This window comes from Dasypus novemcinctus, chromosome 21 (genome assembly GCF_030445035.2).
Source record: "Dasypus novemcinctus isolate mDasNov1 chromosome 21, mDasNov1.1.hap2, whole genome shotgun sequence".
Taxonomy (NCBI): domain Eukaryota; kingdom Metazoa; phylum Chordata; class Mammalia; order Cingulata; family Dasypodidae; genus Dasypus; species Dasypus novemcinctus.
Window position 1 is genome coordinate 79,032,675 of NC_080693.1, and position 71,824 is coordinate 79,104,498.

General features: G+C 46.0%; 1 protein-coding gene and 2 long non-coding RNA genes across 4 annotated transcripts; all 3 read right to left on the reverse strand.

Annotated features, from left to right (window-relative positions):
- Positions 1 to 3,982: 3,982 nt before the first annotated feature.
- LOC101441321 (CMRF35-like molecule 2) lies at positions 3,983 to 6,478 on the reverse strand. Its single transcript, XM_004463454.1, has 3 exons — positions 6,121 to 6,478; positions 5,622 to 5,640; positions 3,983 to 4,094 (listed from the first exon to the last, which is right to left on the reverse strand). The coding sequence occupies exons 1-3, from the start codon at positions 6,476 to 6,478 to the stop codon at positions 3,983 to 3,985; spliced, it is 489 nt and encodes a 162-aa protein (XP_004463511.1).
- Positions 6,479 to 18,891: 12,413 nt separating this feature from the next.
- Positions 18,892 to 33,415, reverse strand: LOC131275091 (uncharacterized). Its single transcript, XR_009182532.2, has 3 exons — positions 28,215 to 33,415; positions 25,667 to 25,738; positions 18,892 to 19,106 (listed from the first exon to the last, which is right to left on the reverse strand). It is a non-coding gene; the product is annotated as an uncharacterized lncRNA (long non-coding RNA).
- Positions 33,416 to 53,682: 20,267 nt separating this feature from the next.
- Positions 53,683 to 56,195, reverse strand: LOC101426732 (uncharacterized). Of its 2 annotated transcripts, none has more exons than XR_009182198.1 (3): positions 56,043 to 56,195; positions 55,057 to 55,132; positions 53,683 to 53,899 (listed from the first exon to the last, which is right to left on the reverse strand). It is a non-coding gene; the product is annotated as an uncharacterized lncRNA (long non-coding RNA). The 2 variants fall into 2 exon arrangements; XR_011646942.1 differs by having other exon boundaries at positions 54,974 to 55,132.
- Positions 56,196 to 71,824: the final 15,629 nt, after the last annotated feature.

The window sequence follows — 71,824 nt, forward strand, 5'->3', positions numbered from 1 at the left end:
GGGGCTCCAGCTTAAGACTTCAGCATCAAACTCCAATATCAAAACTCCAACATCAGAAACTCCAAACTCTGTCTTTTGTCATGTCTTTTATCTGTGAGTCCCCACCCACCAAGGGACAAGGACTCAACGCCCTGCTGATGTGGCCCAATCAAAGCCCTAATCATAACTTAATCATGCCCAGGTATGACCAGTTTACAAACATAATCCAATATCTATTTTTGGAATTCATAACCATATCAAACTGCTACACCTTTGAAACACTAGATTCCAAAAGAACAATGGATGGCACAAGCAAGAAAATAGATAAAATCTGACAATACCAAATTGTGGTAAGCATAAAATGGCAGGAACCCTCATACACTGCTGGAGGGTATAAATTGGTACAACTTTGGAAAATGGTTTGGCAATACGAATGAAAGTGAAGATGCACACACATCATCTCCCCTCCTGAGGACAGAGCTGTATACTTGGCAGGGTTCAATCAGAAAAGCAGAGCTATGCCAGGTTGTTTAACAGAGGTGTGGGAAAATCTGCAGGGACAAATAAAAGATGATGAGGCACCCAGAGATGAGCCATGTTGGAAGCCCCTACCAACCCCAAGACCTGGAGGGACAGAGGGAGATGGCATTACCAGAGTCCAGGTTGGGCAGTAGGAGCCGAGCTGGGACCATGGCAGGGAGGCTCTCTGGGGAGCTGGAATGGTGGAGAAGCAGCTACTGCTGACTATGCCACTTTATGAGTTTCCTGTGCTACAGTAACAAATGAGCACAAATTCAGGGGTTTAGAACAACATGCATTTATTCTCTTACAATTTTGAAGTCCCAAGTCTGAAATATCTTTCACCAGATTAAAGTCAGGATGTCTACAGGGCCACGTCACTTCAGGAGGCTCCATTGGGGAGGACCTGTTTCCTTGCCTTTTCCGACTTCTAGAGCTGCTCACATTTCTTGGCTCATGGCTCCTTCCATCTTCAAAGCCAGCAGCAGAGCATCTTCCAGCCTCCCTGGGCCCTTCCTCCCAGGTGTCCCCACCTGTCCTCTGACCCCAACTCCCCTGCCTCCCTCTTTCCCTTATAAGCACCATCCTGAGAATGAGGAGAATCTCCCCACCTCAAGATCCTTCTTAAGGATCCATCTGCAAAGTCCCTTTTGCCATGTAAACACATTCACAGTTTTCAGAAATCAGATGTGGACACCTTTTGGGGGGGACTACTAGGGGAGGGGGTGTCTACCACACCACCAAAGCAGAGGGAGGGAGAGAAATACCCTGCCTTAGCCTTTCCTCATGCCCTCATGCTCCCTTCAGCACTTCCCACTGGCCAAACCTTCCTAACAGGAAGCCATTTTGCAAGAAAGCCTATAAAACATAGTTTTCAGTGTCCAGACCTTCTGTGACAAAGAACAGAATAGGCAGGAGGGCAGGGAGTAGACCTGAGAGCAAACAGGAAAATGACTGACATGCTTTCCTATGGATTACCCATGCTGAGCACAGAATGTGGCCCTGTTACCTAAACTGGATGCAATCCAAAGGTCCATCCCCAGTAGAACGCAATCCCATTCAGTAATGCAAATGAGCAAACTATAGCCACAAATACGAATCTCACAGGCATAATGTTAAGTGAAAGAAGCAAATCATAAAAAAAATAAGTGGAATATGATTCTACTATACAAAGTCCTGAAGTTGGCATCTTAGACCTGGGAGCTTAGTGTCATGCAGGAGGAATAAGGAGGGACACCCTTCCAGTTCTGGAGGTCAGAAGCCTAACTGAACTAAAATAAAGGTATTAGCAGGATGTATTCCTTCTGGAAGCTCTAGGGAAGAATCCATTTCCTTGCCTTTTCCACATCCCTCTCCGTGAGGGTCACACGAATGGGCATTTCTCTCACTGCAAACCACAGGGGCATGTGCTAGGCGCCTCGCCCAGGGAAGCCACTCAAGCCTTGGACTCTGGAGCTCTTCAAGAGAGCTGGCCACGTAGCTACGTGATCAGACATGGTGCAGACCCCAAACCAGGCGTGGGGTACACATCCTCAGTCTTCCTGTTTTGTTTAAACAATGCTGACAGCCTGGTATGTCTAGACCCTCCACCTCTAGTATACAGAATTACATCACTTGTCTGTGACGATGTGGACATTCCTGTTTAGTTCTCAGACTTTGACCAGAGGTCATTGCCATGGCTCCAGGCATTCCCAGAGATAGGAAAGAACTGAGTAAAATAGACCTGCTGTGGTAACTCTTCCTTCACACAATACTCAAATAATGGAGAGGTCGACACTTCTACCTCTGCCCTATGCCCAGGTGGGGAAAGCCTGAATTCACTAACGACTTCAACCCACCTCACTTCAACAAACATATGTGTGTCTTCAGTTTGTCAAATGCTGCTAGATCCTGACTATGCAGAGAGAAGTAAATTCTCATTCCATTCCTGTGCTCCATCAGCTCATGAGATCGTATGCCTTTTAGTTACCTCTTATTACGTAACGAATTTTCCCAAAATTTAGTAGCCTAAAACAACATGCATTCAGGGGCAGCTTAGCTGGGCATCTCTGCTGCAGGGTCTCTCACAAGATGCATTTGTGGTGTTGGCTGGGGCTGCAGTCTCCACTGGCGGCTCAAGTGAGGGCAGACCCATTTCTAAGCACACTCGTGCTGCTGGCAGGATTCAGTTCCTCATGGCTTTCGAACCGAGGGTCTTAGTTCCTGGTGGACTATAGAATGGAGGCCTCCCCCAGTTCTTTGTCACTTGGGCCTCTTCCTAGGGTAGCTCACAACACAGCCCAAGAGAAGGTCAGCAAGACAAAAGCAACACAGAAGCCAGAGTCTTTTTCAACCCAATCTAGGAATTGCTATCCAATTACAAGTGATAGCCAATGCTCTCTGTGGTCACCTGTCATCTTCCTTGTCCTGGAAGAAAGAGGCCACAGTCGCCTAATAGGTGGTCTGCAGTTAGCTGCCCAAAGGCTCTGCCCTTGAGTTTCACCTGTTGGATATTTTTGCCAACAACCTGGATGAAGCTCTAGAAGGCATGTGTGATTCTTGTAAATCCAGGCCATGTGGGAAGGGTCAAGAGGAGGGGCAGATGAGCTAGAACACTAGGGCAGAGCCAGGAGGCAGAAAGCAACTCTACCCCAGGGAAACGGCTCCAGTCACTGAGCATGGAGGACACAGAGGGATAAGCAGCAAGGGGGAGAAGGGAGGCTCAAGCTGGAGCCGAGTCAGCCCCCATTCACACCCAGTCCCTGACTGTACCACGAGGCCCTGAGCCTGGCTCTCTTTGTAACTTGTCACAAGGAACCCCTCCTGCCAGCACTTGCTGCTGAGGGGTGGAGCTCTGGACTGCTTCGGAAGCCAGGCCTCCCTTCTCCCTCCTTCATCCCATCTGGACGTGGATCAGGCACCGTACAACCAGACAGACGTGGGCACGGCCTCTGGGGTGACCACCACCATTCCCCGCCCCTCCCTGAGTCAGGCAGGTGTCCCAGAAAGCCTGGGCCCTTCCTCCCAGGTTCCCCCACCTGTCCACCCCTCCTTCCTGCTGCTCTCAACCCAAACCAGCAGCAATAAGGGCAGCTGTGTTTGGGGGACTCTCTGCCCATGTGGCTTGCGCTCTTCATGTATTATCTCATCAATCTGCACCACCACTCTCAGGCTGGTCTGTGTGTCTGTCCCCTTTATAGATCCCAGAACCCGATGACCAGAGCCATCAGGTAGTCCACCCTAGTCATGTGATAAGTAGGCAGCAGCACTGGGCCTTGAGTGCATGTCCGTCTGACCCAAGAGCCCGTGTCCTTGCGCCATGTCCACTCTGCCAGGCCAGCCCAGGAAAGAATCCAGCAAAGGTAGGTCTGCTCCTGGGTGCTAAAGTCCCTTAATGGGCTAACTCATTTTCTCTTGAACATTCCAGGACCATGATGAGATCCACAGCAGGGACCAGAGGCCGTGGGGTGGGAGCTGCAGGTTCCCTGGCCGAGCTGCAGCCCCTTTAGAGGCAGCGCTGAAGCCAGGCCACCCAGAGTGCAGCGCAGCCGAAGCCCATGAGCAGGGCCGCCTTCAGGAAGGCCAGGAGCAGGAAGCTGGCCCATAGCAGGGAGAACCTGCGGAGAGGAGACGGGGCGTGGTCAGCCAGGAGGCCCCTGCGCAGCCCACCCTTGGACCCTGCAATTGGGACACGCATCATGGGTCACCATGGGACTCCCACACTGGTTCTGGTAAATTGCTCCCCAGAGAGACGGGGGACAGGAGAGGCTGCCCAGGGGCCCGTGTGCCTGCCGTCCACTTGGGGGCTCATCTCACAGACTCCCCAGGGGTCCTGCGGGGCGGTGCTGTCATTCTTCTCGGGGCAGATGGTGTTTTCCAAAACTGGTGCCAGCCATACCTCTGGTCCCACAAGCTCTCCTGGGAGCTTGCCAGTCCCCTAACAGGAGGTGGAGTCTATTTCCCCTTCCTCTGAACCTGGGTGGGTCTGAGGGTGGTGGTAAAAGGGATCCAGCCCCTGCCTGGCTCTCCTGGGACCTTATACATGAACCCAACCGCCATGATGGAAGGAAGCCCAGACCACACGGGGAGGCCACAGCCTCTGCTAAGGTCTCTGCAGACACCAGCATGTGCGTGTCAGAGCTTTTAGGTGACTCCAGTCCCCAGCCTCTGAGTCTTCCAGGCGAGGCTCCAGACACAACCCCAGATCCCTGACCCCCACAATCCAAGCACATAATAGATGGTTATTTTATGCTATTACCTTTTAGTATAAAATAGCCACAGTTGCTAGACCAACCACAGTAACTGTAATAATCCTCATTTTATGTTTGAGGACACGCAGGGACAGAGATGGTAAGTAACCTGCCTTTGCATCACACTGCCAGTAGAAAGTGCAATGGGGATGTGCCTCTGACACTAACCCCCTCACACGTAGGCCCAGAAGGAGACAGAGCAAAGAACTGAGACAAAGGCCAGGGACAAGGGTCCCTGAGCTCTAGCGGAGACTGGAGCAGGTGTGGGGGTATCATGCCAGGCCAGGGGTGTCTCCAGCCTCAGCATCTCCATCAGGAGCCTGGCAAAGCCAGAATAGCGGGGACCATCCTCAGGGGCCCAGCAGTTCTTACCAGGTGGGAGGGCAGGGGCTGGGCCTGGGGCTGGTGGGAGCCAGGACTCCGGCACTGGTGGCTGATAGTGGCAGGGCCATGGTCCTCTTTGTCACAGCGGCTAAGCATACAGAGCAGGTCATAAGTCACCGTCGGCGCCAACCTCCCTGTGGCTTAGAATCTGCAGGTGCCTTGAGGCTGCAAACCTCGCCTTCTTCAAGGCACCCGGGGGCCATGGCAGGCAGGGTCAGCCGAGAGAGAGGAGAAGGGTCCCTGGGGGTGGGGGAGTGCCAAGGCCAGCCAGCAGGAGCCCAGCATTACTCCTGCAACTCACACGGGGACATGGCATCTCCTCGGCAGGTGGTTCTTGGGAGGAGCGAACACCCAGGGGCCTCTGCCAGCCCACCAGGAAGTGCCCCAGGAGGCTCCTGCGGGATGAGGCGCCAGCACATTCCCAGTTGCCGCTGTGGGCGCTGGGAAGTCCATTGAGCATCTCAGGTGTCAGGGCCCAGGCACCCCCTCTTTCCCTCCACCCCCACGCACCTCAGGCTCCTCTGCAGCCCTTAAGGACAGGGAGCAAAGCGAAAACCCAGAAAAAAGCACTCCCTCAGAACCAAGAGATTTGAGAGTGTTGCAGCTTTGATTCAGCCTGGACAAAAGTAACAATAAACACCAAGTCCCACTCCATACCAATAATCAGTGCTGTACAACGATTAAGTCATTTAATACTTGCAAACAACCCCACAAGATCAGTACTCTTATTACTCCCATTTTACAAATGGGGACACTGAGGCACAACAGGTTCAATAACTTGCGCTGGCTCACTCAGTCAGCAAGGGGCAGAGATCAGGATTTGAACCCCTCCAAGCTCTAATGCTTCACACCCCCTTTCTACCCATCCACAGGCAGGCACAGGTGCTCTTGCACACACACGTGCACAGGCACAGGTGCAGTCTATGGACCCTTCCTCCACGCCTCAGCGAGGGAGACCAGGTGCCCTGACCTCAGCCCAGGCCAGGCAAAACGGGTAGGAAGTTATTACCTGGAAATACAGTCACTGCCACAGGGGCCTGGGGGCCACTTCCAGGCTTGTCCACTCCGCACCAGTAAGTGCCAGCGTCTCCCTCCTCCAGGTCCACCACGATCACCTGGAACGAGCGCTGGCTGGGGATGTGCCTGAGGGTCACCCGGCCACGCCTCACCACCTCCTCCTCTGCCAGCTGCTCAGTTTCAATGACTCGGGCACAGTCTTGCCAGGTGGCTCCTCGGCACCAGAACTTCCCATAACCCTCATCATCCACACCATACTGGCATTTCACCACCAGAATTCCTCCCACCGTGGCTTCTAAAATCCTGGGGGTGCTCAGAGTGAGATAGCCTGTAAAACAGAAATTCGCCATGGAGACCCAGCCCTCCCCTCCCCCACCACTCCTTGCCATGAACTTGAATGAAGAAATGTGCCATCCTCTACGGCTGGGCGACCTCCATGTCCTTGCACACGAGTCTTTCAATAGGAAGCACATACAGTCATTCAGATGCACGCCACTACGGGCAACTCTGTCCCTCTCTGGTTCTGCAAGCTAAACCACTTTTCTGCTGCATCTCTGGAAGACCAGAAAAATCCTTCCCCTATGGAAGATTCACACACACACACACACTCATCCTTCTCTCACCTCTTTTTCCCAAGCTAGTTTGGCCTTCCTGGGTCTCTGGAAATGATATCAGTATGAACCACATTTTTGGTGCAGGCTCACTCCTTTGTGGGCCACCTCGACTTCCCATTAAGTAGAGGACAGAGAAAGTTGAGCAAGGACCCAGCTCCAGAGCCACACCACCAGTGTATCAGCTGGTAGTCATTTGGGACTCAGGAAGGACCAGACATTTTTCTAAGCTCTTTTCATGTATTCATGAGTATTGTTCCCCCAAACAACCCTCTGCAGACATGTCTGTCCCCACCATGACCAGCCTTCATGAATTCAACTTGACAAAAGCGTCCAGTTGTCCAAGGTTAACATGGCGTTAGGATAGATTGGAATTGGACTTGAACTATAGGTCTAACGTTTCCCTTCCTTCAGAAAGTCCTTTATGCCTGGGAGCAGGAGAGGGAACAGAGCAGGAGAGGGAGAATTTGTGGGCTAAATGTACTCCCCACTGTTTCTCATCTCTCAAGTGACAGGACTAAAGCTGAAAGGCGTGGACTGAGGGATGGCACTCTGCTTCAAGCTGGCACCTGCACCAGCTGAGGGGGATGATTGGGGGAAAGGGGATAAGAGGCACCTGGGCGAAGGCTGAAGCCTAAGTGATAAGGAGCCTTGAGTCAACCCTTCCTCACCCTGCAGGGACAGCACACAGCTCCACACAGAGAAGCCTCTTTTGCAGCTATGGTTTAGGCTTCAAATCAGGAAAGGTAGATTTGTGGGCAAATATCCTGAGGATAATTTTCCCTTTCTCTGTTCTCAGGGGAGGATTTGTGAACAAAGTATGTAGAGCAATTCTTGAGATCTTCTAGGAAGATTTTCCCAGCATGCTCTGCCTCCTATCTCTACAGAGTCACCTCAGCCCAAAGGCCAGAAAATTCCCCAGGTCCAAAGCCCAAAGCCCCACTCACCTAGGAGGCAGAGGAGCAGGAAGGTCCTGGAAAGATACATCTTCTGGCCTCAATGGCTCATTCTTTGGCCATATCTGCAAAAGAAATAAAATGTACAGACTCTCCTGGCTCTCTGGAGATCCAAAGCCAAGGTCCTACTTCTCTTTTTTTGTTCCTCCTTCTGTTTCCTTTCTGGCTGTCACATCAATTCTTGATTTTCAAAAGCAATAGTTCTCAAAATGAATAAATGAAAGAAGAAAACTTTTAAAATTATGAAGAGGGAGAGGGGGACGGACTTGGCCCAGTGGTTAGGGCGTCCGTCTACCACATGGGAGGTCCGCGGTTCAAACCCTGGGCCTCCTTGACCCATGTGGAGCTGGCCCATGCGCAGTGCTGATGCGCGCAAGGAGTGCCCTGCCATGCAGGGGTGTCCCCCGCGTGGGGGAGCCCCACGCGCAAGGAGTGCGCCCTGTAAGGAGAGCCGCCCAGCGCGAAAGAAGGTGCAGCCTACCCAGGAATGGTGCCACACACACACGGAGAACTGACACAACAGGATGACGCAACAAAAAGAAACACAGATTCCCGTGCCGCTGACAACAACAGAAGTGGACAAAGAAGACACAGCAAATAGACACAGAGAACAGACAGCCGGGGTGGAGGGGGAAGGGGAGAGAAATAAATAAATCTTTTTTAAAAAATTATTTAAAAAAAGGAGAAAATGTAGTAAAAATTTTATGGACTTGAGGTATATAACTAACCTAGAGATATTAAACATGGTTGCTAGAAGGGCCTTTTAACTAGTCCAGTGTTTGAAACCCATGAATAAGAAATTTTATATTTTATATTTCAGACCAGAATTACTATACATAGTTACATATGAAACAAAAATCTCACAAAAGAGTAATTGCCCTTACTACATACCACACATTGTAATATTTTCTATTCTATTTCATTTTTTCAAATGCAGGTTGTGGCCCAACAATTGATTTCATAACCTAATAATTCATCACAACCTACTGCCCTAGTCCAACCCCTCAAGTTAGAGTTGGAGAAACCGAAGCCCAAAAGTTAAATGACTTGAACAAGTTCAGCCAGGCTAGATCCCACAACCCGTGACCCTGATCCAATGCTCCTTCTCTCCACTTGGGGTCCCTTAAGGATTCAAAAACATATTTAGTATCCTCAAGAAATGACCAACTCACTGGGTCAGACTCTTCTCTCTGAGGTCACACATTCCTCTTTGGCTGAACTGAATCACTAGTTCCTACAAGGTACCCAGCTAGCCAACTCAAGGTAGGCTGTAAGGTGGAGCTATAGTTTGTGAAAGTCCTAGGCAATTTCTAACACCTCAGCCACTCCCGGGGGTACAGGAAAATTCTCAGTTCAGTAGGTAAGCAAAAGCGAGTAGTTGCCCTCCCTTTTGAGCGCAAAATTCTCAGTGTGCTCACAAAGCGGGAAGAGCCAGTGGCAGCTGCCTTACCTTCTTTCTCCCTGGCTCTCAGGCTGGAGCAGGCATTCCCCGTCTTCATCCCTCACAAAGCAAGGTCCACTGGTGCTTCACAAAGCACTGAAGCTGCTGGACCCAATCTCATATTCCTCTGCCCAGTCACCAACTTGCAGGGACAGCACTGCCCACTCCTGTCATAGCCTGATGATCTGCGGTGGGTGTGGTGCTGTGGACAGAGACATTTTTAGCACAGCCAAAGGCACTCCCCACCAACCCCAAACCTACACCAGCGCTCAGCCAGGATTACTCAACAGGCAGACTCAGCAAGTGCAGAGGGCTCCAGCAAAGCTGCAGCATCACAAGAAACCTTTTAAAAACCAAATCAGGAAGCAGATGTGTCTCAAGCAATTGGGCTTTCACCTACCACATGAGAGGTCCCACATTCGGTTCCCAGTGCCTCCTGGAGAAGGCAAGATGGCGTGGCAGGTGGGCACAGTGAGCTGCTGGAACAAGATGATGCAACAAAAGACACACAAAGAGGAAAGACAATGAGAAACACAACAAACCAGGGAGCTGAGATGGCTTAGGTGATTCTTAGGTGATTACATTCCTCTCTTCCGCGTGAGAGGTCCCGGGTTTGGTTCCCCGTGCCTCCTAAAGAGAAGACGAGCAGACACAGAGAGCACACAGCAAATGGACACAGAGAGCAGACAGTGACTGCAAACAGTGGGGGAGGGGGATAAGTAAAATAAATCTTTAAATAAAATCTGAGACATGATATTTCCATAAAAGGCATTACACAGTCCTCCTGGGAAAATCAGAATTTATTGGATACCCTAACATTTAATTTACAGTTTACTACTGTTTTTGTTTGTAATTACATTTGGAGGACTGCAGGGGAGAGCTCCTCATTTCCAAGCTCAGAGTCTCGAAAGGAATTAATCCTAACCTGGACCCACCCAGGAAATTGCACATGTCAAACTGACATGTCATCAGGAAGAAACAGTTGGGGAATCCTTACATGCAGGTCCTTGGCCTCTTTGTTCTCAAAATCTCTTTTTCCCCTTATCTTTCTGTGCTCGGTATTGCAGGGCCTGGGCCTTGGAGGTTGAGCATCCCCGGCTCTGATGTCAATCTGCTTCGGGCTGAACTCAACCAGCCGGCGGCTCTGGTAGGGCAGGGGAAGATAAGGGAAGGGAGAAGCCAGGGTATCTCCTCACTGCTCTAGGTGGTTGTGACTTCTCTACAGCTCTATCAGCTCATGACTCCAGCTTCCGATGGGGAGGTCTGCTATGGCTCTAACTTGTGCCAAGTGACCTCTACCCCTTTGTCCCTTCAGCCTTAGGGTGGTGGAAGCCCCCAGCTGTTGCTAATCTCTAGGATACCTGACAGTTCTCTATTTGGTTCTCAACATTTTCACTGCTTCTATTTTAAACGGTTAAAGTGATTTCTGTTTCCCTGCCTGGGCCCTGACGGATACAATCTGCCAGACCTTAATCTTCATGCTTTATGTGTGGTCACAACATAAAAACTTGTAACAGCCTTTGGGAAGAGAGGGAAGACGGCTGCCACAGGCTGGTCTTTCCTAGCTAAACCACTTAAGAAAGAGGGTAAGAAGAGAGAGTTCTGAAACAAAAAACAATTAAGAAGAAAACAATCACCTGAAACTATAAGCAAATATAAATATACACTTGTTCCGATGAATCCGTTACCAGATGCTATCTAGGTTCTAGGCTATGCTGCAGAAATGAATTTCAAAAGCACGCCGGGGGAAGGGGACTTGGCCCAGTGGATAGGGCGTCCATCTACCACATGGGAGGTCCGCGGTTCAAACCCCAGGCCTCCTTGACCTGTGTGCAGCTGGCCCACGCACAGTGCTGATGCACGCAAGGAGTGCCCTGCCATGCAGGGGTGTCCCCCGCATGGGGAGCCCCATGCGCAAGGAGTGCGCCCCGTAAGGAGCCACCCAGTGTAAGAAAAGTGCAGCCTGCCCAGGAATGGCACCGCACACACAGAGAGCTGACACAACAAGGTGACGCAACAAAAAGAAACACAGATTCCCAGTGCCACTGATAAGAATAGAAGCAGTCACAGAAGAACACACAGCAAATGGACACAGAGAGCAGACAACTGCAGGGGGGATGGGGAGAGAAATAAATAAATCTTTAAAAAAAAAAAAAAAGCCCACTGGGTAAGTTAGGCCAGTAATTTATTCAGGTAGGGAGGGAAGAGAAATAGGAGAAAATAACAGATAATAATAGAGCAGGGGTCCCAGGTAGAGAGAAAAGGGTGAAAGGGATGAATAGGGCTGATTCACAAACTACAATTTCCCACTGTGGATTATAAATCCCCAGGTTTACTTGTGTGGCCACACGGTGGAGGAAAAATGGCGAAAATGACACAAAGAGGGCAGGACATAGGCAAAAAGAGCAAGGCAAGAGCCCGTGCTCCAGTTTGTGCCTGGCTTTTAAACTGTTAGCTATTCTGCCCCTTTGCTAATGGAGGGGAGGGGGACCCAGCTGTTTGCTGTTTGAATTGATTACCCCACCCGTTGGCTCCTTAGTGAGGATCCAATGATCAAGTGTCTAGGGAACACCCGGGCTTTTTCTTGTTCTCTGGAAGGAGTCTTTGTTCTGGAGAGCAGAATCCCGGGGGTCCATCTTGGGGGTCCATTCCCTATCTTGCTAGCCTGCTTCATTCCCCCCGCAGAGGGTTCTACACCTTTATTCTTAAAGTGGTGCTGAAGGAAGATGACCTTTCTTCTGTAACTGCTTTCTGCTGGTTAGGGGCTCGCAGACCTGCCTGACAAGGCATAGAACTCCCTTGCTACTCTATCTCAACTGGAAGAAGATGGATCTGGCATCCTGTATGAAACTGGGTGAAGTCCCCATATGGCTAACAAGAGGACACTGGACCACAGGAGTAGAAAAGGCCAGGTGTCTATAAAGGCTGCATTTCCTTGACATCGGTGGGTTTTATTTTGCAGGTTTTGAATACTGTCTAGGACTGTTTTAGAGTAATTTATATAGAGATGGCATTTTTCCTTAAGGAAAGGACATACCCTTCCCTGTGCCGCAGTCAGCATGTCCAGTGCCCTGCGATTTTGCATTACACAGCAGCTAGAGAGTCTGCTTGCTGTTTCAGAGCTTCTAAGGCATAGCTGGTTTCATCGATGCTGTTAGTTATTTCTAGGGTGTGACTGAAATAGATAATGGGTTTAGTATAGACTACCAACCCCAATTTTCAATGGTGCTGGTTATGCTTAAAGCAGCTAAGAGGGGGATGAGAAGGGACATTGCCTTTTTAAAAAGAAAATAGACAAGAAGTATTTTAAGGCAATAGGTAAGAGATTTAGGTGATACTTAGCTTCATTTCTTGAAGAGGTATTTTAGGCCATCCAATGGCTGGCACTTGTATGACCCATCAGGTGCTTCTGGGGAGTTGATACCTCCTTGGACAGCTGGCTTCACTTGGGATAAATGCACACAGCTGGCAATTCCTTTAATTTTAACAGCTGTGGGAGCAGTTAAAACCACAGGATAAGGTCCCTTCCATTTAGGCTCTAGTTGAGAATAAGGCCTATTTTCTTGCCAGGTTTTGATTAGAACCTGGTCTCCAGGTTTAATTTTAGGTAAAGATAATACATGGTTGGGGCTAGGAAGAATTTTGCTTCCAAGCTCCTGGATGATTTGTTGAGTTTTTCCTTGGTTGATAAAGTATTTAGTGAGTTCTTGAATTTCTGGATCTAGTACAAGGTCCTAGGTAAGAAAAGGCCGTCCATAAACCATTTCAAAGGGACTAAGCTGAAGTGGATCTTTTGAGCTAAACATAGCCTTAGTAAGGCCACGGGTAAATTGATGAACCAAGGTGATGCAGTTTCCTGGCAGAGTTTAGTTAGAATTTGCTTTAAAGTGCAGTTAACTCTCTCTGCCTTCCCTGAGGATTGGGGCTCCAGGAACTATGGAAATATTTAACCCCGAGGGCAGCTGATAGACCTTGGGTTATTTCACTAGTAAAGGCTGGCCCATTATCACTTTGGAGGGACTTAGGCAATCCAAACCTGGAAACTATTTCCTTTATAAGAGCTTTAGCCACTTCAGTTGCCGTTTCTCTCCTGTTAGGAGATGCTTTTACCCACCCAGTGAAAGTATCTACCAGTACTAAGAGATACTTATAGCCCTAGCAAGATGGCATGTGGGTGAAGTCTATTTGCCAGTTTTCCCCAGGGTATGATCCCTACATCTGGATGGGGGGGTTAAAGGGGGAGGATAGTTAAGCCTCCCGTTGTCTCAGTTATTAACTGCACACAGGGAGCAACTCCTGGTAACTTCTTTGACTGTTTTCACTAGACCCTGTCCTTCAAAAACCCATTTGGCTAAGCAAGTTGGGGCATCCCTCCCCAGGTGAGTGACTTGATGAAGTCCATGAAGGACTTTCCACTGCACTGCTCCTGGCAGGTAGACCTGAGTACTTTTATCAAGCCACCCATCAGCCTCCAGGGTGAACCCCAGGCTAGCTGCCCTGGTTTATTCGTCCTGGGTATACTGTGGGACTTCAAGTTCTGGCAAAGGTGTTGGGATAAGGGGTAGGAGGGAGACCTGGGTTCATGCTGCTGCTTTAACAGCTGCATCAGTTTGAGCATTTCCCTTTTCTACAGGAGTGTCTGCTCTCTGATGCCCTGGACAATGTGCATGGCTGCTATTTCTTGAAGCAACAGTACGGCTTCTAGTAAATCTAAGAGTTCTTGTCTATGCTTAATAGGTGACCCACTGTTCGTAAGCAAGCCTCATTCTCGCCACACAGCAGAGTGAGCATGAAGGACAAGGAAAGCATGCTTAGAGTCTGTGTAAATATTAGCCCGTTTTCCAGCTGCTAGTTTTAAACTTCGGTGAGGGCAATTAGCTCTGCTTTCTGGCCTGAAGTTCCAGGGGGAAGAGCTTTGGCTCTATGGTCAAATTGAGAAACCACTGCATAGCCTGCCCTTTCAACTCCTTCCTTAATAAAACTGCTTCCATCCGTGAACCATTCAACGTCCGGGTTCACAAGAGGCTCATCTTTTAAATCTGGCCTGCTCGAGTAGTTTTGGTTAAGAGTTTCGAGGCAGGAGTGGAGAAGGGGTACCTCAGGATCTGACTTTCCGTCCTCTACCGGTAGTAAGGTGGCTGGGTTAAGAGTCTGACACCCTTATTTGCACTTCCGGGGTTTCTGGCAATTGAGCCTGGTATTTAATTAACTGGCTACCTGTGAACCACTGCTGGCTCCTGGCCTCAAGCACATCCTTTACCTGGTTTGGGGTGAAAACTGTGAGAGGTTACCCACAAGTTAGTCTGGTGGCTTTCTCAATTAAAAGGGCTGTTGCCCCCACGGCTCTCAGGCAAGGTGGCCATCTCTGTGCTGTACTGTCTAGCGGTTTATATGTGGAGAAGTAGGAGCCTGTGACCGCCCCCACCCGAGAGGAAAATTCCACAGCCCCCTAACCGCATGTGTCTCGCTTCTGTAACAAGCTTGCTCGACTGTAAAACCTTATCTCAAGGCCTCCTCCTGTAGAAAGTGTCGTCAGCCCCTACCAAAAAACAACCTGACCCACACCCTTGTAAATAACAAGAACTCCCCAACCGCTTGTCTCCCCTGATAGAATTCCCAGCGCTTGATTAACCACAAACACCTGCTTCTGCACGTGCTTGCTTGCTGAGCTATTGCCCCCCGCCCTGAACCTAAAAGCCTATATAAGCACACACACCCCCCTCCCCCGCGACTCGGGGCTGCTCTCCCCTCTGCGTAGGACAAGGCAGTCACCGCGCAGCTAATAAAGCTCTCAACTGGAACTTTATTCAGTCTGAGTCTGGTCGATAGCGCTGGTCTATAACGTATAGAAATAAACTACAGGTCGAGAAATTTTACCCAGTTTTTGGACTAACACTCCCAGAGCTATTGTTTCTTTTCAGTTATGCATAGAAAGAAAAGGCTTGCTTAGGTTAGGAATTCCTAGGGCTGGAGGGCTAACTAAGACCAGTTTTAGGCATGGAAGGCAGCTTTCTGGCTTGTTCCCCACTCTGTTGGTTATCAGCTCCTGCACTAGCACTGAACAGTGGCTGGGCTATTTCCCCAAACTCAGGTGTCCACAGTCTACAGTAACCAGCCACTCCTAGGGAAGTCCTCAGGGGCTGCTTTGCTTGAGGTAGGTAGGGGATTACTAGTGAGAGCCTGCATTCTTTCTGAGGAGAAAGACCTTTCCCCTGGGGTAAAAAGGAACCCTAAATAGGAGACTTTCTGCTGAGAGATTTGTGCCTTGGATTCTGACACCCTATAGCCCCTATCGGCTAGGAAATTAAGGGCTAAAATGGTGTTGGCATCAAAAACTTCTATGTTGGACTGCAAAGCAGCAGGTCATCCACATACTGTAAAAGGGCACTCTGCGGCTAGTGGAGGTCAGCTAGGTCCTGGGCTAAGGTGTTCTCCAAAATATGGGGGCTGCCTCGGAACCCTTGAGGCAGCACAGTCCACATAAGTTCGACTGGGGGCCTAGAGTTGGACTCCTGCCATTCAAAGGCAAAAAAGAATTGGGAGTCCGGGTGGAGAGGAATGCAGAAAAAGGCACCCTTTAAGTCTAGAGTGGTAAACCAAGCCACAGTTTCTGGGGTCTGGTTTAGCAGAGGATAAGGGTTAGGTACAACTGGATGAATCAGTATTATAAAGCTATTGACTGCTCTTAAGTCTTGAACCAGCCTGTAAGTACCACTGGGCTTTTTCACAGGAAGAATCGGTTTGTATTGCAGGGAGATGGCAAGGAATTAGCAGGCCATTCTTCAAGAATTTTTTAACTGTGGGCCAGAGGCCTTTAACAGCCTCCTCCTTGAGGGGATACTACTTTCTGTGAGGGTATGGCTGGTTAATAACATAAGAAATGGAAACTGGGGAGACCCAGAGGGCCCTTCCAGGTATCCCAGTTTCCCGAACAATAGAATTTACATTATTTTTGATTTCCTGGGGAATGGCTGTTGATGATAAGACACTTGACTCTTTATCCAGAACCATGGCTAAACATAGAGTTCCACATTCTTTCTTTGAGCACTGGGCTACAGGTACCTTAGAGGTTCTTTAATCCTACTAGTTGGATGCATGCCTCCAGAGTACGAAGTAAATCTCACCCCAGTGAGGGGGTGGGACATTCCGGGACAAGTTAAAATTGATGGCTTACAATGAGGTTTCCTACCGGGCAGAGAAGGGGTTCAGTAAAAGATCGAACTTTAGTTCTACCATCAACGCCCACTACCGGACAGGCCCTGGGGGAGGGAGGCTTGGGGTGATGGGTCAGAACTGAAGAAGTGGCTACCAGATCAATTAAAAAGTGGATACCAGATCAATTAAAAAGCGAATATTTTATTGGCCACATTGAAGGTCACCTGGGGCTCCTCTAGTTTGATGTTCCACTGGGTCGTCCAAGGAGCCACTCTGTGCCCCGGCCCCCCCCAGGCCTCCATGTGGGGGGCTGTTGCCACCCGGTCCCTGGGCTGTGCTCCGCCTCCCCTTCAGGATTCGGCACATTCCCGAGCCCAGTGGCCTGTTTCCCCACTCTGGGGGCAGGGACCCGGGGGCTCCTGAGGTGGTTTAGGGCAGTTTCTCTTCCAGTGGCTGTTCTCTTCAGAGTTGAAGCAGGATCTCAACAGTTTGGGGCCTGAGCTGGGGTGACCCCGAGGTGGCCGGCTGCCATTTATGGCAACTGCAAGTAGCTGAGCCTTCTGCCTGTCCCTCTTTGCCCTTGACTCCTCAAAGGCCTTGTCACGTTGTTGAATACAGAAAAAGCTACTTTTAAAAGAGAATTAGGGAAACGAACTTGGCCCAGTGGTTAGGGCATCCATCTACTACATGGGAGGTCCGCGGTTCAAACCCCGGGCCTCCTTGACCCGTGTGGAGCTGGCCCATGTGGGGTACTGATGGCGCGCAAGGAGTTCCCTGCCACACGGGGTGTCCCCCGCGTAGGGGAGCCCCACACAGCCCCACCCGCAAGGAGTGCACCCTGTAGGGAGAGCCGCCCAGCATGAAAGAAAGTGCAGCCTGCCCAGGAATGGAGCCGCCCACACTTCCCCTGCGGCTGAGGACACCAGAAGCAGACAAAGTAACAAGACGCAGCAAACAGACACAGAGAACAGACAACCGGGGGAGGGGGGGGATTAAATAAATAAATAAATCTTTTTAAAAATAAATAAAAATAAAAGAGAATTAATTGAGGCTCCAGGACCTAGAGCTAGTTTTTGGAGTTTTCTTTTAATATCTGGAGCTGCATGGCCGATAAAATAGGTTTGTTTTTTTTTTTTTTTAATTATTTATTTATTATTTTTTTAAAATTACATTAAAAAAAATATGAGGTCCCATTCAACCCCACCGCCCCCGCCCCCCACTCCCCCCACAGCAACACTCTCTCCCATCATCATGACACATCCATTGCACCTGGTAAGTTTTTTTTTTTTTTTTAATATTTATTTATTTATTTTTTTAAATTACATTAAAAAAAATATATGAGGTCCCATTCAACCCCACCGCCCCCGCCCCCCACTCCCCCCACAGCAACACTCTCTCCCATCATCGTGATACATCCATTGCACCTGGTAAGTTCATCTCTGAGCATCACTGCACCCCATAGTCAATGGTCCACATCATAGCCCAGACTCTCTCACGTTCCATCCAGTGGGCCCTGGGGGGATCTACAGTGTCCCATAATTGTCCATGAAGCACTATCCAGGACAACTCCACATCCCGAAAACGCCTCCACATCTCCTCTCTTCCTCCCGTTCCCCACACCCAGCAGCCCCCATGGCTACCGTTCCCACACCCATTCCACATTTTCTCTGTGGACATTGGATTGGTTGTGTCCATTGCACACCTATGTCAAGTGAGGGCTTAGATTCCACATGGGTACTGGATGCACTCTTCCCGCTTCTAGTTGTAGACACTCTAGGCTCCATGTTGTGGTTGCACCTGGTAAGTTTTAATGCACTCTGTCCTTCCGGTGAGACTGGATTAACTTTCTTATAGCTTCTAATAATCTCCCTTGAAACAGGGCAGGGTTTTCCTTTTCCATCTGGGTTATTTCCTGCAGCTTATTATAATTAACAGACTTGACAATTATGCCCTCTAGTAGGCATGCTATCATATGATCTCTTTTCCTTATGTCTGCTTGGCCCCTTTGGTAGTTCCAGTTAGGATCAGCCTCTGAACTGCCACGACTCCTACCGCATATTGCTGGGGCTGCTGGGCAGCCATCCCATCGGTGCACCCCTGGGCTGCTTCCCGAATGCGGCGTTTTTCTTCAGGGGTGCAGCACGAGACTAGTATAACATGCACGTCTCCCCATGTTAGCTCAAAATTAAGGGGTAACTTCTGGATTTCCTCAGTAAACTTATCTGATCTTCTGAAAATTGCCCCAACTGTTCCTTGCACTGAGTTAAATCTGTCATGGAGAAGGGAACATGGACTCTAATCGTTCCTGCTTCTCCATTTGCTGCTTCCCTTATTGGGTAGAGGCCGTCTTTGCATTCCCTGTTAGGGTGGAAAGATCCTCCACTTCTAGTGACACCCACTGGGTAGCTATAGGCATGAGGCGTGGAAGCAGAGGCTGGAGGGGGGAACTGAGGAGGGGATCATCTAAGCTATCACCCTCCCTTTTAGGGAGTGGTTTCACTTCCCAAGCATAACATAACTTGCAAGATCCACTTAACCTCGTATCCTGATATAAAACCATAAAAAGCTGAATATATGAAAACTCTGATTGCTTTCTCTCCTTCTTACACAGAAGGTCTATTTGCAAAACACAGTCATAATTTAGAGTACCATTTACAGGCCAGTTTTGGCCACCTTCAAGGCTATACTGTGGCCATGCAGTGTTGCAGAAGACCAGTTTCTCCTTCTTCAACCCTTCGGTTGGTAGGATTGTCCAGTCACGAGAACACACCCCAATGGAGAGTCTGCTGGTATGCTAGAGGTTGCACCCATTATTCTAGGAAGAATGAGAAGCACTTTTTAGTCGCCCATTCTGGCATCCCAGGATTCTAGTCTGACTAAATTCACCGTTCCACATAATTTGGAGCTGAAGCCCTGTCTCAGCATCCTGAGAATATTTCTTTTCAGGGCATCAGTGGCCCATAAGCATCCTTGTGGGCAGGTCTTGGGAGTATCTGATTCTGGATATCAGATAAATGGACCCAAGCTGACTAGGAGGCCTGAGCAGTGGCCTCAAATCAAAGCACCTGAGAACATTTGTCCCAGGAGATATTTGGCTGCTCTCTGAATGGATGGGCCCAAGGAATGGGGGCCATTCAGTTTCCTGCTCTGGTTCTCAGCACCCCTACTTTTCAGGGTTCGAGACTGACCCAAACAGAAGTTCCTGAGTTAAATCTCAGGAAAGGTTTAGGTGCTCTCTGATTCCTGCCACCCCAGGAAATCAGAGAGCCCCTGCCGCTGAGGATACCTGGGGCAGCCTGGACTTGATATAGGCCAAATTGATTTCCAACCTGAAGCTGCCAAGTCAAATTGTGCTTCTTCCTCCTATCCTTCCAGAATTATTAAGCACAGCCTTAGTTCTGACTTTACTGTCTGATAAGTTTTCCAGTTAAACCAGTTATTAACAGACCATTAAGTAATTAGAGGTTAATTGTACAAAGTTAATGGACTCTGGGGTCCTAAGCAATAGCTTCCCTGCTAAAGAAACGCACTTTCCACAAGAACTTTATTTTCACAGTTTTTAAAACAGACCAAATCCTCCTAACACAAACTTGCAAAAAGAGATTCAGCTAAAAAATTAAAATATGGGTAAAGGTTAGAAATTGCAAGGGTAATCTGGCCACATGGCCACCCTGGGGAAAACTCCCACGGCATCCTTTTTTTTTTTTTATTACATTCAGAAAATATGAGGTCCCCATATACCCCCCACTCCCGTCACCCCACTACTCCCCCCATAGCAACAATCTCCTCCATCATCATGAGACATTCATTGCATTTGGTGAATACATCTCTGAGCACCACTGCACCTCATGGTCAATGGTCCACATCATAGCCCACACTCTCCCAAGTTCCATCCGGTGGGCCATGGGAGGAAATACGATGTCCAGTAATTGTCCCTGCAGCACCACCCAGGACAACTCCAAGTCCCGAAAACGCCTCCACATCTCATCTCTTCCTCCCATTCCCCACACCCAGCAGCCACCATGACCACTTTCTCCACACCAATGCCACATTTTCGTCGATTACTAATCACAATAGTTCATGAATAGAATATCAGTAAGTCCACTCTAATCCATATTCTATTCCTCCATCTTGTGGACTTTGGATTGGTTGTGTCCACTCTACATCTATATCAAGAGGGGGCTTAGATTCCACATGGATGCTGGATGCAATCCACCTGCTTTCAGTTGTAGGCACTCTTGGCTCCATGGTGTGGTGGTTGACATTCTTCAAAGCTATGTTGGTTGAGTGGGGTAAGTCCAATAAACCAGAGTGTAGTAGCTGAAGTCTGCTGAGGCTCAGGGCCTGGCTATCAAATGGTGAGTTCAGAGATTCAGCTCCTCTGGGTATGTATTAAACCCCAGCACCAACTACAGTTCTGGTAAACATAACAGGAGAAGCTTGTGAAAAAAGATCACATCTGAGTCTAGCTCCATCACACAGAAACACCAACTCCAAAGTAGGGCCAACTGACATGGCACTGAACTCCATCTGCCATGACCATAGAACCTGTGGGTCTCTGTAGCCCTCAGAAGAACCAATACCCAGGGTTGTATCTACTTTATCTGTCTCTGGGACTCTGCTCAGGTGTGCATTAGGGCGACCCCTCTGATAACCTCCCAGCTTTTTTTGGAGACTCATAGCCATATAAACTCATTTGTTCTTTCCATTTCCCCCTTGATTCAGGTCAAAAAGCATTTTTAACTCCTGGTATTATATGTAGACTGAACTATTCTGCTGGTCCAAGTTGACCCTTGTATTTAAGGTTATTTTCTAGTTACATCATCAGCTGGTACTTGGTAATAATCCCTCGGTGCCAGGGAGGTTCATCCCCGGGATAGATTTGAAGGGAGAAATAGAAGGTTCCACATTAATAGTAGGAGAATTCAATATAGCACTTTCAATAATGGATAGAACATCTAGACAGAAAATCAATAAGGAAATAAATAAAAGACTTGAGTGATACTATAAACCAATGAGCTCTAACAGACACATATATATAGAACACTTCATGGAACAACAGCAGAATACATGTTCTTCTCAAGAGCATATGGATCCTTGTCTAGGATAGATCATTTGTTAGGTCACAAAACAAGTCTTAATAAATTTTAAAGAATGAAATCATGCAGAGTATCTACTCCAACCACAATGGAATAAACCTAAAGATCAATTGCAGAGAGGGAAATGGAAAATTCACAAATATGCAGAAATTAATAAACTCTTAACCAATGGATCAAAGAAGAAATCACCAGGGAAATTAGGAAATCTCTTGAGACAAGTGAAAAGGAAAATACAACATACCCAAACTTATGGACTGCAATAAAGGCAGTATTCAGAGGGAAATTTATAGCTGTAAATGCTGGAAAAGTAGGCCAACTAAACCCAAACCGAGCAGAAGGAAGTAAATCGTGAACATGTGAATGGAGAGAAATGAAATAAAGAGTAGACAAATAACAGAAAGACTTAATGAAGCCAAAGGTTGCTACTTTGAAAAAGAAGAGCAAAGTTGGAGGACTCCTACTTCCTGATATCAGAACTTAATACAAAGCTACAGTAATCAAAACGGTGTGGTACTGGCATAAGGACAGGCATATGACCAGTGGAAAAGAACTGAGATTTCAGAATTAAACCCTCACATCTATGAGTCACTGATTTTTTTTAAATTGAAAAATGAGAGAAAGGGAAAGTACACACCCAAGACATGGGTGCAGGTATGCTCCAGGCAAGAAACGCACAATGTGGGGCCCCAGGGTAGACCTTTATAAGGCCTTTCCTCCTCCTCCTTTCCCATATTAAGGAAGAATCTCAGCTGTCTGCTGTCCAGATTGGTTGCCTTTCTACCATGGTGACTCATGGATTTTTGACAAGGATGCCAAGTTCACTCAATAGGGAAAGAATAGTCTCTTCAGTAAAAGGTTCTGGGATCACTGGAGATGCACTTGCAAAAAATGAAAGTGGACCTTTACACCATATACAAAAATTAACTCAAAATATATCAAAGACCTACATCTAAGAACTAAAACCATACAAGTCCTGGAAGAAACCGAGGAATATCTTGAGGACTTTGTGTTGGGTAATGGATTCTTAGACTTTATACTGAAAGCATGAGCAACAAAAGAAAAAAATAGATAAATTGGAATTAATGAAGTTTATAAACTTTGGTGTATCAAAGGACAAGTGAAAGGACAACTTCCAGAAAAGGAGAAAATATTTGGAAACCATATATCTGATAAGGGTTTACTATCCAGGATATATGAAAAAACCTTTTACAATGTAATAAGAAAAGGACAAATAACCAATTTTAAAAAAAGGACCAAGGACTTGAATAGACATTTCTCAAAACAAGATATACAAGTGGTCAAAAAGCACATGAAAAGAAGCTCAACATCATTATCCATTAGGGAAATGCAAATCAAAATCACAATGTACCACTTCATACCCACTAGAATGCCTATTTTTTTAAAATGGAAAATAACGAGTTTTGGCAGAGATGCAGAGAAAGAGGAATGCTTGAGCATTGTTGGTGGGAATGTAAAATAGTGCTGTCTCTGTGGAAAACAGTTTGGCGGTTCCTCAGAAAATTAAGTATAAAATTTCCATATGACCTGGCAATCCCATTTTCTAGGTATATACCCCAAAGAACTGAAAGCAGGAACTTGGAAAGAATCTGTACACGGATGTTCATAGCTGCATTAATCACAAGAGCCAAAAGGCGAAAGCAGTCCAAGCGCTCATCAGTGGATGAATAGATAAACAAAATGTGTTAACAATATACAATGGAAGGTGAAGAAGGTCAACCACCACACCAGGGAGCCAAGAGTGCCTACAACTGAAAGCAGAATTGCATCCAGCATCCATGTGGAATCTAAGCCCCCTCTTGATACAGATGTGGAGTGGACACAACCATTCCAAGGTCCACAGGATGAAGGAATAGAGTATGGATTAGAGTGGACTTACTGATATTCTATTCATGAACTATTGTGATTAGTAATTGAAGAAATGTGGCATTGGTGTGGAGAAAGTAGCCATGGTGGCTGCTGGGGGTAGGGAGTGGGAAGAAGAGATGTGATGTGGGGGCGTTTTCGGGACTTGGAGGTGTCCTGGGTGGTGCTGCAAGAACAGTTACTGGACATTGTATGTCCTCCCATGGCCCACTGGATGGACTGTGGGAGAGTGTGGGCTATTGTGTGGACCATTGACCATGAGGTGCAGCGGTGCTCAGAGATGTATTCACCAAGTGCAATAATTGTCTCATGATGATGGGGGAGGTTATTGTTATGGGGAGAAGAGTGAGGGGAGGCGGTGGGGGGGATAGGGGGACCTCATATTTTTTTAATGTAACACTAAAAAAATAAATAGACCAAAAAAATGTAAAAAAAAAAACCCATACAATGGAATGTTATCCAGCCATAAAAACAAAGGATGTTCTGATACATGCTACACCATGAATGAACCTTGAAGGCATCATGCTGAGTGAAATAAGCCAGACACAAAAGGACAAATATTGTATGGTCTCATTGACATGAAATAACTATAGTATGCAAATTCATAGTGATAGAAGTGGATTTCAGGGTACAAGGGGTAGGCATGGAGGTGGAGAACAGGGACTTAATGCTTAATGGGTACAAAGGTTCTATATGGGATGATGGAGAAGTTTTGGTAATGGATGGTCGTGATAGTATAGCACAACATTATGAATACAATCAACACCACTGAATTGTGTATTTGAATGTGAGTAAAACAGGAAATGTTATGTTGTATATATGCTATGGCAATAAAGATGAAAATAAAATATAATTTAAAGATATTTAAACTCATAATTATGAGAATACTGATTTAGATGGCATCACTTTTATTAACCCATCAGGTCAGGAAAAGGATGGAGACTATAAAGTGGTGGAAGATACTCAGCTAAGATGGAGTTGAAGAAGGACAACCACCACACCACGGAGCCTAGAGTGATTACAACTGAAAGTGGGAGGATTGCATCCAGCATCCATGTGGAATCTGAGCCTCCTCGTGACATAGAGATGCAATGGACACGACCAATCCAATGTCCACATAGAAGAGGTGGCATTGGATTGGGAAAAGTGGACATGGTGGCTGATGGGTATGGGGAAAGGCAGGAAGAGATGAGAGGTGGAGGCGTCTTTGGGACATGGAGCTGCCCTGGATGGCGCTTCAGAGGCAATCACTGGACATTGTAAATCCTCACAGGGCCCACTGGATGGAATGGAGGAGAGTATGGGCCATGATGTGGACCATTGACTATGAGGTGCAGAGGTGCCCAAAGATGTACTTACCAAATCCAATGGATGTGTCATGATGATGGGAATGAGTGTTGCTGGGGGGGGGGGGGAGAGGTGGGGTGGGGGGGGGGGTTGAATGGGACCTCACAGATATATTTTTAATGTAATATTATTACAAAGTCAATAAAAAAAATAAAATAAAATAAAATAAAAATCTCTGCAAAAAAGGATTAGTTCCCGTAAGTAAAAAAAATAAATAAATAAATAAAAATAAAGTGGTGGAAGAGTGGGGAAATGAATGTTGCCCTGTCCTGATGATTGGAGTGTGTGTTGGTACGTTTTTTTGGAGAGCAACTAAAATTTTATATTTACATAGTCTTCACCCAACAATTTCATTCCCGGGTGTCTATTCTCCAGAAACACTTGCCCATGTTCACAAAGAAGTACGTAAAGGATGTTCATTGCAGCAATGCCCATCATAAGGCTACTGGACACACTGTAAACATCCGTCAATATGGTAATCATTAAATAAGCTGTGATACAGCAATACTATGGAATACTATGCAGGAATTTAAATGAATGGGGTAACTCTCTGTAGACTGGAAAGGAAAGAAATCTAAGACATCAGGAAGTGAAAGAATCAAGTTGCCGGATGGTACAGTTTATATAGGGAAGAGAAAAAACTGCATAATGAACCTATTGTAAATATGTATGTAGGCAAATGCATGACAGAAGGTCTGGAAAGACATAAACCAAACTCAGAGTAACAGTATTTCAGGGGTGGGGGATTAAGAGCTGAAGAGGATTTTTACTATACCTGTTATTTCATTTGTATACATTGAGAATATAATCATCTGTTACTTGTATAATGAAAAACAAATTTAAATGGCCTCTTTCTTATTTTGAAGATGGTCTACCATATTTATTTGTAAAATAACCATTAAGTTGCCATCAGTAGAGGTCGATTTTGGATATAGAGGAGGGAAAATACCTTTTCTCAGAGGTATGGACCTCAAAACTCTGGACCAAGAAAGGTCTTACAATGCAATTAGTTTTCTGTAGTCACATTTGGAGAGAATATACTCACAGTTTCTTAGCCCAACGATATCCCTTCCATATATTTTCATCAATGTAAGAAATAGAGTTTCCTTGAAAATTTCTGTGAAGAAACACATTTCATATCCTTGAATAAGTAGGAAAAGAATGAAAAGACTAAGTGTAAAGAATCATGGCAATCTCATGGGAAATAATTTAAAAGCAGAAAACACCAGCTTTCCAATTTCTACAGTGGTCAGCTTCCAAATTTGCACAATTAATAAAGAAATACTATGGGATCAGTGGCACAAATGATAGAGCCATCTCCTCAGAAACTTTACTATTAGCCCAATTTCTTCTCCTTTGTCATTATAAACAAGTAAGTATAAAGAAACCACATGCCAGGAAACACCAAAACTTTGGCTAAGTGCCCTCTGCTCACACCTTTCCAGGTATCGGGAGGGCAAGGGCAATTAGAAATTGGAGAGATTATGTGTTGATGCCTAAAGATCTCTTAGACATATTGCTCAGAGAAAGTGCAAATCATTGAGCAAGGAGTCTAGTATTACCTAATTAGGGGGAAAAGTACATAAGAATACATATACGTATGTCAATGCAAAGGAAAGACATCTGTAGGAAGGACACACAGAAAATGGTAACATGAGTCATCTTACGTGTGGTATGGGGGAAGGCAGGAACGGGAAGAAGGGGCAGAGGAACTTTCACTTTCACTTATCCCACATACTTGTGACTTTTTTTTTAATGCAGTGGACTATATCTATGAATGACACATGTCGAAGAGAAGTTTAAATGCCCGAGGTTCAGTTGTGACCACTAACTCCATGGAGGACTTTGAATCTTTACCTTTAGCTCTGTTCTCTTCCTTCAGCAACAACTTATCTACTCAGTTTATAAAATCAAAGAGGTGACACATTGTTTTTCGGGATGTCAGAAATAAGTCATGTTATATGTTATAGATATTTGGTTTGCAAGTTCACAACTATTATACACTTATTGTTTATATACGTTTATGTGTGAGTGATATATTTCAATAAATTTAAAAAAAAAAAGAAAGAAAGAAGTCAAAACAGACACTTGTCTGCCCATCTGCCCAGTGGACCCTTGCACTCAATCAGGAGCCTTCTTGTTGCTTTATGCTCACCTATAGAAGAAGCCTAAAGCTGAACTCATGTCCCTCAAGCTGGCTCTCCTTCCTGACAGCGATATTTCCATCTGCTGATTCACGATCATTCTCCTAATTATCCACTGGAGTCATATTTGTTCTGTTTTGTTTTGTTTCATATTTGGTTTTTCTTCTTCCTGTTTACCCTGTCCGCAACTCCTAGAGTTAATCACCAAACACTGTCCATTCTCCCTTTATAGTTTCTTTTCATTCCTACCACAACCACTTTGATTCAACTCATTCTCATTTATTCTTAGCTTTTACTAGAACTTTCTACTTGGTCTCCCCAAATCAAGATTTCTTCTCTCTAGATTGTTCTACATATCGATTTAAAAATAATCTTCCTATTTTAATAATTTCTCTTACATGAAAACATTCAATAGCTCTATATCTTGAAGCATAACTTTCAAACCCCTATAGCTGATACTCAATATTTTTCATAATCTTATCTTTCATTGCTTCCTATCCCAACTCTGCAGCCAGATTAGTCTACTAAATTCTGATCATCCTTCAGCCTTAGCCTAGTTATACTCCCTATTTTTCTGTTTACCAAATCTTAGCCCCTCTTTAAGCCCAAGCCAAGGTTTTACCTTGTACCTGCAGGATTTTTTTACCTGCACACCATGGTGATTACAGATTTTGGTGAATTACAGCATCTATGGTCTGCATCTATTTTAGTATATCACTTCCCTTTTTATGCCTATTCCCTTTCTTCTCACCTATCATTGTCAGGTTCCTGAGACAATGTCTTATGCTTCTGTGGCTCCCGCAGTACCTAGCGCTGGGTTGGGCACTAACAGGTGCTATATATAGAAAGTCAGGGACAAAGACAAGGTTTGAGCATTACCGAGTGATCGAATATTAATAATAGCTAACATTCACATTTATGTAAGGTATATGATATATTACATGTATTAACTCATTTAAATCATGCCACAATCCTATGAGATAGTAACTACTATCATCTCAATTTTGCAGCTAAGGAAACTGCATCACAGGGTTCAATAACTCGCCCAGGGTTACAAAGCTGATAAATGAGAGAGCTGGGTACAAACCCAGGCAGCCTGACTTCAGAATTTCTGCTCTTAACCACTTTGTTGTATCATTAGCAATGAGGTGGGGAAAGGGACATGCTTCTGTAAGAGGATGGAGCAAAAAGGGGAGTAGAGCAGAGATTAAGGCATGAAATGGGATGCTAAAAATTATGGGTAAGGAAAAGAATAAAGGCAATCACAACTGCAGAACTGGACAAAGGGGCACAATAATAAGAAGGAGAGTTGCAAAGAAAAGATAGAAATAGACAGTTAAGCCAATGTCGGTTGGGGAGATGAAGCAGGCCCAAGAAGACCTTGAAGAGGCTGCTATGTCTGCTTAAGAGGCAGAGTGTGGAGGCCAGAAGAAGAAAGGCAATTCTTACAAGATGGTGAAGGTGCCGTTGTAGGTGCTGGGCTCTAGCACAGGGACTCTGTGGAGCCTCTGCTGCAGGCTCAAGCCAGCACAGGCCAGCGTCTCATCTTTGCAGATAGAGAGCTTACAGATGTTGATGGTCGTGGTGACATTCTGTCCATGTTGCACAGTTAAACCCATATACGCCTTTTCTGGGCTGGGAGACTGTTGCTGATGCACAGTTAAACACATCTGTGTCTGTTCTGGAGGGTAATTTGCAGTGACAGTCTCTTCCTGTTGCATAGGTAAACCTGTCCATGCCTGTTCTGGGGGGTAATTTGTAGCAAAAGTCTGTTCCTGATGTGTAGGTAAACCTGTCCATGCCTGTTCAAGGGGGGGGGGGGTAATTTGTAGAATGCACTGATGAATATAGTGTAGATGGAGGGACAACACCTGCTTCAGATGACCTTGGGTGCTGAGTGATGGAATGCTCTATATCCAAAGGTTGAATTATAGTCAGGTCCGGATGCAGAGTCTGAACCTGGTTTGGAGGAGGAAGTTCTACCCCAGGCAGGGAATAGGAATGTTCAACCTCCATTATGGGTTCTGGAGTTATGGTGACCTCCAGGTCCTTTGGTTTAAGTGTGACACTGGGCAAGTTTGGATTTGAATGCTGAACTTGATCCTGCTTGGTTGGAGGAGGTTCAACCTCTGTATTGGGTTCTAGAATTATGGTAAGTTCCAGATCCACAGGTTTAACTGTGACTGCAGTCAGGTTTGGATTCTGAACCTGAATCTGGTCTGAAGGTGGAAGTCACCTGAAGGTGTGTTGGAGGAGCTGTAGTCTTCTGCAGGGCAGTAGAATGTTCAATTTCTGTAGTAGGTTCTGGATTTATGGTAAGCTTCAGATCTGAAGGCTGAACCGTGACACTGGACAAGCTTGATTGCTGAGCTTGCGCCTTACTTGTAGGCAGAACTGTCTGCTCCTGAAAAACTAGAGGTTGCATTTCTGTCTCCTTCGAAAGTCCTGGAGGCTGAGTTTGCGACTCCTGCTTGGTTGGAGAAGGTGCAGTCTCCATAGTGGGTTCTGGAGTTGCAGGAAGCTCCACGTCAACAGGTTTAACTGTGACTTCTGTCAGGTTTGCATGGTGAGCCTGAACCTGAAATGAAGGTGGAGGGGTCAACTCAGGGGGCTTTGGAGAAGAAACTGTAGTTTTGTGCAGGGTTGTAGAATATTCAACTGCCTTACTGGTCTCTGGAGTTATGGAAAACTCCAAATCCACAGGTCTCAGTGTGGCTTCTGTCAGGTTTGGATGCTGAGCATGAACCTGGTCTAAAGGTGGAGGAGTCATCTCAGGAAGCCTGAAAAAGGAGCTTTAGTTTTGTGTGGAGCTGTAGAGTATCCAACCTCCTTAGTGGGTTCTGAAGTTCTAACTTCCTCAGGAGGATATGCAGGAGGTGCTAGGGTTACCTGCTGAAACAAAGAAGATTCCACAATCTCTGGAAACTCTGAAGTCTGAGCTGGGGTCTCCTGCTGAATTGGAGAAGATACCATCTCCTTAGAAGGCTCTGCAGGCTGAGCTGAGATCAACTGTTGGACAGGAAATGGTTCCTCTTTCTCAGTGGGCTCTGGAAGGTGACCTGGGGCCTCTGCAGGACTGGAGAAGGTTCTACTTCCTTAGGGGGCTCTGGAAATGGAGCCGAGGGTTTCTGCTGGCCCAGAGGAGGTTCATTCTCCTTCAGGGGTTCTGGAGTCTGAGCAGGGGCAACTTGCTGAACTGGAGGAAATTCAATTTCTTTAGGGGGCTCGGGAATTATGGTAGGCTCCAGATCCACAGGTTTAACTGTGAATGGATGCTGAGCCTCATCCTAACTTTGAGGTGAAATTGTCACCTCTTGATGCACTGGATGTTAAGCTATACTGTTTGTAGCAGGCTCTGGAAACTGAACTGGAGACTCCTGCTGGACTGGAGAAGGTCCAATCTCTATAGAATTTTCTGTAGGCAAAGATAGAGACTCCTGCTGGGTTGCAGAATGTTTCACCTCCTCAGCAGGCTCTGGAGGAAAAGCTAGAGTTACATATTGAACTGGAGAAGGCCCACCTTCCTCAGTAGGCTCTGGAGTTATTGTAACCTGAATATCCACAGGTTTAAGGGTGACACTGGGCAAGTTTGAATGTTGAGCTTCACCCTAACCAAGAGGCTGAAGAGTCACCACCTGATCCTTTTGTGGCTCTGGGGGTTGATCCTGAGACTCCTGATGGACCTGCTGAGTTGGGGAAGGTGCTATCTCCTTAGGGGACTCCAGAGACTGAGGCGGTACTACCTGCTGGACTAGAGATGGTTCAAACTACTCAGGGGGCTCTGGAGACTGAGCTGGTGTTATGGTAAGTTGCAGATCCACCGGTTTAACTGTGACATTGGGGAATACTGGATGCTGAGCTTGAATGTGACCTGGAGGTAAAATTTCCATCTCATGAGGCTCTGGAGGTTGAGCTGGAGTCTCAACCTGGGCTGGGGAAGTTTCAACCTCAGTGGGCTCTGGAGCATAAAAGTAAGACTCCTGCTGGATTGGAGATGGTTCAACTTCCTTGAGGGGTGTTGGAGGCTAAGCCTGAGACTCCTGTTGGTTTGGAAAATGTTATTCTCCCTTAGTGGGCTTCAGAGGTGAGGTATGAGCCTCTTGACAGGCAAAAGTTCACCTTCCTTGAGGGGAACGGGGGGCTGAGCTGGTGTCACCTGTTGTACTGTAGATGGTTCTACTGTCTCAGGGGGCTCTGGAGGGTAACCTGGGGCCTCTTGGTGTACTGGAGAAGGTTCACTCTCCTTAGGAGGCTCTGGTGGCTGAGCTAGGACTTCCTGCTGGGTCATAGGTGTTACAACCTCTGTAGTGGCATCAGAGCCACAGGCTTAACTATAACATTGGGCAATTTTACATGCTAAGGCTGATGCACACCTGGAGGGTAAACTGTCATCTCATGATGCAGTCCAGGGTGAGTTGTAACCTCATTAGGGGCCACTGGTGGCTGAAATGGGGACTCTGGCTGGCCTGGAGAAGCTCTGAGCTCCTCATTGTGTTTTATAGGCTGAATTGTGGAATCCTGCTGGATTGTGGATATTCAGCTTCTGCAGGAGGTTCTGGAGGCTGAGCTGGAGCCTCCTGCTGCATTAGTGATAGCTCCAATTCCCCTGTAGGCTCTGAAAGCTGAACTGACTCCTCCTGTTGATCTGGAGAGGGTTTATCCTCCTTAGGAGGCTCTGGAGGGTGAGTTGGAAGCTTTAGTGGTAGACCTAGGGCCTCCTGCGGGGTTGTAGAAGAAATCTCCTCAGAGGTATCTGCAGGGTGAGCAGGGACCTCCTGCTGGCCTGTGGAAGGTCCACCTTCTTCTGAATGCTCTAGAGGTTGAGGTGGGCCTTCCTGTAGGATTGGAGAAGGTTCAGCTTCTTCAGGGGGTGTTGGTGGTTGACCCGGGGTCTCCTGCTGGCTTAGAGAAGGTTCAGCCTCTTTAGTGGGCTCTGGAATTATGGTAACCTGTAGATCCCCAGTTCCAAGTGTATCACTTGGCAAGTTTGAGTAATTAGCTGGACCTGACCTGGAGCTGGTGTTTGAGTTATAACCCCCATAAGGGGCTCTGGACCTGTACTCTCCTGCTTGAGTGGAGAAGGTTCAACTTCTTCAGGTAGCTGCAGAGACTGAGCTGAGGCCTCTTGTGGACCTGGAGCAGTTTCAACCTGTTCAGCAGGCTCCAGAGGCTGAGCTGATGTTTCCTGCTCTACTGGAGAAGATTCCACCTGTTTAGACAGCTCTGATTGTTGAGCTGGGGCTTCTTTTTGGGTTGGAGAAGGTCCATTTCCTCAGAGGGCTCTGGAAGTTGAGCTGGGCCTTCTTGCTGGCCTGGAGAAAGTTCACGTCATAAACGAGCTCTGGATGCTGAGCTGGGACCTCCTGCTCTGTTGAACTTCCAGCACTAGTGGCTTCTGGAGTTATGGTAAGCTGTAGATCTACAGGTTTAAGTGTGACACTGGGAAAGTTTGAAAAATGAGCTTCATCCAGATCTGGATGTTTAACAGTCACCACAAGATTCCCTGGTAGTTGATGTACAGCCTCCTTTTCAGGCTCTGGAGGCTGAGCTCGGGCCTCTGGCCAGAATGGAGGAGGTTCAGCCTCCTCATGGGCCTCCAAGGGCTGTGCTGGCACATCCAGCTGGACTGGAGGAAGTTCAGCCTCCTCAGGGGCCTCCAAGGGCTGTGCTGGCGTATCCAGCTGGACTGCAGGAGGTTCAGCCTCCTCAGGGGCCTCCAAGGGCTGTGCTGGGGCATCCAGCTGGACTGGAGGAGGTTCAGCCTCCTCAGGGGCCTCCAAGTGCTGTGCTGGGGCATCCAGCTGGACTGGAGGAGGTTCAGGCTCCTCATGGGCCTCCAAGGGCTGTGCTGGGGCATCCAGCTGGACCGGAGGAGGTTCAGGCTCCCTATAGGCTTCCAAGGGCTGTGCTAGGGTCTCCGGCTGGCCTGCAGTAGGTTCAGCCCCTCCAGGGGTGTCTGAGGGCTGGGCTGGGTTCTCCTTCTGGGCTGGAGTTGGTTCTATTTTCTCAGGGGGCTCTGGATGCTGAGCTGGGGCTTCCTGTTTGGTTTGAGATTGTTCTAGCTCCTCAGCAGGCTCTGGATGCTGAGTTAGGATTTCCCACTCATGTGGGGAAAGTTCAGCCTTTCAAGGGACTCCGAAAGCTCATCTAAGTTCTCTAGAAAGTCCAGAGGTAGGCTGTCTGGAGGAATAGCTAGGGCCTGATTCTGAATCCAATCTAGCACTGGATCTGTCTCTAGGAGCTTTTGATGGTGTTAGGTTATCATTCAGATCCAGAAGTGGAAGAGCAAACTGATCAGGCCCTGGGGGCAGCTCTAGAGCTGAATCTGTGTCCAAGAGTGGAACCAAAGGCTCAGTGAACTGCTGAGGTCGGGCCAACATAGGGGCCAGAGCCGAGGATCCCAAGTAGTCAAAGTCTCCTGGCTTAGGTGGGGGTGTAAGCACACGGGGTGGTTCAGGTGGGAGACTGGGGGAGGGTGTAGACCCGGGCTCAGTGGGCCCCGGAGGGTGGGAGGTCACCTGGACTGGGTCCAGGGAGGACCCAGAGCCTGAGCTGCCCGGACCAGGAGCCGCAGCGGATGCAGCGTGAGGAGCTGTGGTGCCCAGGGGCGCAGCCAGGACATGACTGCGGAGGCTCAGGGCTGCAGCGACCCATGCCAGTGGGGCCCCGGCGCCGCGCTCAGAGCGGGGAGTCGAGCCATTACCGCAGCCTGTGAGGTGCGCGCACCTTAGTAACCACGTGCCCCTCCCCCACCTCGCGACTCACCTTTATGACACCTTTGTCACGCCAGCTTTATTTAGCTCGGGCTGTGGTCCGCTCCACACCAGCGTGAGCCCTTGTCCTAGAAGCACTATGGCTTAAGGATCCCTTCCCCCAAGTGGAGTCACCTGCTGCCCTGTCTTGTCTCCGCTGTGAGGCAGGATTTGGGCCAGACCGTGGTTCCCCCACCAACACCCCAACTCTAACTCGAGTAGCGTGAGCAGGGACGGAGGCAGTGCTTGCCAAGAAAGCAACGGAGCACAGTCTCTCTCTTTTTTTTTTAAGATTTATTTTTTAATAATTTATCTCTCCCTCCCCACCCCACCCCACCCACCCCCGTTGTCTGCCCTCTGTGTCCTTGCTATGTGTTCCTTTGTGTCTGCTTGCATGTCAGCAGCACTGGGAATCTGTGTCTCTTTTTTGTTGTGTCATCAGCTCTTGGTGTGTGCGGCTCCACGCCTGGACAGGCTGGGCATTTTTTGTGTGGTGCAGCTCTCCCTGCAGGGCGCACTCCTTGCGCGTGGGGCTCCCCTAGTGGGGGACCCCCTGCGTGGCACCCCCTGCGTGGCAGAGTACTCCTTGTGCACATCAGCACTGCGCCGTGGGCCAGCTCACCACACAGGTCAGCAGGCCCTGGGTTTGAACCCTGGACCTCCCATGTGGTAGGCGGACGCTCTCTCGGTTGAGCCAAATCCGCCTCTGCTAGTCTGTTTCTGGCAGCCTTAACTCTTCCTCCTCCAAGCTGAAATCGGAAAGACATTCTTCCTCGCCTTGGCTGTACTGTTTCCAAGGAAAGTAACTGACCTGCAAAATGAGCACCTTTTAATGTAGCAATTTCTCAGTAGTCTCTTTATTCCACATTTGATTATTAATCCACTCTATAATAAAATGGTAGGGGCCACCACTAATTAGTGATGACTCCAAAATTTCTGTAGGAATGGTTTTGGGAGATGGGCAATTGAGTCTAGGAGAGTGCACAGCATTTTACATTGGCAAAGGAAAACTTCCCCAATCCCATCTTTGCTTAACACAGCCATTAATCTAGAAAAGGTTAACCCCACTTTACAGAGGTCTACCTTCCATATGCATATGGAGAAGACACTTAGGGTGATAAAATCAGCAAATCATTTTTTTTTAATACTACTACTAGCACCTCAGTTATTTACTTTACAGCCCTTCTTATAATCATTGTATTTTGTTTATTAGCTAGTGCAACTCCTAGCAGGTAAATTCCAAGATAGAAGGGGTTTCATCTTATTTCCAGGGCCTAGCACATGGCTTGGCAAATAGTTATGACTTCAAATGAATCAAATGAATTCATTTCCAGATTGACTTCATTTAGGGATGGATCTTTGGTTATACTCAGGTGTCTGAAATCGTTATATCTCAATATTGAGTCCCTTTCTTTCATTTCACAGGAGTCTAGACTTCTTAAAGTCCAGTCTTGGATAAGCTTGGAAGTTTCCTTGACTGGTTTTATTTAAATTGAATTAAAGTAATGATTTTACATGGAAAAATCTTCAAATACTTTTCCAGAACAGAAGCACCTTCTCTTTCTCTGCTTTCTCCCCTTCCAAATAAAACTTCACAAGTCTGGGGTAAGTTAAAAAATCAACACTTCAGCCCCCAAACTAAGTTTCCATTGACATATAAACATATTTTCCTGCTCCTTTTTTTCTTATATTAAAGAAAGCATCCCATAGGTAGTAAATAATGAGCATTTTCTTTTAGAAATGACTGGCACTTTAACCTCTAATTAAGAGAATTCCTATAATTGAGTTACAAAAAAAGTTTCTTCAGCAAAACATTTCATTTCATAGAAGATACATGCGAGAGGCTAAGAGCTAGGTAATATACCTTATTTGAAAGGATTAAGTTTTCAAAAGTATGGCATAATCACACTTAAGGCGAAACTTACTTTGTTCCCAAACCTCTGGGATCCTGTTTGAAGGGAGTTCTAAAAGGCCTGTGTTGAAGCAGCCAAGCATCCCTAAGTCCTGGAAGGGAAAACTAAGTCCTCTCCTGGGTCCACTACTGTAAGAGTACTCTGGGGTCCTCAACCCTGCCCTCCAAATTTCAAATAAGGGGTCAGAGCCAAATGCCGGGGCTTCAGGAAAAGCTCAGAATACCTTGCACTCAGAAGCAGTTTCAGAGTTTCACATTTCCCTAAGGATGAGAGAGAGCTGACTGTGCATATTGGAGTCTTCCAAATCCTGCTGGTTGTTGTGAATTATACTATTTATATAACCCTTGATCTTTTATGTATCCACATACTTGAACTAAATCCTGTAGTTCTTCCTCGGTTCTGGCACCTATGATCTCTTCACTGGGTCTGTATTCCAGAGCTATTTTACCACTTTCTGAAAAAAATTAAAGGATCAATACATAATTATTCTTATTCTAAAACTTTCTGTATACAATGGAAACACCCAATAATAATGCATTATTTGGTTGTGTTTTGTTTTGTTTTGTTTTTGACGTACCAGGGCTGGGGATTGAACCTGGGACCTCGATTGTGGGAAGCTGGCACTTAACTACCAAACCACATTGGCTCCCCTGAGCTGACCTTTTGTCTGCTTGCTGTTTGTTTTATCTTTTTAGGAGGCACTGGGGACAGAACCCGGCGCCTGCCATGAAGGAAGCAGGCGCTCAACCACTTGAGCCACATCCACTCCCCTATGCATCCTTTTGATTTCTAAAAGCAGAAGAGCATCTTTCCTAGAAGTTTCCTCATTTCACACTTGTTTTTTTTCCCCTCCCTGAGATGGCTCTCTTGTCTGTCTACTTGTTGTCCTCTCGCTGTGTCTGCTTGTTTTCTCTACTTGCTGTGCCCACTCATATTCTTTAGGAGGCACTGGGAACTGAAATGGGACCTCCCATGCAGGAGGCAAGTGTTCAGCTACTTGGGCCATATCAGCTCCCTGCTTGCTGCATTGGCTCATTGTATCTACTCGTCTTCTTCTGGAGGCACCAGGAACTGAACCTGGGACCTCCCATGTGGGAGGCGGACACCCAACTGCTTGAGCCACATCCACTCCCCTTCACGTTTGTTTTTTATGATAACCAATGCATTAAACATAGGAGCTAAGTTAGGAATGACATAGGAAGTAAAAACTGGGAAACAAAAATGTTCAATCATATGATTAAATAGTCAGGCATTAGGTAGGGGTCAAGTTCAAAACAACTGGGAAAGAAATCATTGGACTAGAGCAGACACTTCATATTATAAGCCAGGGGCAAGTATATTCACTGGGAACCAAGTCTACCAGAACAGTGAAGAAAGCTCTGGAGAGAGAGAGAGCATTTGAGCACTTTATTGGCCAAAACTGGCCCAATGTACTTCATAGACAAAACAACTTTCCTAAAGGCAAACTAAAGCCACAAGTCTTTTTAGTCTAAGGAGTTGAATGTGTACAAGGGATACCTTAGCATATTAGAGAGAGAGAACACAATCATTCGGTTTGGTTGTTACTCAGAGTTGTTACTCAGAGCTGACAGTTGATGGAGACTCTACCTGAAGACCTGGGAAGTGAGAACGTCACTGGAACGGCTGCCTAGGCTGGGAAGCTGAGACCAATCCAGGGCCACCTCTTAAAGCAAATCAGGTTTTCTGATGACTTGGCTAAGATTTTGCACTCTCTAAGCCTGCAGGAGCGATGAAGCAGGAGCTATGAAGCAGGGGACCTATTCTCTCTGGAGACTCTGCTAATAAAGTTTCCTCTGGGCACAGCCTGTAACACTAATACCACTACAGAACTCTGATGGGAACAGAATCAATGCCTCTGAACATCATAGCCACTTTGAAGGGTGTGAATAGGCTCACGTGAAAGCAGTTGATTATTAGATAAGAAACCTATCCCCAGGTGAGGCACAGGTGGTGTCAGAAATGAAACTGAAATTGAATTTATTGAAATAATAAATTATAAACTCTCTCTTCAGCAAGAAAACAACATTGATAGTCATATTAACAGATTTTTTGACTTATCATGTTCCAGGTATGGCTCTAAGCTTTTTACATTCTTGATCTCATTTACTTATTTTTTTAAGTACTGGGGCCAGGGATTGAACCCAGTACCCTCAAATGTGGGAAGCTGGCACTCAATCACTGAGCCACACTGGCTTCCCTGAGCTGGTTTTTTCATTTGTTTTGCTTGTTGTTTGTTTTTGTGCTTTCAGGAGGTACTGGGAACCAACCCCAGGACCTCCCATGTGGGAGGCAGGAGCTCAACCTCCTGAGCCACATCTGCTCCCCTCATTTACTTTTATTTTTTTAAAGATTTATTTATTACCCCCCACCCCCATTGTCTGCTTTTTTGTGTCCATTCGCTGTGTATTCTTCTGTGTGCACTTGTATTCTCTTCAGGCAGCACTGGGGATCTGTATTTCTTTTTGTTGTGTCATCTTGCTGCGTCAGCTGTGTGTGTGGTACCACTCCTGGGTGGGCTGCGGTTTCATGCAGGGCAGCTCTTCTGCGCAGGGGCCACTCATTGCGTGGGGGGCACCCTTACTTGGGGACATCACTGCATGGGCTGGCATTCCTTGCTCACAGAAGCACTGTGTGTGAGCCAGCGCACTACATGAGCCAGGAGGCCCTGGGTATCGAACTCTTGGACCGCCTGTGGTAGGCAGATGCTCTATCTGTTGAGCCACATCCACTTCCCATCATTTACTTTTAAAATATCCACACGAGGTAGGTAGTATTACTAACCCTATTTTTGCAGATGAAGAAAGTGAGGCTTAGAGATATTAAATACCTTCACACCTCTCTGGCTATAAAACCTGAATATGCATATAAACTCTGAGATAGAGCTAAGACTCAAATTCAGGTGTCCAAAGCTTATGGTCACCATAACATTCTGCATGCACTTGAGAAAGAAGACCAAGATCAAATACTTACTTTCTGTTTGAACTGAGGCAAGTCATTCTACATTTATAAACTGGGCACAATATTTATTGTCACTTTTCTCACAGCTGTCATGAAAAACAAACCTGAGACTTTTTCTGTGAGAGAGTTTGCTGAATTAAAGTATCACCTAAAATGTTTTATATATACCCATATTTTCAAAATAAGTTGATTTCTCATTGAAACTTAAGTATTCAAAGACAATCAAGAAAGTCTTACCCAAAACCACAATCAACAGTTTCTGGAATGCATCTGACAAAGCCTTCTGAATGGCAAGCTTCTGGGTTGTCTTCCTTTTCATAAGGAAAGATAATTGCCCTAGATCCAATCCAAACAAAAGGACTTAAAATTCCTATCTGAATAATTGACTTTTGTTAAATGTTTATAAAAATCCACGATTTTTATATCACATCTTAGTGATTAAGGGCAGGCACAGCACAAGCGTATGGCTGAATGACTCTGTTGTAGGTACATCCTGGCAGAGTACATTTTTACTTCTCTATTCTGGCAGTCCCAGAAGTATGAGAAGGGAGACACAGGCCAGGAACTTAGCACATGTCTAACACCACCCACAGATTTCAAAATGACAAAGCTGCACTCCTACGGGCTCTTGTCCCTTGTACGTCAAGAGCTAGAATCACACATCAGGATACTTTGGTGGAGGTGCAGACGATGTGGCCCCTCCTTGGGCATCACCTCTGGAGCCCAGTCCACTCCACTTGCTAACAGTCCTGCCTCTGACTTAAACTCTTAGGCTTGAGTGCCATGTATTCTAGAAAAAAATCAGAACCAATTTGCGTACTGCTCAGGGTAACTATACTGGACTGCTTCTGATAAAGCTCTTCCATAGGAGGCAAAGGACTGAAAGTTTACATGCTTATATAGGTTTTTAGATGATTTTGTTCGGGTAACTGAAGGTTGCAAGAGATCTGTATGTGAAGGGCTCTTTTAGTACAAAGCAAGTTCTTAACCAAAAGCTTGAAAAACATTATTCCCCTCCCCAAGCTTCTTGGCAGGAGGTCGGCTCTAAACTTTTAATGAAAGGTTCTGTCAGGTACTGCCTAAGGATTAAGGTAAAAAACCCGTATTGAAAGGCCCAAGGCAGAGTTTGGTAAGTAGATGGTCTGATGATACACCTGAAAAGATGAGTTTAAGAAAGAAAAAATGAGAGGGTCCCCATGCCCACCACTCCCCGCCCCTCACCCCCATACTCCACCCCAACCCATCCTGGAAACAGACCTTCCTCCTGCTCGTGCAAAGGCTCCTGGGCCATGCCAACTCCAGGACTCCTGCACCCGTGTGCTGGCAGCACCACTTCAAAGCACAGAAGAACTTCAGGCTTTGCTTTGGAGGTGGTACCGTGATATCTTCATTTTCTCTTTCTTCAAGGTCAGAAAGATCCTGAAGCTATTAGGATTCTGAATTAAATTTCCTTTCAAGGATCCCAACGTAGACTTTAAAATGTTTTGTTATTAGAAATGAAAACTAAACACCATGAACCTCAGCTAATAGTTGAAGTATCCTATAGCTTTAAAACTGAGTAAGATTTGTGAATGAATTACTGAAGACAACCACTTCTTTTTATATACTATATAAAAACTGGGGGGAAAATTATAGACACCATCATCCAAGTCACTGAAATTATAGGTTACCTCTAGGCAGCAGGCCAATGCTGAGATATTTCTTATTATCCTCTCATAGTAGGAGATCTCCCACATCTCCTCCCCCAACCCAATTCAATCCTACTCTCTAAAGTCTAGGACTTTGCAGAGTATTGAATTAAAGTCTGGTTAAAGAAAACCTACAAAGTTTACCTTGATGATCCTCTTTGACCATCCATTGAAACCAAAGTAGTAATTTGCTAGTTCTTGCCATCGGGAGCTATTTAGGGCAAGGGCCTGATGTTGAAAAGCCATACATCTGGTGCCGAAACGAACCTAACGACACAAGAAATAGACCAACAAGTATCACAGCCTGCCACAGAGACTTTAGTTTGGATACACCTGAGATTTATCCATACCAATTCAGAGGATTGTGAAGACAGAACGTTTTAAGTACTAGAGTTCATAGTAAGTCCGACATAAATGTTGTTTACTATTATTAAGCTAGAGTACTTTTCTGCATCTTTCCAGGGTCTCTGTTTAATAGGAAGGTTTCCCTGCTCTATGGTGGTGAACAGTGATGATGAAAGCAAGCAAGGAAGCCTGCAGAAGCAAATTATAGGAACAAAGAAAGTAAAATTGTGCAAAAAGAAGACAAACATGGGCATTTGCTAATAAAAGTGAACTTTTAATTGTTTTGCTTGCGAATGATATGTATAGAGGTATGTGTATTCCTCTATAAAAAATGGGCAAAGGACCTTGAATAGATGTTTCTCCAAAGAAGATATACAAATGGCTAATAAACACACAAAAAGATGTTCAACACTAGTAGCCATTTAGGAAAATGTAAATTAAAACCAGAACAAGATATACTTCACACACACAAAGATGGGTATTATTTAAAAAAAAAAAAAAAAGGAAAATAAGTGTTGGAGGGTATGTGGAGAAATGTGGAATTCCAGTGCATTGCTGGTGGGAATATAAAATAGTGCAGCCTCTTCTCACTGTGAAAGGAATATGGAATTTCCTCAAGAAATTAAACATATAATTACCATTTGACCCAGAATCCCACTGCTAGGTATTTACCCAAAGAGAGTGAAAATAGGGCCGCAAAAGAATACTTTACCCAAACGTTTTTAGCATCATTATTCACAATAGCCAAAAGGTACAGACAACCAAGTGTCCATCAACAAATAAATGGATAAAAAAAATGTAGAACATTCGCACAATGAAATTTTAGTCATAAGAAAGAAGTTATGAAGCATGCTGCAACATGGAAGAAATTCAAAAACATTTATGTTCAGTGAAATAAGCAAGATAATATGGACAAAAAGTCTATGGTAATATCTACAAGAGATGAGGAGAAATAGCAAATTTCTAGAGACAGAAAGCAGATTAAAGGTTATGAGGGAGGGGAGTGGGAGAGAGAGAGGGGAAGGTTTAAGTCTTCCCATCCAGGAGCTCTGGCCTGATAATACGACTTGAAAAGCAGGTAAGACGGACCCACTGCCAAGATAGGACCTCAATCTGCAGCAACCCTCTCCCCAAGTTACTAACCCCTATTAGAAGAAGGAACACACACACACCTCTATACACATGACTAGCAACAATGAGACGTTCACTTCCATTAGCAAGCTCTTCTATGAGAATGTAAATAACTCCAGTGTTAATTCTCTAACTAATTTACACTTTACGGTGTATTTCTTATATCACTTGTTCTTTCCTTTTAGGAGGTACTGGGGATTGAGCCCAGGACCTTGTACATGGGAAGCAGGTGCTCAACTACTTGAGCTACATCTGCTCCCCACTAGTTATTTCTTAAGAGTCTATTTCATTTTTAAATAGAAGTATATGAATATATTTATTGTAAAATTTCAAACAATACAAATAAAGCATTATTTATTTATTTCTCTCCCCTTCCCTCCCCCCAACCCATGGTTGTCTGCTCTGTGTCCATTCGCTGTGTGTTCTTCTGTGTCCACTTGCATTCTTGTCAGTGGTACCGTGAATCTGTGTCTCTTTTTATTGCGTCACCTTGCTGTGTCAGCTCTCCGTGTGCGGCACCACTCCTGGGCAGCCTGCACTTTCTTCGCGTGGGGCAGCTCTCCTTGCAGGGGTGCACTCCTTGCATGTAAGGCTCCCCTACACAGGGGACACCCCTGCGTGGCACAGCATTCCTTGCACACATCAGTACTGCACATGGGCCAGCTCACCACATGGGTCAGAAGGCCCAGGATTTGAACCCTGGGCCTCCCATATGGCAGGCAGAGGCTCTATAAGTTGAGCCAAATCCACTTGCCGAAATAAAGCATTTTTTTAAAGATTTATTTATTTTTATTCCCCCCCTCCCCCATTGTCTGCTCTGTTCTTCTGTGTCTGTTTGTATTCTCATTAGGTGGCAACAGGAACTGATCCTGGGACCTTCCAGAGTGGGAGAGAGGCGATCATTCTCTTACTACACCTCAGCGCCCTGAGATGATCTGCTCCATCTCTTATTATCTCTCTCCTGTGTCTCTTTTTGTTGTGTCATCTTGCTGCGCCAGCTCTCCACATGGGCCAGCACTCCTGCGTTGGGCAGCACTCCTGCGCAGGTCAATACTCTGTGCAGGCCAGCCCTCACGCAGGCCAGCACTCCACGTGGGCCAGCTTGCACATGAGCCAGCTTGCCTTTTCCAGGAGGCCCTTGGTATCGAACCCAGGACCTCCTATATGGTAGATGGGAGCCCAATTGCTTGAGCCACATCTGATTCTCAAAGCATTATTCTTTATTAATTTGTTTATACATCTCTATTACTAGTTTATAAGTTCCTTAAGAGCCTGAGGGTACCACATCTTATTCTTTTCTCATTCTCAACAAGCACAGTTCTTGGCATATAACAAGGGATTGTCTGTTTACTGAATGAATGAAAGAATGAGTAAATTTTTTTTAAAAATTACTTTTCCCACCTGAACCTGCTTGCTAGGAAGGAGAAATGAAGACCACTTTTTTAATATGGAGTGCAGCAGAGGCTGGCCTGTACAGTGAGTCATTGTGAAGCTTTTCTGGACAGAGAACTTCAGAAGGGCTGGGAGTTCCTAAGCAGTGGAGATAGTGGGACCTTGGATAACCTTGCCACAATTCAGACTGGAAACCATTTTCCTTCTTGCTGCTGAGAAAAAAGTCTCTCAGGTGCCTCAGTGTGCTCTCCTGCCCCGCCAGCGGGTGTACGGAGACCACGAGGACAACAGGGTACCCGAGAGAGGGAGTGGTCAGATGGTGGGGAAGAACCACTCAGAGCCGCACCATGGTGTGTCATCTTCTTCCATTTATTCTTTTTGTACAGAGCAAGCTTATATAGCGTCTTAAGCATTCGTGTTGCGAGGGGATTGGTCAGGGCTGGAACAAGACCTTATATGGCTTGGAAAGGGCTCCAGGGGAAAAAGGGGCGGGGAGAGGGCAGGAAGCAGGGGGAAACAGTGCTGAATCATGCCGCCCGCCATTTTTTCTGCTGGTGTGGGGCAGTCCGCAAAATGGCAGGCGCGCCCCCAACAGGTCCCCCTTTTTAGTTTTATTAGAAACAGGCTCGTGTGATAACAGAAAGGAGGGAGACTGTGCCTGTCTTAGGTCGAGGCTGCACCCGGTAAGGGATTTGCCTTACCCGGTATGCGATCAGTCTTACCCGTCATCGGGGAGCCATGGCAGCAAAAGGCCATGTCCCTGTCTTAGGTTGACTGATGGGTCAGTCCAGTTGCCCGTCATTGGCTAGCCGGCCTAGCACCTCAATGACCATGACCGTGGGGGGTGTGCATGGACAAATGCAGAATTCTCTGTGGCCTTACAGTAGCGCCTGATCTAGGCTGCCCTCAGCACCCTGAGAGCTGTATGGATTACACCTCTCCTTTTTGGCAGCCTTCTGGGCCTTATCACCTGTTTTGGGCTGCTAACTGACCTCTACCTAGGCCGTACAGCTGCGCCTGTCTTAGGTTGTCTCCCAGGAGATCTTACCCGTCTCTGGCTGCCAGCTGGAGATGCATTTTGCCCAGTGACCCCGAGGACAATTCTGGTGTCCATGAGCCTGGGAGGGGGCCATATTGCTAAGGAGACGTCGGGCTGGCGGCTTTCCTTACACTATAGGCACTGCTTTTATTAAGGTTGGGGGAGTAGGGGCAAAGGGAAGGGAAAGAGCGGTCCGCTAGACAGCCGATTCTGCGACGGGGGCGGCAACGTCTCGGTAGTCGGACCCAGGGGCGGAAATGCGCTGATATTGTCGGGCAGTGGTGAGGAACATGACTTGAGCGGAGATCTGCTGCATTCTTTCCGCAATGATGAGTGGCAATAATCTTCCCGTCGTGCGCCGCAGGATTGGTGGCGGAAGCATGAACGGTGAAGGTGGCGGTATAGAAATCTTGAGTTACCGGTCGCTTTGCTAAGGAGGAGATGGCCTGCATGAGCAGGACCCCCAGGACGTGGGTGGCCTCCATAAACATAATCTTCCTTTCCCTGCAAGAAAGCAGAAGGGGAGACCTCAGGGTGGGTGACTCTGTTCCCTGGGTTGGTTAACTTGTTTGACCAGTCTCTCGGGTAGCCACCGCGCGGCTTCTAGTTCTTGGGAGTAGACGCACACTGATCCTCTGCCCCAGATAAGGACAGGGTCAGGACCATGCCAGGAATTATCTAGAGGGTCCCTCCCCCGGACTGTGGCGTGTTGTGTCATGGTACCAGAATGCCAGAAGCAGTCAGCGGCTGAGTGGCCACTCTGGTCTAAGGTTAGAAAATTTAGAATAAAGAGAGCGTGGTTTAGTAAGTTCCGAGGGGATCCCCTGACGGGGTACCACTCTGCGGTCACCCCTCGGGCTGAAGTGTGGTTTGCTGGCCTGGCGGGGGAGCGGCCGCGGTAGGCCTAATTCCAAGCCGCTGCCCCCATAATAGGGTGGCTGGTCGGACTCACCACCACCCCTGAAGGGAGCTCGGCATGGGCGCAGAGTGCCCTCGGGTCTCCCCTTCTCGGCAGCCATGCTTCCGCGGCCGCCCCTCCTCCCGGATAGCGCCACACGATGCCTTATGAGGCAACACCCTTCTTCTTCTTTCTCCCTGCGCAGGCGCAGGGCGGAAGATTCCAGTCCGCCTTTTCCCCTCCCCCCGACAGCAGCAACAGCCAGGCGTGGGCGGGAAACTCAAGTCTGCCCTCTACCCCAGCAACAGCAGCCACCAATCCCTAAACCCTGCCACTTCCCCCAGCAACAGCAACAGCCAATCCCTAACCACCACCCCTCCCCCGTCCAGTACCTCCCACTGACCTTTCTCCGGCAACCAATCAGAGCAGGGCATGGCTTCGACCAATCAGCCTTCCCCAGCCCCTATAAAACTGTTGCCTCTCCCTCAATAAAGTTGGACCTGCGTGTTTACCTTGTCTCCGTGGTAGTTCTTCTGCTGTGTGCCCTCCAGTCCTGAGAGCCCCCAACAAGGGCCTGGCCTCCCTTGTCCCCAGTTCGTCGCCTGCTTCTCTGGGCGACCCCCTTGTCACCGGCTTCGCCGGGCAACCCCGTCAGCCGAACCGCGCAACCCCTGTGAGACCGACCCCTCGTCTGCTGCCGGACCGACCCCTCGTCCCAAGCGGGACCGATCCCTCATCCCAAGCGGGACCGACCCCTCGTCCTGAGCTGGACCGACCCCTCGTCCGCAGCCAGACCCCACCTCTACCGACCGAGCAAACCGTCGCACCACTCACCATTCTTTACTTTATGAATAGTGTGCTTTAGAGATAAGTGTGCCCTTTCAACAATGCCTTGGCCCTGGGGGTTGTACGGGATGCCAGTGATGTGGGTAATGTTAAGACATCGGCAGAAGGTAGTAAAGACACAACCGGTGTAACCGGGGCCATTATCTGTCTTAACCTGGCGCGGGGAGCCCAGGAGGGACATGGCAGGTAGTACATGCGCGACTACGTGCTTACCAGCCTCACCTGTCTGGAGAGTCGCGAACCGCTGAACGTATCAACGGTAACATGTACGTACTTAAGATTCCCGAAGTCTTGGATGTGGGTTACATCCATTTGCCAAAGAGCGTTGGGGAGAAGCCCCCAGGGATTGACCCCGTAGTGTGGGGTGGGTAAGAGCGTGACACAGGAGGGTCAGTCCCTAGGAAAAATACCCCAAACCTGCGCGATTAGAGCGTGGGGTAGCAGAGATGGGTTCAAGGCACCTGATTTGGTTCTTCCAAGGCCCTTCCCAGGCTTGAAGCCCCTGGTTTAGCATTTGAGCGGTGACTATCGGACTAGGGCTCCCGATCACAGTTCCCAGTTGAGCGAGGAGGTCTCTGCCCCCAAACGTTGAAGGGGATGTGAGGGAGGACGTAAGGTTTTATGTGTCCTCGGTGTCCCTCGCCATCTTCCCAGGAAACGAGTTGGGAACTCTGTTCCGGGGGTGAGGACTGTCCAATGCCTTGTAAGTGAGTGGCTGAGGGGGTGAGTGGCCACACAGGGGGCCATTGCGCCTTTTGAAGAATGGTAACATCCGCCCCCTGTATCAATAAGGCCCTCGAATGCACGGCCTTACGGCGTATGGTTAGCATGGGCTTAGAACGGGTGATTGTCTGAGCTCAAAAAAACGTCAGCGCCCCGCCTAAAGCCTGATCGCCTCTATGTGAACCAGCAGAGGAGTTGGGAGAAGGCACTAGGGGGAGCAGAAGAAGTTGAGCTATGCGCGTGCCGGTGGGGAAGGAAAGGACACTCTTTAGAGCAGAGGCCAGAATCTTGATCTCACCAGTAAAATCAGCATCCACAACCCCGGGTGTAATGTGGAGGCCCGAGAGGGCAGAGGATTCTCAACCGAGGATAAGGCCAACACAGCCGGGACGGCAGAGGACCGAAGATACCCGTAACTAGAGGCTGAACTCCCATAGGGGGCGTTAGTACCGTGTGGGAGGTGGTACAGAGGTCCAATCCTGCGCTCCCAGGGGTAGCCCCGCTGGAGGTGGAGGAAGGATGGAGGTTTGAGGCCTGGACTGCCCCGGTTGTTTGTGGGGGCCTGGGGCTGGCCCCCTCCTCCCGTTTCCCTGTAGGGGAGGGAGTGGGTGACCGTCAACATCCGTTTTGACCAGCACTCGTTGGCCCAGTGCCTACCCCTGTGGCATCTAGGGCAATTATTAGGCAGGCCAGTAGGGAGGGACCTTCTTGCCACAGGGGGTAGGGGCACCAATGGGGGGGTCAGAGGGGCGACGCGGGCAACTACGCACCAAGTGATCAGGTGCTCCACAACCAAAACAGCTCCACGGGGGGCGGTTTTGAGCGGGTAAGTTGGCGGCGGAAGACGGAGCGAAGAGCAGCCGCAAGCACCTCCCCCTGGTTTTGTAGAGCAGCGGCAAAAACCTGCGCCTGCTGCTTTGCAGGCGTGACGTCTGCGCACAGCCGGATATATCCGGAGAGAGACTCGGAAGTTTTGTGTGGGCGCAAGGCATCTTGACAGGCCCGGGATAGCATTTCAAAGGCAGCTGCTTGAGAAAATCAGAATCTGTGGCCTCGCCAAACAGGCGCTCGGCCACTACTCTCAGGCGACCGACATAGTCCGAAAAGGGCTCCTCGGGGTTTTGGCGCACCGAAGTGATGGAAGTGAGGGGCTAGCCTTTGGTAGGCAGCCTGCGCCAGGCTTTAAGAGCGGCCATGCGGATTTGGTCATATAGGGAGGCCAGATATTCCGCCTGTTCCAACGTAGACTCATAGTCGCCTGTCCCCAAGAGCATATCACGGGTGTCATTCTGGCCTGTTTCTCGGTTACGAGCGGCCGCGTCTTTGCAAAAAACCTCGTACTCCACCCTCCACAAAAGGGTGTCACCGGGCGACAGGGCTGCACGAGTGAGCGTAGTCCAGTCATTGGGAGTAAGCCAATTGTTGGTGAGACTATCTAAGACCAAGAGAGTATAGGGGGCAGTGGGACCGTAGGTGCTCGCTGCAGTTTTCAGCTTCTTCAGATCTTTTAGTTTAAAGGCAAGATGGCAGTGGGAATGAAATGGCCCCGTTTACGGGAGGCGCCGCCGCCCTCCGAAGCTTGGCTGCCCTCGTCCTCCAAAGAGGTGACCTCTATTACCGGGAAGGCAGAAGCGGGGGCAGGTTTAGAGGAGAGCCGCTTGGTCAAAGCGGTGCAGAGCTGGGACTGGCTCCGACTGGCCCCTGTTGGGGGAGGGGAGACGAGACGGGAAGAAAGATGGCGGCACTGAGAATGCAGAGCCACGCGGTCACGCGGCTGGGCGAGCCGGAGCCTGAGGTCCGAATTGGGATCCTCTGGGGGTGCGGAGGGGGCATGGGGCGGGGGAAACAAATGGTTGGCTGGCAGAGGGGCGGATATGCCCTCAGAATCGGACTCCCCGGAGTTAGACTCCGAAGTAGACCCTCCTCTTTTGCTACACTCTGAGGAGCGGTCAAAAGCCTCCAACCTCTTTGTTTAAGTCTTCGCCGTCTCAGGTTCACTGTCCGCGGTGGGGGACATGGGCTCGCCCTCCACGGGGGGAGCCAAGGCCACCGAGGGTGGGCGAGAGCCAGCCCGAAGGGCCTCTTCTCCCCGCGCAATAACACGGGCAGTGGCCTTGCTACAGTGACGGACTGCCAGGAGGTCTTGGTTGGCATTCCAGTGAAAAAAGGCGCTGACCGGGACTCGACCAGGACCAAGGGTATTGTAAAAATCCTGTAGGGCATCCCCAACCCTACGCCACACTCGTTCATCTATGGTACCCTCATTAGGAAACCAGGGACAGACCTCTTTCAGAAACGTGAAGAACGATCGCCAACTCCCGATCTTTGACTTTCACCCCCCTTGCCACCAAGGCATCTTTCAACCCTTGGATAAAAAGGTCGTGCTCGCTTAGCGCCTGCCCCATATTGCTGCCTGTACTCTCGCTGCTCCGCAACTCTACTTACCCGGCACCGCTGATGGCGTTACCTCAGCTGCTGCTCCGCAACTCTCAGCTTTCGGGAGCTGCCTCACTGAACCCCTCGTGCTTGGGCCCCACGCTGGGCGCCACCTGTGCTCTCCTGCCCCACCAGCGGATGTACAGAGACCACGAGGACAACAGGGTACCCGAGAGAGGGAGTAGGCAGATGGCGGGGAAGAACCACTCAGAGCCGCACCATGGTGTGTCGTCTTCTTCCGTTTATTCTTTTTGTACAGAGCAAGCTTATATAGCGTCTTAAGCATTCGTGTTGCAAGGGGATTGGTCAGGGCTGGAACAAGACCTTATATGGCTTGGAAAGGGCTCCGGGGGGAAAAAGGGGCGGGGAGAGGGCAGGAAGCAGGGGGAAACAGTGCTGAATCATGCCGCCTGCCATATTTTCTGCTGGTGTGGGGCGGTCCACAAAATGGCGGGCACGCTCCCAACACCTCAGGACTTCCCTTGATTTTATTTTCAAATGTTATTTTTCTTTTCTGTAGTTATAAAAGGCAAAAAGGTAGGAACTATGTGGATTTGGTAAAGTATAAAAGAACAATTGAATTAAACTAGACAGCAATTTGGGGGATAGCAACCCAAAATTTGCATTCAATCACTCAATCAATCTGACATGAACACCCTTTCCTCTCATCTATATTTTGAGTTGTAGAGCATTTCCTTAGCACTCTATCATTGACAGGCTTTATGCTGTGAAAATCTGAAATCCTAAAGTGTATGAAGGGGTTTTAATGTCCAAAGAGCACTAAAAACTCATTATTTACAAATTGATACCATGTAAACTTTTCATAATCTTTGCAGTAGCATCTGTAATATCTGAGTAGCTACATGAGATGATCATAGGTTACAAGCAGGAAGATCCTAGTTTGCAAATTAAAGAACATCTGACAGGTAATCATTTCATTCACAGGGAGTAAAGCCAGGATTGAAGAAGGTGTTGAACAGGATATAGAAGGGGAAGTTTTATACCTGGAGTAACTCTAAGGAGAGTTCTCAAATAAGATTAAGGTTAAATCAAAGAGGAAAGGAAGATGGACAAGAAGAGGCAACAAGGCCAGTGGAAAGAATCAAAGAGCCAATCAAAGACATACAATTATAAGCCTTTTGGGAAAATTAAGCCTCACTCATTTAGAGAAACTGAATTGTTCTTAAAAAGGAAAGGTGGTTTAACTGAGACATTGAGGCATGTAATGATATATAGTTCTGGGACTCTGGGAAAGTGAAAATGATGGGCATGTTGATATGGAATATGGTTTCTACAGTGCATTAAAATATGTTTTGTCTATTTTCTGGAAACTGAAGAGGGTTCTGAATAGTAATGATGATGATGATGATGATGACAAAACATTCTTTATGCCACGTAACTGCTAAAAGAGTCACTATCAAACACTTTAAACCCACATGAAGTAAACATAAGCAAGACTCTTGAAAATTTCCCAAATTTAGGGTCAGTATAGAATGACCTGGGGTTTAGCATCAGTAAATTTCTATTTGACCTCTAGCTCCAACAATTAACCATCTTGAATCCCTTCATCTAAAAGAAATAGGAGAGTGGAGGATCAGTGTGGTAACACATCTGAAAGCATTTTGTAAATCAATGAATTCACACTTCATTCCAGTGGGGCTAGGAATTCCACGTTCAGACCCACCTTCACTGGAGATTTCTGAAAAAGCAGCTTCTGGTCGCATGCCTTTTGGACTCTGTGAGCATCCCTTGCTGAATAAAACTTGATGAAGGCATAGTAACCAGGACCAGCCACCGCAGCATTTGGGAAGACACGGATTGAATACAGAAGGCCAAACTGGGAGAACACTGTGAACAGAGAATGCTGTGGGGTGGTCCCACACCGAGTAAGTGCATGGAAGGTCACACCTAAGAAACAAAACCGCATATTCCCTTAAATTCCCCAAGCAATTCGCCACAAAGGGTACAAGCCAAAACACCTGTCGTTTCACGAATAAGTTTTCCTCTCAGCTCCTAAAACCTGAGAAGCGTTAGAAGGTAGCATGTGCTGGTTAAGTTACCTCTCCGCGTCTCTGTAAACTATGCTGGGGCTAGTTAAATGCTGGGACACCCTCTAGAACTAATGTTCCTCTTCCCGTGCATTCAACGCGGCCTGAAAGTGACGGAGATCACAGGCGGGGGAGGAAATGGGAAGTAATGAGCACGGGTGAAAGTGCCAAGGCAGTACTCCCGGACTCCCAGCACCAGGCTTTCTTCTACCCTCCCTCCACCCTGGCCCCGGCTCACATGCAAGGCCTCGGTCGTGGGCCCAGAGCTCAGCTCCCACACCAGCAAGGTTTTATCACCCTCGGAGGGAACCGCGAAAGGAACCAACTCTGCCATGTCATCGCTACTGCGCGTGCGTGGCTGAGACTCAAGCAGCAATGCGCCTGCGCAGGGCGCGCCCGCGAAGTTTTAAAGGAAGCCGGCGCGAGGGGTGGGGCTAGCCCGGCGTGGGCGGGGCGTGAGCGGCTCCCGGCGGGTTCTCAGCTCCCTCCGCTGGCTGACGTCGGCGTCTAGTTCCCATCCTCCCCCCACCCCCCGAGTTTCACAGAGTTTAGTGCTTTTATTAAGCTGTTATTTTCAGGGTAGCATCTAAGGGCGGGTTTATAGGATCAAAGGGGACGGACAGACCCTTTATGGAGGCCGGCTTCATATTCTCCTCTGGAGAAGGGAGAGGCCTAGGAGACTAGTGTTAGGTAGTACTCGTTCCTGACCTTTGAAAAGTTTTCCAGGAGCGGTGTCAGAAATGGCCACTACATGATACAGTTCTTTGACTCTAGAGTGTTCTCAGGAGTTTTAAATATGCAAATCAAGGTATAATTCACTAAACCATTAAACGTCTGGCATGAAGTCCTTAAAAAGAATTCCGAGAGTCCTGTTGAGTTGCTGCAAACTGTATATGTGTGTGTGTGTGGTATGGGATGATGCGGGAGGTTTATTTTCCATGAATTTGGAAAACCAAAAAGGGGGTCCAAGTAAGGCCTTTAAATTGAAGCTGTCCAATGTCCACATAGAAAAGGTGGCATTGGATTGGGAAAAGTGGACATGGTGACTGATGGGTATGGGGAAAGGCAGGAAGAGATGAGAGGTGGAGGCGTCTTTGGGACATGGAGTTGCCCTGGATGGTGCTTCAGGGGCAATCACCGGACATTGTAAATCCTCACAGGGCCCACTGGATGGAATGGGGGAGAGTATGGGCCATGATGTGGACCATTGACCATGAGGTGCAGAGGTGCCCAAAGATGTACTTACCAAATGCAATGGATGTGTCATGATGATGGGAATGAGTGTTGCTGGGGGGGGAGAGGTGGGGTGGGGGTGGTGGGGTTGAATGGGACCTCATATATATATATATTTTTAATGTAATATTATTACAAAGTCAATAAAAAATAAATAAATAAATAAAATAAATCTCATACTATTTAAAAAAAAAAAAAAATTGAAGCTGGTGGTGCTACGAGAAGGAACATTCTAGGCGTCCTGAGTGGGCTGTTTGGCAGAGTAACATGCTGAGAGGGAACCCGTGTGGATCGGAAGACTTTCTCTTCATCCTAGACTGTCAGAGCCAGAAGGGTCCTTGCAGACATGCCTCTTGTGGATTCTAAGAAATGGCCTTGGAACTGTAAGGTTTTCCCCTAATCAAATTCCCGTGATAAAAGCCAACCCATTTCTGGTACTTTGCGTAAGCAGCCCTTTATCGAACTAAGACATGGTCTATGATGAAGTTTTCACTAGTTTTCAGAAAAAACTTATTTCAGAAATAAGAAAAAGGTCATCAGTTTTAAAAATAGTTCATAAAGCAAAATCGATTCCATTTTTTTATCCTATGATTATGACCTCCTTAAAATTTTGGTGATACACTTTTTTTTCTTTTATGAAGAAATACTGATAAATAGGTGATTGTTGTTTTGATTACTACTCTTATGGGGCAGTAAAATAATTAGGAAATCTTACCATGGTCTTATTTTCTTGTTTATTTTACTGACCTGTGAATGGAAAAGTCTGGGACCCGCTGAGAAGTAAAACTTCTCATTTTACAGCTGAAGTTTAGTTGAGGCCCAAAGGTAAGGTCATGAGTAGCCCAAGCTGATATCCCAGTTTGTTCAGACACTGCTAATGATGGATATGAGAAGGAAATTCCTCCAACTGCCCCTTTTCTGCCTTTGTCTTTGTCTAAAACCGAGTTGTATTCCACCTCAGCATACTCTGAGAAAACTGATTCCTCTCCAGTGAGTCCATTCTAAAAAATCTAGATTCTAGCCCATTCTCCCACAACACTCCAAAATATTGGCTCCATTTTCCTCATCCCATCATGACTTTCTCCATCTCAAAATCAGATCCTTAGCTCAACTCATTATCTTCTTCTGAAGAATTACTCAGATCACAAAACTATCAAACCAATATTAGATTTTACTAGTCATTTCATTATCCATTGTAATTAGTCGTGTATATCTCTGCTTCTTCACCTAGATTATGAATGCTTAAAGAACTATAGTTATGTTTTATCTTCCTTCTTAGTACATTTCTACCATATTCGGCACCAAATGTATGTTGAATTCACGTCTACATTAACACATTCTTTGCGCAGGGAATGCTTTAATAATTCAAAAATTATAGAAATTTTATTGTGGTCCCCTTGGTTTGCAAATGGCAGTCAGGAACCTGAGGCCTGGGCCTGGGTGAGAACAAGAAGGAAGTCCAAGAGAACCATTTATTCCTGGTGCTCTGGTCAATTTGGAAGTTAGAAAGGAAGAAAATTTATTCGTAAATGGGAAAGGAAGAAGATAACAGGAAGGGGAGGCAAGAGGAAGAAGAAACAAAGAAGCTCCACTTGAGGAAAAGAGTCCTGGAATGACTCTGCCTCAGGCCTGTGCCCTTGTTTCATCACAGGTGACATCCTGTCATCCAGTAGGTGAGTAGCCGGCCTAAGCAGTGCAGCTTCCATTCTACCTGTGGAGAAAAGAGATGCCGTTCTTGCTTCCCACTTAGTAGCTTCTTTCTCCACACATATAACCTAGCTTGTGATGAATTTTCCATGCAGAACAACTTCCAGAATCCCCTTCATTCCTAGCTCTCTGGTCTGTCCTCGGTTCTTCCTTCAAATTTCCCTCATCCCTGCTGTTTGTCTTCTTCCCCCGTTCATTATGTTTCCACATTTCAAACCCTTTTCTCCCTCTGAAGGGGGAAAGCACTGTGTTACAGGACTGTTACTTTAGAAATCCAAGGTGCAACCATTGACTCTCCTACAAAAATATCAGCCCTAAAATCAACAAGCTCCCTTAATTATCATGATGTTTCAGAGAGTGCAAGGCCCTTAATTCTTTCAATCCTCATGGTCACCTTTGGAGGCAGCCAGAGCAAATCTGTATATTCAGTCTGAAGTTCAGAAAAGTTAAGTAACCATCCCAAGGTCCATAATTGGTGAGCTGACAGATTTGGGGTGTCTGCCTGGATGATGAGCAGCACATTCATTTACAGAAAATTTTGCAGCCAATAATGGAGAGAGGGCCCTAGTGGCAGCCATGAAAGTATTCCTCATCTCCTTCCACACCCACAGCTGAGCGGACTGAGGTGGGGAACAACTGGTTCAAGCTCAACCAGTCAGATTCTCTATCCCAGGAGCCTGGACTGACCCTGAGTCTAGCCAGTCTCTGGTTTAGAACTTTAGACCACAAGCTTGGAGAATCCACGGTTTGTTCTGTGGACAGGGGCACAGAGGAAGCTGGCCTGCAGAGAGTGGTGAAGCGGATGCACCAAGAGAAGCAGAAAGCTGCCATGGAAAACTTGCTGCAGTTTCCAGCCCTGGTTCTGTTCTCTTCCTGAGGCCCAGCTGTACTGGTGTGAGACACCTTGTCCTCACAGAATATATTTCCCCCAGCCAGATCAAGTCGGTTTCTGTTACTGCAATCCTGAGTTTTGTTAAACATACCAGAAAATAAAACAGATCCCAGGCTCACTGACTCAGAGTTTCAAGCCCTTGCAGGCCACACATTTTTTTTCTAGACTGTGAAAGGGAGTGCCTACCAGTCATTGCCTGTTGCCCCTTTCTCTGCCATGTCCTCCTCCTTGGGGCTCTGCATGCTAACTAGGTCCCACAGTGTCCTCACCAGTTCATTCCCCCTCCTTCAGACACAATCCTTTTGGCATAGTTGATGGCTGAGAGAAGATTGGAGTTCAGCAGTTCTGAAAGGGAGAAAGGGAATAATTGAGAGCACAGAGAGTCCCAAAGGCTGAGGCAGAAACTGGTCTTCCTGCATAGGTACCTGCCACCATGAGGCTGGGCGCTTCCAGATTAGGCAAGGTCTCCCTCCCAGGGGCCCATTTAAACATCCTTGCAGTGGCTGGTGGGGGTTGGGCATCCAGGCTGGTGGGGGAAGAAGGCTGAGATTTAAGCCTGTTCATTACCATACTTCCTAGCCAGGGAAGATGGTGGTTCTCCCAAACTTTGGGGGTGGTCCTAGGGAGAGGAAATGCCAAAACAGGCAGCACACTGGCCAAAGTAAAAGTCCTGCCTAATAAGTGGACTCTCTAGACAAGGAGCCCAGGGATGTTAGAGTATGCAGGAGCTGGGTGGGGAACAGGGAAGCATGGATTCTGTCAAACCTCCTGGATCAGCTCGGAGGTGGGAAGCATGCACTTGGCTTTTGGTTGGGCCGTTAGCTGAAGACAGTTCTACTTAGTGGTTACAGCTGTGCTTCAAGGCTGCTGTCTGGTATTAAGTACTGGTTCTGTCCAGGAGCCTTGGTTTGCTCATCTGTAAAGTGGGAATCATAATAGTTTCTACTGCATGGAAAGTTGAGAGGATGAAGTGAGCTATGCCTGCAAGGTGCTTAATACATGATCTACTCTTAACTGGTTGGCTACTGCCTCTGTTCTGCTACCGGTGGTGGTGCGTAGCCTTTCTGGAGCCTGCTTGAGGATGCCGCAGAATCTCCTAACTGGACAGGCATAACCCACTGCTCAGTGAAAGATGTCCTGATTCTTTGGCCCTCCCCTTTGGGGGGCATTCTCAGACTGTAGGTGGGAAGAGAAGATCTGTGAGTAGAACTGGGTCTTCCCTCTCATCTCTCGCACCCTGGAACCCTGGTCAGACCTTGATAGTCCACATGGCAAAGGTTTTCTGAATGACTCCGGTAGTGGTTGCCCCAGTAGTGGCTGTTGATCTGGAATATGCCATAGTCGAAGCTGCCATTTGCATTTTCATTTGCCTTTGATATGTTGAAGCCACTTTCCACAAAAGCCAGGCACAACCCTTAGATCAAGGAGAAGAGGATCAGGATTTAGAGGAGGCCAAGCTGAAGGAGAAGGGAGAAGGAGAAGGAGAAAGGGGGTGTGCAATCGAGAGGATGGAGCAGGGAACCGGATTTGGCTCAATGGATAGAGCATCCGCTTACCACATGGAAGGTTCCAGGGTTCAAACCTGGGGACTCCTGACCTGTGTGATGAGCTGGCCCCTGCTCAGAGCTGATGTGTGCGAGGAGTGCTATGTCATGCAGGGGTGTCCCCTGCATAGGGGAGCCCCACGCATAAGGAATGCACCCCATAAGGAGAGTTGCCCAGAGTAAAAAAAGTGCAACCTGCCAGGAGTGGCGCTGCACACATGGAGGGATGACGCAACAAAAAGAGGCACAGATTCCTGGTGCCACTGATTAGAATACAAGCAGAAAGAGAAGAACACACAGTGAATGGACACAGAGAGCAGACAACTGCAGGGGGAGGGTGCAGGGAAGGGGAGAGAAATAAAAAATAAATCTTAAAAGAAAAAGAAAAAGAATGGAGCATGGTCCAAGAGCCCAGAGGACTAGAAAGAAACATTCCCAGGAGCGGCCTCTCCTCTAACCCATCCACCTATCCACGCTCCATCACTACAACCACTCATCCATCCAAATACCCAACTATCGTTTCTGCACTAGTGAGCACCTACTGTATGCCAAGGACTGTGCAAGGCCCAGTGAAGGACATTCAGCTGGGTCAAACACTGATGCTACCTATAGCAAGGGGCCTATAGAACAAGAGGGAAGGTGTGCATGTCCCTAAGAAAGCACAAAGTGGGACAGGAAAAAGTGCTGCAAGACAGATGTGCACAAATTCTGGGTAAGATGGAGAGATCCCTCCCATGGGGGAGGATAAAGCATTTGCCCTGGCTGCTCTATGTCCCCAGATATTTGAGTGACCAGGTCGCTCATTTCATTCAGCACTGCTCAGTGTCACCTCCTCAGGCCTTGCCTGCCTTCCCTGTCTAGACCAGCATGGCCCTCCACTCCCTCTGCTTTACTCTTCTTCACACCACTTACGGCCACCAGGTCATCCTTGGTTTATTGCAGTTCTCCTCCCTGAGAAATTGAGCATCATGAGGGAAAGGACTTTGTTTATCACTCTACCCCCAGAGTCTAAAACAGTTGCTTAGCATGTAATAAGTGCTCAGTTAACAACTGTTGAATGCTTACAGAGTGTAGGGAAAGGCTTCTTGGAGGCGGCTGCTTTTTAAATTTGACTTTGAAAGAAGGGAGGGAAAGAGAGAAGTGGCCAGGCAGGGTGTGACCAGAAGAGGAGGAGGCACGGGGTATGTGTGTTCCTCTATTAAAAACAGGCAAAGGAACTTGAATAGATATTTCTCCAAAGAAGATATACAAATGGCCAATAAACACATGAAAAGATGTTCAACAACACTAGCCATTAGGAAAATGTAAATTAAAACCAGAACAAAATATACTTCACACCCACAAAGATGGGTATTATTAAAAAAAAAAAAAAAAAAAGGAAAATAAGTGTTGGAGAGGATATGTTGCAAAGTGGAATTCCAGTGGATTGCTGGTGGAAATATAAAATAGTGCAGCCACTTCTCACTGTGGAAAGCAATAGGGAATTTCCTCAAGAAGTTAAATATATAATTAGCATTTGACCCAGAATCCCACTCCTAGGTATGTACCCAAAGAGAGTAAAAATAGGGCTGCAAAAGAATACTTTACCCAAACGTTTTTAGCATCATTATTCATAATAGCCAAAAGGTACGGACAACCAAGTGTCCATCAACAAATAAATGGGTGAAAAAAAATGTGGTACACATCAAAGGAGTTTATCAAGAAAGTGAAAAGAGAGCCTACACAATGGGAGAAAGTAGTTGGTAACCATGATAAGAGACATGTCCTGCATATATAAATAATTCCTATATTTCAAAAATAAAAAGACAAACAGCCCATTTTAAAAATGGGGAAAAGATTTGAACAGACAATTCTACAAAGAAATACAAATGGCTAAAAAGCACATGAAAAAATGCTCAAAATCACTAGATACCAGGGAAATGCAAATCAAACCTACAATGAGATACGATCTTACTCCCATAAGATTGGCAGCTATAAAAAAACAGAAGACTACAAGTGCTGGAGAGGATGTATAGGAATGGGAACATTCACCCACTGCTGGTGGGAATGCAGAAGGATCCAGCCATTCTGGAGGACAGTTTGGCAGTTTCTCAAAAAACTAGCAATAGATTTGCCATATGACCCAGCAATTCCACTGCTGGGTATATGCCCAGTAGAACTGAAAACAAGGACACAAACAGATATGTGCACACCAATGTTCATAGCAGCACTATTCACTATTGCCAAAAGTTGGAATCAACCCAAATACCCATCAACAGATGAATGGATAAATAAAACGTGGTCTATACATACAATAGGATACTACTCAGCTGTAAGAAGGAATACAGTACAAACACGTGTGATAACATCGATAAATCTGAGAACCTTATGTTGAGTGAAGCAACCCAGACATTAGGACAAATACTACATGACCTTACTTATATGAAATAAGTAAACCAAGCTGTCTCAGAGAGCTAGAGACCGGATGATAGGCTTAAAGGAATTTGGGAGGTAAAGGAAGGTCGTGAGCTGACACCTACCTGGGTGAAATATGTGATAAGCTGGAGGTAAGTATTTGTACAGGGAAGGGATAAAATGGGGGCATAGGGATAACTTTGGGTGGGGTTTTGTGGGCTTGAGGGGGCTAGGGATGGGAGGATGGGTAATATGACTCAAAAAACTGGGGGGGGGGGTGGGGAACGGACTTGGCCCAGTGGTTAGGGCGTCCGTCTACCACATGGGAGCTCCGCGGTTCAAACCCTGGGCCTCCTTGACCCGTGTGGAGCTGGCCCATGCACAGTGCTGATGCACGCAAGGAGTGCCGCACCATGCAGGGGTGTCCCCCGCGTAGGGGAGCCCAACGCACAAGGAGTGCACCCTTAAGGAGAGCCGCCCAGCATGAAAGAAAGTGCAGCCTGCCCAGGAATGGCGCCACCCACACTTCCCGTGCTGCTGACAACAACAGAAGCGGACAAAGAAACAAGACGCAGCAAATAGACACAGAGAAGAGACAACCGGGGCAGTGGGGGGAGTTAAATAAATAAATAAATCTTTAAAAAAAAAAAAAAGAAAGAAAGAAACTGGGGGGAGGGTGGGGGGAACATTTGAACATAGGAGATTGTCAGGTATGTGGTTGAAATTATAATGTAGAGAAAACTCTTTAGAAAATATAATATGGAAAGTTACCTGTTTAAAATGGTTAAGGTTTAGGGTTAGGGTTAGGGTTAGACCAGCAGAATATCTGTCTGCATATAATGCCAGGAGTTAAAAATGCTTTTTGACCTGAATCATGGGGGAAATGGAAAGGACAAATGAGTTTATATGGCTATGAGTCTCTAAAAAAGAGCCGGGAGGTTATCAGAGGAGTTGCCCTTATGCACACCTGAGCAGAGTCCCAGAGACAGATAAAGTAGATATAACCCCAGGTATTATTATTTCTTCTGAGGGCTACAGAGACCCACAGGTTTTGTGGTCATGGCAGATGGAGTTCAGTGCCGTGTCAGCTGGCCCTTCTTTGGAGCTGGTGTTTCTGTGTGATGGAGCTGGACTCAGATGTGATCTCTTTTCACAAGCCTTTCCTGTTACTTTACCAGAATTGTAGTTGGTGCTGGGGTTTAAGAAATACCCAGGGGATCTGAATCTCTGGACTGACCATATGATAGCCAGGCACTGAACCTCAACAAACTTCAGCTACTACACTCTGGTTTATTGGACTTACCTCACTCAGCTAACATTGAGTTGAAGAAGGTCAACCACACCACCATGGAGCCAAGAGTGCCTACAACTGAAAGCAGGAGGATTGCACCCAGCATCCATGTGGAATCTAAGCCCCCTCTTGACATAGATGTGGAATGGACACAACCAATCCAAGGTCCACAGGATGGAGGAATAGAATATGGATTAGAGTGGACTTACTGATATTCTATTCATGAACTATTGTGATTAGTAATCGAAGAAAATGTGACATTGGTGTGGAGAAAGTGGCCATGTTGGCTGCTGGGTGTGGGGAATGGGAGGAAGAGATGAGATGTGGAGGCATTTTCGGGACTTGGAATTGTCCTGGGTGGTGCTGCAGGGACAATTACTGGGCATTGTAGGTCCTCCCATGGCCCACTGGATGGAATGTGGGAGAGTGTGGGCTATGATGTGAACCATTGACCATGAGGTGCAGCGTTGCTCAGAGATGTATTCACCAAATGCAATGAATGTCTCATGATGATGGAGGAGAATGTTGCTATGGGGGGAGTAGTGGAGTGAGGGGGGTGGGGGGTATTTGGGGACCTCATATTTTTTTAATGTAATATTTTAAAAAATGAATAAAGACAAAAAAAAAGATGGTTAAGGGTTAAGGGGGGGGCATCTGACACAGGGCAAGCTTCTAGGGAGAGTGTGAGTGCTCATTTTTTCATAGTGGGTTATATCATTGGATGGAGACCCATACAATGAGTGAAGGTATACCCACATCCTGGGGAGGACTGATGTTCTCAAACAGAGGGAATTGTATCTCTTGAGAGAATTGGTGGCTCCCAATGGGTTATGGCAGTCAAGTATGTCAAGCCCTCAACATTGTTGCAAGTATCTCTGAATATGGTCTTTCAAGTAATGAAGATTGATTGTCATGGTGGGCCCCGAGGGGAGGGGGAAAGAAGTGTTGAATACATGGAATCAGTGTAACTGTGGGACAATGGAAGTGTTCCACAAGATCATGCAATGATGGATATAGGTCATGTTAAATTACACCAAAAATGTATAAAAGTCTATAGGCTAAAATGTAAACCATAGTGTAAAACATAAGATAACTAAAAATTTAGAAAATTGTATAGTCTAAAATATAAACCATAATGTAAACCAAATGGAACCATGTTTGAATATCTGTACATCAGCTGCAGCAAATATAATATGAACATGTAAAAAGATCATTGCTGGGGAAGGGACAAAGGGTTTGATGTTGGATATGTGGGAGTACCATATATTATATATGTGAATTACTGTGATCAAAAACTTATGTGAACACAAACTTAATAATTAGAAGGAAAAAAAGAGAAAGGATGTAGACACTGAGGAAGAAATAGAAGAAATTGCCTTGCCACTCTACATACAGGGCAACACCTATAGCAGTGATGGAAGGCAAAATGTCAAAAACAAAGTTTTTTCATTTTTTCATTTTTTGATACCGCAATTTATTTTTCCTTTAATTTTTCCAAATTACTCTGTATTCTATATCTAACCTTTAAACCCATCAATACATTCCATTTTACTCTTAATGGAACCTGGCAATATTTTGGGCTTCCTTTTTGAAGATGTTTTGGACCACAGAAAGTTTCAACTATGGTGGGGGAGGAGCACTCATGTGGGGTGTTATTGGTAGGGGGCACATGGTTGGGAGGGATTTTCTCCAGGACATGTATACAGGGTACATAGGAAGGTTTGGATATTTTCATAGTGGTTTCAGTTTGGAAATGACAGCTGAGACAGTGCTTAGTTCCTGGCCAGGGGAGCTCTATCACATTCCCCAAGGGAACAGCAACAATACCCCAAGTGCATTGGCAAAGACCAATAAAGATGGATAGTCCAACAATGAGCCCTTGATACTTGATGGCTCTGATTATGAGCCTGTGTGCCTGAAATGTGAACTAGGCTTAGAGCTGTGGGGTGCCTAAGAGTTATCTCCTGAGAGCCTCCATGTTGCTCAAATATGGCCACTCTCCAAGCCAAACTCAGCATGTAGATGCATTGCCTTCCCCCCAGTGTGGGACATGACTCCCGGAGATGAGCCTCCCTGGAGCCGAGGGATTACTATCAAACACCAGCTGATGATGTATCTAGAAAAAGACCTTGAATAAAGGGGTCAACTCAGACTGGCAGAATATCTCAGCCTACATGTAATATCAGGTGTTAAAAACTGCTTTTTGACTTTGGAAAAAAGGGGGAAATGGAAAGGACAAGTGAGTTTATATGGCAATGCGTCTCCAAAAAAGAGTCGGGAGGTCATCAGAGGGGTGATGCTTATGCATGCCTCTGCAGGGTACCAGAAACAGCCAAGATAGATGGTAACCCAGGTGCTGGTTCTCCTGAGGGTTACAGAGACACTCAGGTTCTATGGTCATAGCAGATGGCTCTGGAGTTCAGGGCCATGTCATTTGTCCCTATTTTGGAGATTGTGTCCCCTAGTGTGATGGAGTTGGACTCAGATGTGACCTTTCTACACATGCCTCATCTGTTACTTTTACCGGACCTGTGGTTGGCGTTTGGGTTGGTGTATACTCAAGAGACCTGAATCTCTGGACTGTCCATGTGACGGCCAGGCCCTGAGCCTCAGCAGACTTGTGGCTCCTACCCTCTGGTTTATTGGACTTACCTGGCCAAAAGTTGGAATCAACCCAAATGCCCATCAACAGATGAATGGATAAATAAAACGTGATCTATACATACAATAGGATACTACTCAGCTATAAGAAGGAATACAGGATGGAAGTTTCAGACTTTCTTGTTTATTGTGTGGGTCTCCACCCACTGAGATAACACACTATGACAAGATGAGCACTTACATATCCCAGAGAAGCACGCCCTGGGTATGCCCTATCCTATATATCCCCCCACACCTGATGCCCTACATCAATAACCCGTCCCGGCCATATTTGCCACAAGAACATTCCCAACATTGTAGTTTTAATCACAGACCTGCAAATCCCCAGAATTCACATGCTCCTTCCCCCAACCCTCCCCCCAGTTCCATGGATAGTCCAACAGAAGCCCCTACCCTACTCCCCTCACAGACCAGCACCACAGAACCTAATCACCTCACTGCACCACTCTAACACCCATTCACTGCCCAACTACACCTTTCCACTTTATCAAAGATGTTTTCCATATGGGCATAAGCTCACAACCCTCTACTCCCTTTCCTGTCTCCTGATAACCTATCTTCCAGACTCTAGCTCAGTGAGTCTGTTCAATTTGTTTGAATCATATCGGATCATGTGATATTTGTCCTTCAGTGCCTGGCTTACTTCACTCAGTGTAAGGTCTTCGAGATTCATCCATGTTCTCCTGTGTGTTAACACTGCATTCCTTCTTACATCTGAGTAATTTTCCATTGTATGTATATACCACAGTCCATTTATCTGTTGATGGACATTTGGGTTGCTTCCAACTTCTGGCATAGTGAATAATGCCACTATGAACATTGTTGTGCATAAATCTGTTTGTGTCTCTGTTTTCAATTCAGGGTATATACCCAGCAATGGGATTGCTGCATCATATGGCAGTTCTAAAGTTAGCTTCCTGAGGAACTGCCAAACTGTCCTCTGCATGGCTACACCATTCTGTATTCCCACCAGCAGTGGATAAGTGTTCCCTTTCCTCCACATCCTCTCCAACACTTGCAGTCCTCTGTTTTTTAATAGCTGCCAGTCTAATGGGTGTAAAATGATATCTCATTGTAGTTTTGACTTGCATTTCCCTAATAGCTAGTGGTATTGAGCATCTTTTAGTATGCTTTTTAGCAAAGAAAGACAGACCATTACATCAGGCCCTTGATATTGATAATTGTACTTATGAAGCTTTTCTTGTGAAATTGAAACTTAGCCTACTATCACATATTGCCTAAGAATTGCCTCCTGAAAGCCTCCTTGTTACTCAAATGTGGCCGCTCTCTAAGCCAAACTCAGCATATAAAAGCACTACCTTCTCCCCAGCATGGGACATGACTCTCAGGGATGAGCCTCCCTGGCACCAAGGAATTATTACCAAGTGCCAATTAGCAATGCATATGGGAAAATACCTTGAACAAAAGGGGGAAATATTAAATACAAATGAGTTTTTATGCTAAGAGATTTCAAAGTGAGTAAGGAGGTCATTCCAGAGGTTATGCTTATGTACCTCTCAGCAGGTACATATCATTGACTGCCACAGTAAACAATGCCTCAAATGGTGGGGCTCCTAAGGGCTCTAGAGATATCCAGATACTATAAGCAGGGCAGACAAGCTCAGGTACTCAGTACCCGGTCGGTGTGCCTTACTTTGGAATTTATGCTCCCCAGTGTAACAGAATTAGACTCATTTATAGTTTCCCTACACAAGGCTCTTCTGCCCCCTTTCATTTGAACCTATAATTAGCACTATACTTGTTAAATATATGTCCCAGAGATTTAAATCTTTGGTCTGTTCATATGCTGGTTGAGCCTTAAATCTCAGCAAAGTTGCAACACCTACTCTCCAGTCCACTGGACTCACCCAGGACAATTAACAAGGAGATGATGATGGACAAAGCCCATCCCAAGGAACAGAGAGTGTTTTCAACTGCAAGCAAGATAGTTCCATCCATCTGCCCCATGGGATCTAAGTCCCCTCTGAATTAGAAACAGAGTGGGTACCACCATCCCCAAATCTTCAAGATTTGGGAATGAACAATGGGTTAAAGTAGACTTATTATTATTCTAGCTGCAGGGTAAATGAAGACAAAAGGCCCTTTTCATGAACTTGAGGACCTGGAGTATGGACAGATTGAACAGGCCAACAGCCCAGTCCTTGAAGATAAGAGCATGGTGAGAATGTTCTTGAGAATTACATGCACAAGCATATTCCTGTAACATTTCTGTAGCTGTTTCAGGCACCACTGACCCTGCTACCCACTGCTGTAATACATTTACAAGCCTCTACCCCTGAGAGGTGGCACAGAGCTCCCGCCAATCTGCCACCATCAGGTTTGTAAGTAATAAAGGCATGTCTACTCCTGCTGGGCTACCATGTGGTTTCTCTAGAATATCAAATTATTTGGTCAGTCTTCCTGGGCTTGACCTCCTGCTTTACAATTGGCATAGTCAGCAGGATATTCCAGGGTCTCCTATGGGTGTAAAAGCCACAGGATAGCATGGCAGTCACAGGGAATTGTATGGGGGATATCCCAGGGTGACCCCATTCTTCTATGTGGTTTGAGCTGGCTCACCTCATAGACACTTGGGGTCCTGTATGTGACTTGGGAGATGCTCCATGTATCCCTGTAGGATTAGTACAGTTTGAGAAGAATGTAGAAGATATCTTCATGATAAGAAAGAGCATGGGGCTGTGGCTGCAGCCTTGAGAGAGTGCTCTGAGAAATGGCTGGCTGCTGAATCCCGTGTGTGCCGGGTAGAAGAGGAGCTTAAATTAGAAGAGAGCTCAGACTAGTCCAAGCAGATCAGAGAAAAAGTAGCATTTTAAAAACTAAATGATTGTATATAAAGAAAATGGGCAACATGCTCTGGCTGCTGCTGTTGCATGGCCTCTTCTCACTGCTTTACCAGAGCACAGATAAAGAGTTGGAAGTGAAAGCATGACAACTTGAGGAAGGCTAAATCACAAATATAACATACCTTACAAGCAGAAGGGCTAAATAGAGCACTTGTCAGTGAAAACATGCTTGTAAGAAAATATTCTGCTAAAGAGTTAACTGGCATAAGGACAATATTCTGGCAGCAACTCCACAAACCCCCTGCCCCCTTGATGGCACGACTGTGGGCGAATGGGGCTGATAGAATTAGTTAAACTTGTGGAGAAGTAGAAAAACTTAGCAACATTAATGTTCTCTGTTTTAGTTCCGTGCTAATTCTAATTGAGACTGAATAGCCACATTGATAAAATTGGTGCTGTTAACATATAGTAACTTTTGAACTGGACAACTCTATGAAAGTAAAAGAGAGAGAGAAAAAAATAGTAAAATTCTGGCTGCTTTATAAGTGAGCAATTAAATGATGGTTTAGTACTAACAGCAGCCAGCCTCCCCTGCCAGCTTGCCTCCAAAAAAACTGTTTCTAGCCGACATGGCTCAGTGGTTGAGCTGAGTGCTAGCTTCCCATATGCACAAAAAACTGTTTCTAGTATTGCATGCTACTAAGTATTTGAAATAAAGAAAAGTTATATTTTCATATAACCAACTTAAATCATTATTCTAACAAGTTTGTTAGTGTTAATGGTAATCATGTATTGTAAGAGGTTTGCTTGGAAACAATTTCCAAAATTATTTTGGTAACTTAAGTATGGAAGGTATATAGAATGTATTATTTTCTTTTTATTAAGGGAAAAGGAAGTAATTTTGTCCTAAGATAAACTAGTTATTAAGAAAGAATAAAATGTGGGACAAAAGCTGAATGGATACAGAAAGTGCAAAAGGTTCATGGAAAAGGAATTTTTGTGGTCAATGTTAAGTAAGATTTGATGGGTCTATCTATCAAGTTTTAAAAGCTTTAGTATCAAATATTATAGTATAATGATGCAAAACTAAAATTTTATTCTTTCTCTGTTACTGTAACAAAGTTTCTTAAGTCATTAGCTTGTTTTAATAAAAATTTAAAAGAGGTTTTCTCCTGAGTAATTAGTATGCAAAGAAGAAAGTCTGTCTTATAAAAATAGCTTCTTGTACTTTAACCTTATCATGTCCTTGGTGGTTTAAAAAAAAAAAGGAGTTTTCTCACTTTTAAAAGAACATAATGTTCAAACTTGACAACTTTCACATTTTGCTTTCTCAAAGTCAAATCCTGAAAAGTATCTTATTTCAAGCTGTTATAAAGGATCTGTTCTTTTACTTGAAAAAAAGTAAGTACTACAAAGAGTTAAGTTCATTTGATATGTTATAAGTTGAATGGAAAGTATTTGAAACTGTTCTAAAATTAAAAGGAATTTTCTGACCTTCTGTTAAAGTTGTATTGTAGTAGCAAAGAAGTTGGGTGTACGTGGTATGGAAGGCCAGGACACGAGAACTCTGAGGAGGAAGTTGATTTATTTTGACCCCCGGACTCGGTGGACTCCTGTCCTCATAAAAACCAAGCTCCAGATAGAATTTTTGGGTCCCTTTTATATAGAGGAAGTAAGAATAGGGAGGCAAATGGTGCCTGTATGCAAAAGGACTTTTTGTTAGTTTCTTCAAGTGTTTTATCTGAGTACTGGATAGGTTATTTCCTCCAGGTATGCTTGAATTAACACATATCCCCCACATTCCAAGTCAGCTTTTAGCACAAACCCCCCGAATTCCAGCTTACATCCTCCCTGCATATCCAAAGCCTACAGAGCTTATACTTCTCAATTGGCTTTCTAGGCATATTTGGATATAAAATAAGTTTGGATTTGTGCACAGACTATATTAGTATGAGTAAAATGCTCATATAAATACGTAAAAATTGTATAAGATTCCTAGAAATTTAACAACAATTTCTGCATACTATTAGATAAAAGTGTCATGTTTGTTAAACATGATTTTAATTATTTTGAAGATGTTATATGTGACAGAAGCAACCTCTCAGCCTGGGAATCAAGAGGCTGATGCTCTGGCTCCTCTCGCCTGATTGGCCCCACCTCTGCTGAAGCAGCAGCTCTGTGACTACATAGAGTGGCTACTGGGGGCTGTCAGGGGTGGCGTTTGACAGTAACTTATCATAAAATAAATTAAAGTAATATTGTTGCTGCATGCAGCAGTCCCAAATATTGCTAGTTTATTGTTAAGAAATTAGTACCCAGTGAAGTCACCATCACTTTGTTTTAGATCTTACTAACTGCTTTCTTTAGTATCTCCTTAGGCAAGTCAAGCCAGTCTGCATCCACCTTCCTGTGGAAAAGCCAACAATGGACTTTTACAGTGCTTCCCCAAGGCTACATGCAGAGTCTAACCATCTATCCTGGCCTGATGGCAAAGGATCTGGCAGTGTGGAAAAAACCTGTGGCTGTCACCCTTTCTCATTATATTGATGGTGTTATGTTAACCAGTAATTCTTTTTCAGAATTAAAAGAAGCAACAAAGACAATGGTATCTTATCTTCAGAGTCTGGAACAGACAAGCAATTATAACAAGCTACAATGTCCTGTCTGCTCTATCAAGTTCTTAAGCGTTGTTTGGTTGGGTAAGGCAAAAACTATACCCTCTGTTGTAATTGATAAAATGCAACGTTTTCTCACAATAATGGAGTTTGTGGTATTTTTTGGGCTCCTGGAGACCCTTCAATCCTCATTTAGCTCAGATATTAAAACCATTGTATGTGTTAATCAGGATAGGCTATGAATGGGAGTAGGAGGACCCCCAGCAGGTTGTTTTTAAGAAGTAAAAAGGGCAATAGCACAGGCTCAAGCAGTAAGGAGGGATGGACCCTGACTTACCCTGTGAACTGGATGTGGCAAGCACCAGTGTTGGCTTTGGGTGGGGCTGTGCAAAGGCAACATTCTGAACAAACACCCCCTGGGTTTTGGTCACAATTGTGGAAAGGGGCCAAATTATGACATAGTGTTGTGGAATTTAAGAGAAGTTCAATTATTCGAGTATAGAGAGGCCAGGACTCAGGAATGATTTTGAGAAGGAAAAATGGTTTATTGACGGCCGGCCGGACTCGGGAGCTTTCTGTTTGAATCCCGAGCCCCGAACAAGATTTTCAAACGTCTTTTATACAGAGAGGAAAGGCCAAATGGTCCCTTTGTTTCAGTTCTCAATAGGCTTCAATTAGCATATATCTCTTCCACATCTTAGGTAAGCTTTTAGCAAGGACTCCAGACATTTTAGATAAGCCTTGGTTTTTGCATTTCCCCTAAATACTTAAAGTTTATAGCCCTTGCTTTGTTAAACATTTCCTGGGACTGGAGCCTGCTGGTCCCTAAGAGCAGGACTGCAGCCTCTTACCGTTTCACACCCACAAGTCAAACAACTTAGTTATTTCTGAAGAGACACAAGTCAAACAGCTTAGTTATTTCTGAAGAGACAAAGAGCCTTCCACCCATAGCCCACATCATTCCCCCCTTTCTGCCAAAGATTAACTTGCTAAGCTTTGGCATAATTATTGTTGGAGCTATGAGGTGGATGGCTGTTTGTTGTTTTGATTGATTATTTATCAGTCTTTAGTACAGCATCAGGACTGTTTTTAGAAGTTTAGAGCTTTTCATTCTGGACAGCAGAATCTTGGGCAGGGGCCTCCCGCAGTTATTCTGCTGCCACTGGCACTCACGTGGATTTCCAGTCAGGTTCCAGATCCATCTATTACTTTTCTTTTACTCTTAAAGAGTTTACACCTTTAATTTAAAAGGGGTGCTGAAGGGAGACGATCTCTTTTCTGTAACTGCTTCCTGCTGGCCATGGGCTGTAGTCATTGCCTAATAAGGTGTAAAACTCTTAATTTATTCTAACTGGAGGAAGATGGATCTGGCATTCTGTACGAAGTTGGATGACGTTTTCATATGGTTAATAAGATGTTCACTCTGAAAGAAACAAACTTAATTAAAAATTTGGAATACCCGTTTTTTTAAAAGAGGACACATTGGATTACAGAGGTAGACAAGGTTAGGTGCCTATAAAGATGGCACTCCTTAAAAGCTGGTGGGAACAGCATATATTCTTTTTTTAAGTTATCCATCTTTAGAGAGAAATTGCAACAGACACTTAGCTTTGTCTGAAGACACATTCCAAGCTGTTCAATGATTGACACTCATTCGCTCTGTCAGATGCTCCTGGTGAACTGGTACTCCTTGGGCAACTGGCTTCACTCAGGATTAGAACACTAATTTGGAAATACTCTTAGTTTTCACCTGTGGGAGTGATCAGAACTACAGAATAAAGATTTTATACACCTTGGTTTTCATTGTACAATTTCTAGCAATTTTGACTTGTTCAATAGGTGACTCACCATCAGCAAGCAAGCCTCACTTTTGCTAACTGAGACTGGCTGAGACTGCCACCTTATTCTATAGACATGTTATTAACTGTTTAGAAAATGATTTTACCAGGAATTTAACATGTCTAATATACTTCTGCACTTGATCCAAAATAGAAAAGATAACATTACAATTATTAGGCATATATTTAGTACAGGATAAAAGTACAGCACTTAATATTAACTAATGTATTACTTAATGCATAAGGATTCAGAGTTGCCATTATTAGTTTTGAGTTTCAGGTTTGTAATACTTTACATGTTATCTCTCCATGAGAGCAGGCCATAATGCCAATTGTGTTTAAGTTTTACTTACAGTCTCCTGGTATCATGGCTCCACTTAGCATGTTCTTCAACGCAGTGAGCAAGTTGCAGCATCCTTCCAGTATTCCAGAGATTTTCCAGTATTCCACTAGCCTGGTGCATAGTGCTCTCTGGCACCATGGAACAGTGCCAGTCTGGAGGCGATATCCATTGTACACTTGGCTGTACCGAGTCATTATTGGCTGCAGGAGCTTGAAACTGCAATATAGTTTCCATCGACTTCAGGAGCAGAACCAGAGACTGATATAGCACATATTTTTAATTGAGGGGTCAGTGACCAGCCTAGCCAATAACTCACATGGAGAGGCCACCTGTAATGTATACAAGGCCTGGTTCGAATGCACAAGAGTTTGACAATGTTAAAGTTTATTCCTTGTTTTATATATATTTTAAACAACTTAACGCAATACATATATCAAATGACTATTTACTTACACAATTTTACTATGAAGATAACAGTAGGTGCTTTACTTTAGTAATAGAGGAAAAATATTATTTTTCATTGTTAGAATGAAAACAATTTTTCCAATAGAATCAAGACATTTTTATTATCATTTACTTAAATGTGTATTTTGCAGTGGCCTTCAGACAGGTTTATTATCATGAAGTTATTTCTGCTACCAATACCAATCTAAGTTTCTTTAGTTAACAATGACTTCTACAACTAGAACTATTTAAACATTTTCAGTTTGGAAGATGTTTTACAAACTCTTTATAATTGACTATAACCGCATTGACTAGACACCTCATGTTTAATAAACTTACTAAATTACAATTACCAATGAAAGAAATTTACTCTTTATTTAAGAGAGCATATCTACAATCTTTTCCCTTTAGCCTAATTTCACCAATGTGAACTTACAATTTTCACTTACAATTTTCATTACCGTAAAGATTTGTACATATGTTAATTTAGTTTATAAATTAACTATGGGAGATTACACTCAAGTTAAATAAAATTGAAACCATAATAGTTTATGCAAGGAATGTTCTCTTTTTCCCTTACAGGAAGCTAAAAACTTCTTTTCTTTAAGTTATGAAAATTATTAATTTAAAAGCATAACTGACTACCAGGTTTTAAAACACATGCATACTGACTTCCAGGTTTCAAAACACATTACACAATTACTTAATTTTTTTAAAATCATAACCCAGGAAAGATCTCTCCATAGTTTTTATGGACTTTCCTTTACTTACTGAAATTTGTTAATAGAGCCACTAATTACCTTATTTTGTTGGAAAGAAATCTTCTGGAAGAAAATAAGGCTCACCAGATTGTGGAGAAGAAAATACTTTATTCTCAATCTTGCAAGAAGGGGCTCAGAGCCAGATATGGCTGGTGCCCCGAACAAAGAAAAATGACACAATTTATACCCCTAAGCCTAGCATGCAAGCTCTTCCTGTTTTTCCATAGATTGGATACTTCAGAAGTTACAGCTTATCTGAGATTTAACTTTCCCACGCAAAAGTTTGATTTAACTGCTTCTTCTATCACATTCCAACCATTTTAGTTTTTACCTGCTCCCCCC

What these genes read in the sequence shown, in the direction of transcription:
- LOC101441321 (XM_004463454.1), bottom strand. Translation starts at nt 6,478, where the DNA reads ATGGCGAATTTCTGTTTTACAGGCTATCTCACTCTGAGCACCCCCAGG.